Source organism: Cibotium barometz, chromosome 57 (genome assembly GCF_041138505.1).
Source record: "Cibotium barometz isolate CiBa-2024 chromosome 57, ASM4113850v1, whole genome shotgun sequence".
Lineage (NCBI taxonomy): Eukaryota > Viridiplantae > Streptophyta > Polypodiopsida > Cyatheales > Cibotiaceae > Cibotium > Cibotium barometz.
This window is the reverse complement of record NC_141102.1, coordinates 1,038,163-1,107,088: the sequence shown is the minus strand read 5'-3', so window position 1 is coordinate 1,107,088 and position 68,926 is coordinate 1,038,163. Positions and strand designations below refer to the sequence as shown.

The following is a 68,926-nucleotide window of genomic DNA, read 5'->3' as shown; positions in this document are numbered from 1 at the left end:
AGATGACAAAATGAAGTACTTGCCAGCTATACTTCATGTTCCAAATATTACAAAGAACCTAGTTTCTTCTGGACAGATGGTTGAGCAGGGTCTACAACAAGTAAGGTTTAATCGTCAAGGATGTTTTGTGGAAGACTTCATTAAAAATTAATGTCACTTGGTTGCAAAGGGTAACAGAAATGGCATGATATTTACTTTGGATGTGAACATGCCTGAGGTGAAGGTAGCCATGTTTGCACATGGAATAGATATCATTACAGATATTGAAATATGGCATATGCATATTGGTCATGTGAATATACAGCTGGCTGAAATCTATGCAGGCCCAAAATATTGTCCAAGTTTGCTAAAGTTTAAGGTTGATGGTATGTATAAGTATGTGGAGCATGCCAACTTGGTAAGTAGGCTAAACATGATTTCCCATATGAAAAGCATGTCAGTGCAAGACCACTGGATGTTATACATTGATATGTATGGGAACCGACTAAGACTACAACAATTACAGGTTGTAGGTATTATGTTACATTCATTGATGATCACGCTAGGAAAGTGGGGGTTTATTTCATAAAGGAGAAAAGTGAGGTTTTTGCTCACTTTTAGAGATTTAAAGCCTTGGTTGAGAAGGAAAAAGTTATGCAAATAAAATGCCTAAGATCAAATGGTGGGGGAGAGTATTTCTCCAATGAGTTTAGTGATTTCTTGAGAAAGTAGGGAATCAAGAGATAGTTTACATATAGATACACTCTGTAACAAAATGGTATTATAGAAAGGAAAAATGGGACATTGTAGAAGTGACGTGCCTTGATATCTGAAAAGAATTTGCCATAATATTTTTGGGCTGAAGTAGTAGCAACTGCTCTTTACATTATGAATAGGACTCCCACTATATCTGTTCAGGGTATGACATGCTTGAATAGAAGTTTACAAGCATAAAACCAGATATGCCTCACTTGAAAGTGTTTGGATGTATTGCATATGTGCATTTTCCTGAGACAAAGTGAGAACAAAGTTAGATCCAAAGGTAGAGAAATGCATCTTCATTGGTTATGAGCTGAAAGGTTATAAATGTTATAACCCTACCACTCGTGAATACGAGTAAGTAGAGATATTATCTTTGATGAGATGAGTAGCTAGTATACAAAAGTGAGCGCAACCAAAGATGTAGATGAAAGAAGTAATGATACTACCCCACATGTAGAGCAGTAATCACATGTGCATAGTGGATCCAGTGTTAGGTAGATTAAGGACATATGTAGGTACACATGAATCATGTAAAGCTCTGATGTTGCCCAATTGGAAGCTTCCAACAACAAGCATCATATCATCATTTAAACATTCAAATAATTGGAGCGCAACCAAAGATGTAGATGAAAGAAGTAATGATACTACCCCACATGTAGAGCAGTAATCACATGTTCATAGTGGATCCATTGTTAGGTAGATTAAGGACATATGTAGGTACACATGAATCATGTAAAGCTCTGATGTTGCCCAATTGGAAGCTTCCAACAACAAGCATCATATCATCATTTAAACATTCAAATAATTGGAGTGATAGGCAAAGGCATAGAGAAAGTATGAGGATGTGCAAAGGCATGTTGGTGATAATATTTGGGTGGCTTTGGTGGTAGAGGTAGCTTATCAAGGCAGCATGAAAGGTATATGTGATGTGGAAGTTCATCATGTGAGGCCTCCTTATGTTGTGTGGAAGTGTCTTAGATCCTTCAAAAACAGGTGGTTGGTAGAAGCTACTTACACCTTTTCATAGTGCTAGGACCACCATTGAATGATTTGCATGGGTAGATGGCGTTCTAGACCTTCTTGGCACGACAAGATATTATTCTTAGATCTCATAGCTTGATGCTTAAAGATTAGGATTCTTCATGGTCGGCTAATATTTCAGCTAGGGGGGGCAAGGTTGTGATTGTATTAAATATTAGAGTTAAATTAGAGGCTATATTTTTTTTGAAGCTCTTTGGAGGTTGATGTTATCCAGGCGATGGGTCCTACACATGGGCCATGCTTATACCTACACTGATATACCTGGAGGGTTATCATTAACAAGGTTATTTATAGGTACATGTGTCCATGCATGCCATGAGGTGCAAGATGTGAAAACAAATGTAATGCCCTTTATTAGTGAAATATACCGGTGACATACATGTGAAATGGGTGGAAGGTGTGCCCTATGTGTGATATCCTCCGATCTTGAAGATTTCTCCGACTCAACTGCTTTCTTTGACTCTCTTTACTGCTTTCCTTGACATTTACTTTTCTTGGGGAGACAAGGTTGTGAGATACTAATGCATGCATAAGAAGCGAGTTTTACCCATAGCTTCAATGGAGCTAGCTAGCCTCTCTTTCTTAGTTGATTTAGTGTTATTAATTGAGAAATTTGGTAGACATTATTTGGATCAATGGTTGGTGTGGTCTCGCAAAAGGCAATCACATGAGATTCTTGTTGCTAATTTAAGGAGGGTCCAAGTGATGAGTCCTTATACCTTGTACTTGCCATTGTCTCCCATCTAGAAATACACTTGGATGGTTGTTAATAATGGGGCTTAGTGCAGGTTCTTGAGATTTTTGGTGCCTATTCCTACTAGATGTGTCTACTAAATATAGAGCTCATGTGTATACTACAGGTGCCTTGCATGGGCATTGGGTTAAAGCTGAGTCCATGTAAACACACTACTTTCTTCACTGACTCTTACTTTCTTCACTGACTCTTACTTTCTTCACTGACTCTTATTTTTCTCCTTTCTTTGACTCTTACACATGCTTTGGGATAGGAGATTGAGTGTTAATGTGTAGCGAGGTTGGTCAATAAGGAGGTTAGGTTGTTTTTCATGATACTAATGAAAGAATTCAGGACAACCTCAAATGCACTTAGATAGATTCAATAGTGAGGTTAGGGTGTATATAGACTCTTGGTGGATTGGGTTTGGTTAACCACGAGCTATGGATGGCTTTTCGTCTCTCATTGGGGGACATGGACAAATGGATCCAGGAAATTCATGAGCCTCTTTTTGAAGTGTTGGTTGCTAATAGGCCCTCTTGCTTGAAGCATGGCGATGTGAGTGGAAAGACATGAAGCATTAAAGAGCTTGTGCTGCATGGGGGTGAAAGTTTAGATTATTGTTAACCTTTGGTGGGATTTGCATGATGCGGCTTGACCCTCTTGGGGGTGAAAGTTTAGATTTTTATTTACCTTTGGTGAGCTTTTCATGATGCAGCTGGACCCTCTTGCTTGAATTATGGCGATGCTAGTGGAAAGAAGTGAAGCATTAAAGAGCTTGTGCTGCTTGGGGGTGAAAGTTTAGATTGTTGTTAGCCTTTGGTGGGCATCTTCACCTTTCTTGATTAGCATGCTATAGGCAAGTTTTGTGTCTTGGAGGGAGATGCAAAATGCAAAGCGTGGGTGACTAAACTTCTTTGTGTAAAGATCTCCATTTTGGTGGATGGATCGGAAGGCTCCATAGACCACGGTTTGGATGCCCACTTGATTGGGGCAAGATGAAGGATTCTTTGATGGACATTTTCACACTAAGTCCTTGCATGCCTAGCATGGATGAAAGCTAGTAGCCCTTGTAAGTGTGCAAATGCGAAAATTATGATTTATAGTTAGAAAGAGGATTGGAATTAGCAAAAAGAACTAGACTTAATAACGAAGACAAAGAAAGACAATTGGATTGAAGGCAAGCATTATGTGATATAACTGGGGTGATTGTCATCTATTGGAAAAATTCTTATAAGTATTGTTCTTGAGAGAGCACTTAAGCCTTACAAGCTAGAGAGAAGGAGAGGAGAATGAAGGCTCATACCAATTTGCACCTCAAGCCACTCTCTTGGTAGAGTGACTCTCTCTTGTAGAGAGCTAAGATCCTCAACATTTCCTCCTTTATTGTCACCACATAGGAGCTTTGAAAATGGGTGGGGAGAAGAGAGACATAGAGAGCTATGGAAAGCTCAACCTCTACTTCTATGCCAGCATGAGTAAAACCACAAGAGTGTAGAAAAGAGAAGGAGAGAGGAAGAAGATAGCCTACATCAACACCATCACTCACCCACATAATCCCTAAGAATGCATGCAACAAAGAACAAGAGAAAAGCATACAAGAAAATTTAATCATAAGAGTAATAAGACTCAAACTCAATTGTGAGAATGGGATTATATGTTTTCTCATTAGTCAAAATATCATATATACAATACTCATTTGTACAATGTCGCCCAACTAATGTTTGAGGGCCTAATAAGCTACTCTAGGCTAATTTCTTAGCCTAAATATACATCACTAGTATTGTCAAAATTATGGGGAGTATGCACAACAAAATCAATGTTGATGGCAAGATAGAGCAACATATATGACAGAGAGCAACATATATGACAGAAGCAAGTACACAAGATGTATAGAAAGCTTCTATATTATCTTCTTTTTTTCAGCCACTCCATAGTTGGCTTGACCTTCACCTTCATGTGTTGGTTGTGTTACAAAAAGTGAGGCCTCCTGCCCTTTCTATAGGGTCCACCAAGGGCTAGGGTTAGGCTAACCCTAGATCCCTTTTCCACCCATATGCCCACTTTATTTGGGGTGTGTTCACGCCTACATGACCTCTTTCTCTCACCTTTTACCACTTGTGCATCATATATTCCAACACTCTCTCTTAATGCCACCCTGGGATAGTGCCAAACATGGAGCAAGGTGAGCATTGGACATACAAGAACAAAATGACCCCCTCTCAACCATAGGATAGATAACAAGGTAGGTAGCCTTTATAAATTAGGCTTTTACAAAAGTGATGAGTTATAAAGAAATGTGGTTCACTCCCAATTCTAATAAACATGCTTCACTCCTCAACTAGAAGAGTTGCTCATCATGTGAGGAACTTACAAAATTCCCCTTAATCTTAGTAACATCTTTGGTACCATCTCTTCCATAATGGCTTCATACACCACCCTTGTTGCTCCGCTTTGATGAAACCATCTTCTTGAAAAAGACAATCTTCAAGTGGGATTTGGATGTACCATTCTTCATTACATTGGCTTCATTGGTTGCATCTTTGTGCTTCTCCAATCCTTTCTCGTGGTAGACACGCTTCATGCGTATGTGTCTCCTTCCAATCATGCTAGCTTCTTTAGTCCAACTGCCACATAGACCAACACATGGCTGTCACCCATGTTTTAATAGCTTATGCATGTGCTTCTCAATATGCTTCTTGCGTCCACCTTCCACTTCATCACGATGCAAAAATACATACACCAATGTGAACATTGATCTAGGAGAGGTCTTACTACTTGTTTATCCAAGGGCAGTGTCTAACTCCATTACAATACGATAAACGACTTCCATGCACATGAGTTCATTAAAAAAATTTAGGATCAGATTTCATGCTTGATGCTTTGATTTGCTTGGTTTCAGAAATTGTGCATACCTTGCACTTCCCAAGCGAGAACGACACAAATAATTTCTTCCTCCAGTTTCCCTGAGCTTGAAAGAAATGAGGTCAAAAACCTTTGAGCTTGAAAGAAATGAGGTCAAAAACCTTTGAGTGCTCTGTTGAAAACTAGTTGGAAAACCTTAGAGAGAGAGGTTTAAGGAAAACCTTGTAGAAAGGTTTAAAGAGCACCTTTGAAAGGTTTGAAAGAACCTTAGTAGAGAGGGTTTTTTTCTCTCTCTTTTAAAAAACCTTGATGAAAAAAAGGCAAAGGTTGTTTAAACCTTTAGAATGCTTTTTTTTTGTTGAAAAAGAAAAAACGCCATCTGCGTTTTTGTTTGCTGTTGTGCACTGCTCGCCCGATGATGCACCGACGGTTGTTGGGGCTGAAGCGCTGCGTGTGTTGTCGGCCCATGTTGTAGCCAAGCCAAGTGTAGCAAGGCTATCAACACTCTTGCATAGCCACCATCATGCAAGGTTGCAGTGGATGATGAGCGAGGGCAATGGAAAATGCTGACCGATGGCAACAGAAAACCTGAGATGGCGTGCTGCAATTTTTTTTGGATGTGCCTTTTGATGATGTTTCCGTTTTGATAGATGGGTAAGAGGACATACCAAACATAACTTCCACTCCTTCAACCGATCACAAAGAAGCTCCCATGCACCTTCGAAGAAGATTCATGACGGAAAAATTCGACAAAATTTCTCGACGGAAAAAACTAGAGATTTACACAAATCGTAAGCTTAAAGATTTCCTATAATCATTTTACACGAAGCACATTGTGTGGTATAAATTATAGCTTGAAGAAGTTGCCTCGCATGAAGTAATGTTAGTTAATGTGGTTTAACATAACTCCCTTTCTAATCATGGTTCTATCCTTAGAATTGACGATGAAGCTCCTTGGGAGGCTAGTGGTAGAAGCCACTAAAGTTCCAGTAGAAGTTAAAGAAAGACTTTGCGTGATGGGGGTGTTTTGATTGAAGGCTTTGTAGGAAGTCCACACGGCATTCTCGAATATATCCTCGAACGTGAGCATGCGCCACCCAATGTACTCGCTTGTATTAGTCGAGTATTTGTTGAAGTGTGGAACCCTTATTAATGTCAAAAGCCATGTCCATGACCTTCATTGAATGTGTGCCAATTTGAAAATTCCACCAAAAGTACAATGATGAGCTTGAGAAAGTGGGTGGTGGGCCACCATATCTAGGTCCAACATAGCATCATAATCCTGGATGAACTTGCACATAGTGCAAAGCATCCATTCTTCATGGAGGACAAGGGGTGGTTGAGGCAGAGGGATCTATGGTAAGTTAAACTGTAGCTTGGGATTCCTGCTCAAAAAGGTCCTAAGCCCATCTGTGTTCTATTGGAAAGTAAAGCAGACTGATCTTGAGATTCACAGCACACAAAAGTACTCCTTCCAACATTTGGGCTTAAGAAGATACAAATGCTATCACACAAGTTGCTCATCCATAAGATCATGTGTGATTGGGGTTGCACTGGCCTATGGTCACTTATATCCTACCCTATCCTGCTTGTGATGAGAGTGGGACCACTGATGAAACTTCTATTCTAGATAAAACTTAATGAGGCTAATGTCAAGGCAATCAATGATCCTATTAATATCAAGTGTAGGGTCTAGGCATTCGCTCTAGTCCAATATTTAAAGTGCGTGCTCAATATCTATCCCGTCTCAAGGGGATCATGCCGGTTTGTTGATCTTTCTTAGGTAAGGTTTTTAATGGAGCTTGGTCAATCACCCCTGCGGGGGTTAAGTATAGAGTAGGCCTCTTTTAAGCAGCTTGATTGGGGTGTGGGTACCTTTGGATGTTCGATGGATACAAGCACTTCTTTGATGGGAGAATGGTTCTCTAGTGTTGAAGTTTGACAAGGAATGGACTCCTCATCTATCATTAGGATAGTTACCTATCTGGCGATTAGTTGCAAGGTAGTAGTTCATGAGTCCTAGTCTATTTGGCATCGATTATGCCCCATCCATCCTCATCCAAGGAGTACTTCTTCACACATGATGGTACCTATAGGCATGACATAGAACTTCCATTCCAAGGGGTTATTCCCAATGTAAAACATAGTAGTAAAGATGATCCTATGCATGAGGTTTTGAATATGTCTACTCCTTCAACTTATGCATTTGCGGGTGTCAACAAACAGTTGTGCAACACACATTACTCTTAGTCTAAAAGATAAGGACATCTCGGATCCTTAAGTGGGGGAGAATGTAAGTCCCTCTTACTATTAAAATATAACTGAGAAGGTTATTGAATCTTATGGTGCTTATCCTAGAGAGAGAAAATGTGTAGATTTCCTAGGGCTTTAGAAGAATAAAAACTTCTTAAATTTGAGGTCAATTTATGAGAAATCGGTAAAGCCTCGATGTGTATAAAAATTTATTACAACCCTCTCCACGTGTGAATTCTAGAAGGGAACTTTTCATGTACACATATACACCCTCCTAAATTTAAGACAAAAAATATCATTAGAGGTTCACATGTGCACATATATGCACCCCCTTAAATTTATGAGAAAAAATATCATTAGAGTTTCACAAAAATAATTTATCAAGGAAATTCAAGAAATCAAGAAAATAAATATCCTTATGAGAAATTAAATTGAGGTCTACCCGTGGGTGTGAGAAGGAATAATAATTATATTAGTGTGCAAAACTGTAGCCTTGGCACTTTTCTAAGGTTAAATGTTTAATTAAATTGGCTAAGGTGCGATAAAGTTGAAATATCATGGTTTGGAGGTACTGGTTTTTAAAACGTGGTTTTGGATTAATGGTTTCTAAAAACTAGAGTCATGCTCACTCTATTAGTTGATGCTAAAGTGAAGGTAAGCCCACTATTAACTCATGTTGTATGTGTATACATGCATGACATCAAGTGATCTAAATGTGAAATGGGACTCCCCAGCCATCAAAAATCAAGTATAAAAAGGTCCCATGCCTCCATGAAGCTCATGATTTTTTTTCATGAGAAAAGAGAGTACATCCTACATAGAATTTAGTACAAAAGCTATCATTTAAAAGGCCAGGTGCATAGGATAGACTTATCATAATCATCATTTGGAGTACATTGTACTACCTTGGGACCCTTCAATAAAACTAGTGGAGTTGAAGCTTACTTGAAGGCCTTCTCTTCAATACACACTAGTACACCCTCTTACACATTTTTACAAATTCTTTCTACAATTTTTGGATATACTTGAATAGTCGCTCTTGCTTATGATCAATCAAACATGGTTACAAGTAATTATGCCATTCTCATGGCAAGAGGGTCTCGTTAAGTAGGCACCAAAAAAAACAAATATGTCAAAATATTATAGATTGGCGACCTATTACACATGATGACGGTGGTCTACAAATTGATTCTTAAAATGGTCACCCATAGAATCAAAAAACATCTTGAACGTTGGTTTTTATCTTACATAATATGGTTTTATCCCTAGAAGACAAATCACATGCGAGATCATTTGCCGGGGCCTCCCATAGAGCTCCCGACAAGGGTGTAGTCACCAACACAAATAGGGAAGAGTAGATGAAGCTCTTACCCTCGTACCGCTTCTTGTGCTTCTCTTGCTTGCAGCTCAGCCCTTAGCATGAACCAAGCTCTGATACCATGAAAAGATGCAGGGGAGAAGAGAGCTTGAGCTCTTGCAAGCACACATACACTCACAAAACCCTAAAAGAGGACACACAAGGTGAGAGGCTAAAACTGTAAGTTGATGTGGTTAAAGTTTTTGATACTTTTCACTAGGATTATATTGCAGTGCGACGGTAATCACAAAACTTGGATTTGGAGAAAAAATGTGTAATGTCATTTACTAGCTATAAAGATAGCATGATAAGATGTATTTTGGGAAAAGGATTGTCCTCTCCCTAGCAGTTGAGAAAATTAGTCAGGCAGGGATGCCCCTTGAGTGCCTTATTAATTGCGATAGAAACTCATCCATTTTTGCTTTGTATGGATAAACTCACTACTACTGACAATGGACATCTACATGGGTTGCAATTGCCACTATGGGTTGCAATTGCAATGGACATCTACATGGGTTGCAATTGCCACTATGCTCGTTTTTTGGTTACTTAGGCTTATGTTGATAATCTAAAAAAAAAAACCAAAATGATCTATATATACTCATGCAAGCTTTGGAGTTATTTGGTGAGGCTACAAGGTTGTTTGTAAACTTCAAGAAATCAAAATTGTTTCCTTTAAACAAAGAATATTGGCACAATATTTTTAGGCTTGGGCAAATTATCCTAGCCACTGAAATTGTCAGTAGACATTTGGGATATCCATTGGTTGGAATGTCATCGGGATGCTATAAATGGGTAATGCAAAAATTAAAGACATATATATAATAATATATTATACATCTAATAATTTAATCTATATCCATACTCTTATTAAACACAAACTATTCTACCAAATACGAGGAGGGAGAGGGCAAGGGAGAAAGGGAAGCGATTCACGCTGCCCCTATCTCAATTTTGAATTTTCTCATCTCAGTTTTTGAAGAAGAGCTATCTCTTCCTACCTAATAATTTCCTTAAGAGAAAAATAGGGGCCTCCCTCTTAAAAAAAGTGAGCTTCATGATGAAAACTTCAATGTGTAGGTGTCTTTCTCTGTCTCATTGTAAAGAAAATACAATAGACATTATGTATAAGTTGCATTTATTTGAGAGGGAGCACACCTCACCACCTATCCCCACCCATTAAAATTTAATTAATTAAATTATATATGTAGGTGTCTTTCTCTATCTCATTGTAAAGAAAATACAAAATACATTACGTATAAGTTACATTTATTTGAGAGGCAGCACACCTCACCACCTATCCCCACCCATTAAATTTTAATTAATTAAATTATATATATATATATATATTATTTGTATATAAAATTATTTATATTTATAAATACATATATATATATGTATGTATAGGTACATGTGTCTAAATATAATAAAACATAATATTATATATAGTATATATTTGTGTGTGTGTGTGTGTGTGTGTGTGTGTGTGTGTGTGTGAGAGAGAGAGAGAGAGAGAGAGAGAGAGAGAGATGTGTGAAAGAGTGTATATGGGGGGAGAGAGTGTGCATTTTCATTAGTGGTTGCATTAGTGCATGTGCCGGTGTGTACATACGTGTGTGTGTGTGTGTGTGCGTGCGTGTTGTGTGTGTGTGTGTGTGTGTGTGTGTGTGTGTGTGTGTGTGTGTGTGTGTGTGTGTGACCCCTATCCCTGTAGTTTACATAACAAAATAGCAACATAAACTAAACCAAGGGTAGAGCGACTCACTCGGGGCCCCATATCACAATGTCCCAATGCTTGGCTATACCAAAAAATTACTAATGTCTGACTAAAATAATCCTTATACAAGGAAACATATATAATTCCACCAAGTGTTTCCCTTCATCATTCTTATAAGCAAGCCATCGTGCAGCTTCCCAAGGATCAATATGACGTTCTGACTCCTTAATTATGAGGGCAACTTCTCTATTCTTTTAAAATCAATTCTTAACCTAGCATTTCTACCCCAAGTTTGTTGTTTTAAGATAAAATTTGGTCTCAATTTAGAAAGTACTCGTAGCTTGGGTCCATAGCTTTACCCACTTTCTAATGTTTAATCCTTTTTTACACTTAGATCGATTTCATAAGCTCAACCTAGTCTCATCCAATCCCACTGGTCTAGCTTTTCACCCTCCACTGGGCCTATGGAGCCGATGTGAACTTATATACCCATAATTAAAATTTCATTTTTCATTACTCACACACTAACAAACAATAGGGTCCACACACATAGGTGCGCTCCATGGTAAATAATCTATTTTAGAATACAAACCATAATGGAACTACTAAAAAATCAATACATAATATATCTGCATGCATCAATATATAATCACAGCACTCTACAAAATCCATCAATATCTCCACACACCATGAATGTGATCCTCAAACTAGGAAGGTATGCACTACTAAGTCCGAACACTCCCAAACCATTATGTTAACCAAAGGAGCCCATAAGTTGCACATTTGAATTCAACAGTTGTGCCAAAATCTAGGGAGCTACTTTTCATAGCCATACCACTCTTAGGACAAGAACGCTCCAGCCAACTAGACACAAGAGCCACATGAAACTGACTTTCATGTCCAGTCCCCAAACCTACCCTTCCTAGTACAATCAGAGCCGCATCTTGTCCATCACACTGATTGTTGCAAGTGCACCCATGTTCGACCGAGATGGGCATAGTGGATAATTATCAAATGTAGGGAGGACCAGGTGGGCCCCCTCAACATTTAGTACCCTCGACTCTCCATGGTAGGTTAAGGGAACTTCTACAGCATGATTCGGCAAGGCCTCTCTTAGGTTGATTTTCTGGTGTATGGGGGGATACTTTAATATGCTAGAGACCACAGAGGATAGACTACGTAGTAGCCAAGATATACCACAGAAGGGACCACAGAGCAGTGCTCACATATCCCGATTTGTAGTGTAATTTTTCGACTGAAATTCAAAAATCTCGGTTGGAATCTCATGTCGCCTTTAATTTTAAGAAATGAAATATATATATTTTTAGTTATAAATCCTGGCATTCGTATGATTTTTAGTAATTTTTAAGTCTTAATCCCGGGTCTATGGACGAGGAGGTGGTTGGATGGTATTTTAGCTAGCACTGCTTTTTCCGACCATTCGCCTGTCATCCTCTCTCCTAAGGAGCCTTGGCAATAAGATAGTCAACAATGCCTCCACGAGTGTTTGTTGATACAAGACCCATAGATTTGCAAGAGGATTGAGGAGCTATGGGAGAGCTTGGCCTGTCTCATGAGCACACAACAGCAACTCTGGATATACTGGGCTCAAGGCGTTGAAGGGAGGCTAGGCTCCAACGGAGATGTGGAGCATGATCAGAGCTTTGCAAATACAATTGAGATATTTTGTCGGGCCTCAGGAACACAAATTAACTGGCACAAGTCTTGTGGATTTTGGGCTAGCTCATCCCCTACCCAAGCTTGGCACCCAATTGAGTCCTTCTAGTGGATTACGAGGGTACCCTAGTGTGTTAGCTTGGCTACGAGGTCAAGATCGACATCACCTCAAAGCAGCAGCTTGCCCCCTCCTTTTAAGCATTCGAAAGAAGCTTCTATACTAGAGCATGACTGGGCTCTCACTCGATGGTTGAGTAGTGGTAGCGAACCATGTCTTTCTTGCTACCATGTGGTACATCACCTCTTTGATGGGCCTTTTCCAGGGCATGTATTGGTCAAGTACAACGGTTAACTTCCTTTGGGCAAGCATCAATGGCAAGCCAGCGTGGCCAAGGTGGCTTGGAGAGTCATCATTCAACCTCGCCCACAAATGCAATCTAGCCATTATTAATCCTTATATGGAGAGCATAGTCCTTCTAGGCAAGTTGATCATCAGAGACCCCCTCTGAGGAAGGACCTTTTCATGGCCTGTATCTACACCCACAGTTCAGTTCTTCGTAGCCCATGGCCCCTAAGCCTAAGATGGATCTTCACAGAGATGAGGACCCACGACTTCAACCCAACCTTTGAGGACCGATTTGTGGCCAACTTTTACCAAGCTTGGGACCACATTCGTTTTGCGCTTTGCCAATCTCCCCCAGTCATGGATGATGAGAGCCTTCATTGGAACCCCTTATTTGACCTTCCTAGCAGCCACATGCTAGGCTCCCGTCCTCACGTCTCATGGGGTGCATTGAGAAAGGGACCGGCCCAATCTCTTGGTGAGTGGCTCACCTTCAAGAAGCTCCCGCCAAAGGCCCAGGAGTGGAGCCTAGCTGGGATCTAAGGCAAAGACAGACTCGCCCTCGACATCGACTATTCTATCCCTTCAAGGTGGCTTGCATTGGTCCCACGACTCACCTCCTCCTAAGTGGATAGGGGTTTTTTTAAAATATATGATATCCTAATAGCAGTACATGGGATAGAGGGAGACACCCTCATGACTTTTTCTGTAGGGCCACAAGGCAGATTGAGCCATCTCCCCCCCCCTTTGACAAAGGACCTCAAGGCAACTACACTTTACAAAGGACTTAGTGATCGATGGGTCTCATGACCACAGATGGCACATCGACCCTCTCCCAACCAAAGTGGCCAGAGAGAGATTGTGGAGATTATGGTTATGGGAGGGCGAACCACCACTGATGTGACTACAATGGGATCCACACAAGTGACACGATCTCTTCACCCCTAAGGACACCTCCGACATCCCCTTCTTTGAGTACACAATCCCATCTGGGATGCAAAATTCAAATGCTGAAGGTTGATAGTACACCAACAAGCAACAATGCCCTAGAGGACTCAAGACACCCCTGCTTGTTTTCTCCATGATTCTTAGAAACAGGCTGTGAGAAATCTTTCGACCACGGAAGATTGACCTTTTCCTTTGGCAAATAGCGCACATGAGCTTAGCAATGGACCACTGGCTGGTAGTTGGAGGTCATGTCCTCTATTCTAGGTGTGGACACCCACAGGAATCACTGCAACATTGCCTTTAGGATTGTCCCAAGGCGCAACACATTTGGTTGTGGATCCTCCGTATCTTCACCATAGATCACACATTTGCCCGCACCATTGCTTGGGAGGTAGTAGCCTAGGCTTTTGAGTTAGCACCGGCCCTAGCATATGAGGAGACGGGACAGTGCCTCGCCCTTCTCCTTTCACCACAATATCATGACAACCCCAATAGGGAAGAGTATCACAAGCACTTGTAAGAAACATGTCAGTAACATAGCAACATGCCACCTTTGGCATGCTTGCTATAGTGAGGCCACAAAGGACACTACCACACCATCCACCGAGTCCATCCAGAGCATATGGACAAACATCAAACACACCCTCCATGGCCAGTGGGAGAAGCTACGAGGCAACTCTAAGCGTATGCAAAAGTGCCGAGAGGCTTTTCTACAAACCTAGAGCAACGGTCCTTTCCTCAAGGTCAGACAACATGGTTACTTGGCATTATTGGCCAAGTACACCTATATGAGATAGCCTTCCTCTGGGAGCGCCCAACCAATGAACAAGGAAGAGCCCCTCTGTTTCCCAAGTGTTTTTCTCATCTCCCTTGATTCAGACTATGTCATGTATTCAACCATTTCCATTGAAGTTTGGAAACTAATGTAACGATCTTCCTTTGCGGAGAGGGTGTGGGGGCAACCTTATCAAGCATTGAATGGACAAAATGAATCACTCCTTACATACTTATTATTGATTTTCCTTGTTCATGTCACTTGATTTTCTTTGTTCATATGGCTTGAGCTCATGTCTTTGTACTTCATTAATTGCAAACATGATACCTCCTTCAAAATAGAGATCAAATACACAATCTACATCTGGAGTTGTGCATAATCTATTTCTCAACCATGCTTATCAAGCTTTGGTTCAACTTTATACATCAAATTAATAAGTTATAAACTTCAATCCAAGCTTTTAAACATCTTTAACAAGTGCTTCAAGTTTCCGTAATTGTGAGCAAGCATAATTTTGAAATCAAGAATTTAATTTTTGCTTCTAGAAAAAAAAATCTATGATTCTTATATTTTACAAGTATAAATGATTAATGTCAGTATACATTATTAATAACTCAAGCTGGTTGACTTTTAGTATTTTGTCCATGCACATTCAATGTTTCAATTCCTCATTGGAATACATCTAATCGAATGTGAAAATGACCTTATCTTTCAATTAGTGTCATATGCACAAATGAGATGCACATGCACATCCATACATGCATGCATGCATACATACAAACATGCACACATACATACAAATACGCATGCACGCATGAGCATATGCATAACCATACATGCACACATACATACAAATATGCATGCATGCATGTGTGTGAGTGTGTGTGTGTGTGGGGGGGGAGAGAGCGAGAGAGGAGTCTTTTACTGTCATAGCCAAGCAAATTGACCATGTATGATCCACCCACATGCCAAAAAATGGAACTTGAAGTAGCTCTCCGTTAGGTACTAGATGTGCAATGAGAGAGAGAGAGAGAGAGAGAGAGAACCAATGGTTAATTAGTTATCATGGAAAGTTGGTGCAAGCAAAACTCACAAGACTTAGTACATTGTTTGACACAAAGGGCAAAAAATTCATACAATAATTATCCAAACTTTACTTAGACAATGCTTCTACCAAGTATACCTAGGCAAGATATCCGTGTGATGGAGGTAGCAACTAAGCATATTGACTTCTGACTGCAGACAAAACAGCACCATAGTCTATATGACATTATCCATTCATTGATATAGTAGTCCACGCCTACAAAACGAGCAAATTCGTTAGATTTTTATTGAAGAGGATTTGAACTAAGCATCACAAGATAAACTCAAGAATTTTGAACAGACAAAAGACCGGGGTAAAAAATAGAACCTTGAGGCCTTCATCATCACACCCCGTTACAGTAGCCAATTTATAGCATAATCCCATTACTTTTCCAGCATTTGAAAACACGAGCAGACACAAGAAAATTAAGATGCACCACAAGTACCCTCAATTCCAGAGGACCAAATACATCATGTACATGATTTGAAAGATGGCCTTGTGGGAGCTGAAATGTCGATCCAAATGATGAATTAAATTGCAGGAAGAGCTAAGACTGCCTTTATATTTTTCCCATTTTTAAGCCATCTTCACTGCATCTGTAAGACTACACAAGTAACCATGTCACTGATGCTTGGGACAAACTTTATGCCATGTTATTGCTTTTTGGATGGAAACACAGATAGTTGGGGACCATAGAGTGCCATGTTCACTCTCCCTTTATATTTTGGGTCAGCTTTAAGTGGAGCCCCAAGAAATGTTCTATTCTAAAGGTAATGGAGTTTTGATCATAGAATGATAACCTGAAATATTGGACCAAGGTTCACAAAATGTGCCCCACCCCTCACTTTAGGGCAGCCTGTAGCAGTCAGGCAGCAAGCATAGGTAGCAGGCACACTCAGGCAGCATATGAGCCAAGCCCATGTGCCACGTGGCTTGCTACATGGCAATTGGCCGGTGAGTGGAAGAGGCAGTAATGTAAATATTTGGTCCTCCTAGCTCTTTTCACATGATGAAATCGATGCCCGGACACCAAACAAGCGGAAGAAGACATGGGGACAGAGTCCATAAGGTTTGATTAAGAAAAAGCAGGTCAAAAAGCAAGAAAAAGCAAAAAGTCAAACAAGGTTGACCGTGAGCCAAGAGCACCATTCGAAAGAGGAGACTAAGCCGGAACAAAAAGCTAAAAGACGAGATTTCTCAAAAAGTAGCTCTTAGGCCAAAAAGCAAGGCCTTAAAGCCAGAAAAGCAAAGCACCAATAGTTGAGTAATATTTTATTAATAACAGTAAAAAGAGCAAAAGCAAAGGCAAAAAGAGAAAAGCAAAGCATAAAAAGGCAAAGCAAAAGCATGAAGGCTTTTTGGCAAAAAGCCGGGTCTCTTACAAGTATAAAAAGAATTGGACTTCTCTCGTAGTACCATGAACAAGATCATTGAAGATTGAAGGAGATCGTGGAGTTTGTGGGGGCATCATTATAATCATGGAGAGCTTCTTCTTCGCCATCAACACCTTCTCCAACTTGCTTTTCAGATGTTCCTTATCCTTCTTCCTCTCTACCTCTAGTCCTCTTCAACAACCCCGCTTTCAATTGCGTTTTTTCACTCTTTGATTATCTGCTAAACGAATGCGTTTTTGAGGATTGTGCCCGCTACGCCTACTGGAATCATCGTGGTCTACAACTTTGCAGAAGAAAGTTTTCGCAAATTCCTCACCGTTTTTGAGTTATTCTTCGCAGACTGCCTGCATGCCGAATTTCTGCTTGCGTTTTTTGCAGAAGCCCTTACTCATCATCCTTGCACTCATTCAATGATGCAAGAGGCTTCAAACCAGCCCCTTACCATCCTCTACAAGTCACCGGGCCGATGTGCCCAAATATTTGCATGCAAAGATGATTTCAAACCATCCACAAATTGCTCAATCTGCTTTGACCACCGAGAAAGGTCCTCGGGGGCATGAGCGAAAGCTTTCAGAAAGGGCTAAGATAGTCGGTTATTAGTTCACCATGTTTCTGCATAAAACGCTCTTCAACTCATGTTGATAATCCACGAGCACAAATGACTCTTGGAAGGAGATTGTTGGTGACGCGAATGGCATCTCTTGCCAACCACTCGCTAGCTTAGAATGATGACTACCAGTGGACCAACAACAAAGCCCATCCAATTCATCCTTACCTGCATCCAGCGGAGTAAAAAAATCCACCCCGAGACATGTAAGATCCTTCCAAGATCATCCCTAATATAGAGACCAAAACAAGATTAGTAGTGGGATCACCTCCTCTATCTGTGAGAAAAGGGCCAGGCCGCTAAAGCCTCAAGAAAGCTTCCCACCGCTTCCGCATGCGATCAAAGCCACCCTGGAACTTCCCCCACTGACCGCGGAGGGTATGAATGATGTCAAACCAAATGCTTCTGATGGACTCCACAAGCAGAGTGTGAGTACCCTCGATGGCTTTGTTGCATCTAGTTCACCATATGTGCCAGACTGCAATGCTACTGCAAATCTCTCATCTCTGACGTAAGCCCAGTCTCCAGTGGTCTGTAGATGGTGCTATGACTGGTACTGTTGAAATGTGGAGGTGAGAAACCTAAAGGGCAAGCCCCCCACTGAAACGAGACCCAAGCAGGGGTCACCCCTTCCTGGACTCACTTCTCCAATTAGCACTTTAATATACACTCTTAAAAGACAATAGCACAAGACAAAATAGCAAAAGAAAGTAATTAACAACTCTGAGCATAGATAGATGACACCACACTGAGGCCGGAACGGCCGGCCCCCCCCCAAGGAATGATATTATTACTTGGGAGAATTTGTTACAAGTACACGGGCCCAAGGCCAGATTTCCAATAAGCAATGCACAATGAAAAACAAAGTATCAAACCCAAATATGTTTGTTGATGCCGAGTCAGCAGTCACCAAGGGCTGCCCCGTCCATAGCACCTTCCAGAGTCACACTCCGCGTGCAATCCACCCGTCCCTGGCACTACGGATCACGCCGTGCCAGTCCTAGCGATGGGGCACCCTCACGGAGTTGACTCGGTGAATGGAAGAGGAGTCCAGACATAGGAGAGCAAGAGAATTCCTCATTCTTCGTGATGAAAATCTTCTGGAGCCACCGTACAGCCAGTAGGAAGAGTGAAACAACCTGGGCCACTTGTAGGAAATGCGTATGTCCTAAATCCCACTGGTTTGACCTGCTGTACCTGCTGTACCTGCTGTACGACCAGAATCAGCAACTAATGATGGTACTGTACCTGCTGTACCTGCTGCTGTACCTGTTGTACCTGCTGTACGACCAGAAGCAGCAACTAATGATGGTACTGTACCTGCTGTACCTGCTGTACGACCAGAAGCAGCAACTAATGATGGTACTGTACCTGCTGCTGTACCTGCTGTACGACCAGAATCAGCAACTAATGATGGTACTGTACCTGCTGTACCTGCTGCTGTACCTGCTGTACGACCAGAATCAGCAACTAATGATGGTACTATACCTGCTGTACCTGCTGTACCTGCTGTACCTGCTGTACAACCAGAATCAGCAAATAATGATGTGCTCCAGCCTGTTTTCTCTAAATCCCAGCCAACAGTTGTGTTTTCTTCCTCCAAAATGCAAGGGAGAGGGCTGGAAGTGAGGCGCCTTCCTCCCATGCAAAGAATTGGGTGTGGTAGGTGGGGTAGGTGGCCAACCCCCACCCCACATGCTATAAAAGGGTGCCCAGGCCAAAAGAAGGTGCCCACACTTATAAAGTGTCCACCTACTTTTAATGAAGTATGAAACCTGTAAGTTATAAGACTTATAACTTAAAACTCTTATTAAAATAAGGATTTCCCACCTGTTCACACGCCACAAAACCTGTCAGAAGACAAGGCATTCCACGGCTCACGGGAGGGCGTCCCCGACCCCTGAGCTAGACACACATGTCAAGCATGCAAACGAAACCAGTTCACGCGAAAACATTTAAAGGCAGGCAAACATGAGTGCACAATGCAACATTGTTAAAGGATAATCTCCGTTCATGTACTTGCACAATACTTGACATTTCCGGGCACAAACAGGCCCACCGGAAAGTCAATTCCAGGTACACACACAGTGTACAATCCACCCGTCCCTGGCACTACGAATCACGCCGTGCCAGTCCTAGCGGTGGTAATCCAGAAACATACACCGTGTGCAATCCACCCGTCCCTGGCACTACGAATCACGCCGTGCCAGTCCTAGCGATGGAGGAATGATATTATTACTTGGGAGAATTTGTTACAAGTACACGGGCCCAAGGCCAGATTTCCAATAAGCAATGCACAATGAAAAACAAAGTATCAAACCCAAATATGTTTGTTGATGCCGAGTCAGCAGTCACCAAGGGCTGCCCCGTCCATAGCACCTTCCAGAGTCACACTCCGCGTGCAATCCACCCGTCCCTGGCACTACGGATCACGCCGTGCCAGTCCTAGCGATGGAGCACCACTACGGAGTATGCTCATCCAGAGCCCAAAGCTCACACAAGAAGATAAGAGGACCATTAGATAGCTCAATGGTGACATCTCCCCGTCTTCTAAACAGTTGTCCGCAACTGAAAAGCTTCCAAATAGTCATGGAGAAGCTGCGGATAATCTTTGAAGTAGTCCTCATCAACCCACTTAGCATCAATGGGGAGATAGTTCTTGAACTTCACCAAATAGCGTCTTACAAGCTTGCCTGCAGATAGCTTACGCTCTTTATGAAACACAATCTGCTCTGGTTGCAAAATCTCTTCCAACTCATCCACTTCTGGTGGATCCTCAATGATAGGAAGACTTGGTTCCGGACCCACATACTTTCGTAAGAGGCTAACATGGAAAGCATTATGTATCTTCCAATGGGATGGCAATGCTAAACGAAAAGCAACTTCATTGATCTGCTCAATGACCTTGAAAGGCCCATAATACCTGGATGAGAGCTTGGGAAACATCCCCTCCTTACCAGATCTCTTACGGAGTCTAGCTTTTTCGAATTTCAGCAATACCCAATCATTTACCTTGACATCCAATTGCTTTCTATGCTTGTCTGCAGCCTTCTTATGCTTCTCTTGAGAACGGGCTATGGCTGTCCGTACCTGTGCAAAGGCAACATCCAAGTCCCTGACAAAGTCATCAGCAGCAAAAATCTCATCCTTAGTACGTAGGATGGGAGGCAATACCACTTTGCCATAAACTATCTCAAAGGGAGCCTTCCCAGTAGAAGCATGCACCGTGTTATTGTATGCAAACTCCACAAGTGGCAAATACTTTTCCCACAAAGTCTTTTGATCAGCCACATAGCATTTGAGAAGGTCCAATACGGCTGAATTTGCTGCTTCACTTTGACCATCGGATTGAGGATGAAAAGCGGATGAAAAATTCAGCTTTGTGCCCATATTGTCAAAAAGTGCTCTCCAGAAGAGACTGGTAGTTCGAGGATCACGGTCACCCACAATAGATTTAGGCATGCCATGATGCTTGAATACCTGTGATAAGAAAACTTTTGCCATATGATCTGCCTTGATCGTCTTCTTGACCGGCAAGAAATGAGCTTGCTTACTAAACCGGTCAACGATAGTCCATATAGCATCATTACCTTGCTGAGTGCGAGGCAAATCCATGATGAAATCCATAGCTATACTCTCCCATGGCTGCGAGGGAATAGGCAATGGTAGAAGCAATCCAGGAGACTTCTGACGATCAAACTTGACCTTTTGGCAAGTGAGGCAAGCACGTACATAAGCCTCAATGTCCTTCCTCATCCCTGGCCAAAAGAAGTAGCGTTCAACCATACGAGTAGTAGGTAGAATACCTCTATGTCCTGCATACGGTGGAGCATGGCATTCTTCCAACACTTTTTGCCTCAAATCTGTGAGCACACAAAGGCAATTATCTTTAAGGAGATACCCATCTTTGATCATATATGATGCATGAGTATGACCAGCCACCAAATCAGCCCATAAATCTGAAAAATCAGCATCTATATGGTACTTATTTTGCATAGACGACAAGTCTCCATGAGAGGCAATTGAGATAGAAGCTACATACGGCCTTCGAGACAATGCATCGGCCACCACATTCTTCTTTCCCGGTGTATGCACAATCTGAAAATGAAACATAGAGAGGAAATTTGCCATCCGCATATGCTTCTCTGAGAGCTTAGTTTGTGTGAGAAAATACCGTAAGCTTTGGTTGTCGGTCTTCACCATAAACTCTGCACCCAGAAGATAGTGCTTCCAAATGGTCAATGCATGAATCACTGCCAATAGCTCCTTCTCATAGATCCCCAAAGAAAGCTCCGTATCACGCAAACGGCGGCTCTCAAATGCCACGGGGTGTCCTTCCTGGTTTAGGACAGCACCTAAACAATCTCCACATGCATCACATTCCACAAAGAATGGCTTGTGCAAGTCAGGAATGATCAACACGGGCCCAGATATGATTGCATCCTTTAGTGAATAGAAAGCTTTGCTTTCCAATGAAGTCCACTGAAAGGGGACTTTCTTCTTTGTCAACTGATGAAGAGGGGCAGCAATCAAAGCAAAATGCCATATGAACCGTCTATAGTATGAGCATAAGCCAAGAAAACTACGAACCTCATGCACTGACTTGAGTTCAGGCCAATTCTTGATAGCCTCAATCTTGGCGGGATCCATTCGTATGCCATGTTGAGAAACAATATGCCCAAGATAATGAATTTCGGAGAGGAAGAACTCACTCTTCTTAGCATTGATGTGAAGTCTATGCTTTCGGAGTTCTTCAAAGACTATGGCCAAATGCTTTCTGTGCTCTTCTTCACTCTTGGAATAAACCAAGATGTCATCGAAGAAAACTCCAGTGAACGATCGATGATCTCTAAAAATCCTGTCCATCATACGGTTAAAAGTGGCAGGAGCATTTGTAAGACCGAAAGGCATAACAAGATACTCGTACAAACCAAATGCTGTCCTGAAAGCGGTTTTATGCACATCCTCTGGTACTACCCGTACTTGATGATATCCACTCTTCAAATCAATTCGGCTGAAATATGCCGAGCCATCCAATCTATCCAAAATATCATCAATACGAGGAATAGGAAACCTATTCTTGATGGTTAGTTTATTTAGAGCCCGATAATCCACACACATACGATAAGAGAGATCCTTCTTCTGCACTAGAAGTACGGGAGAGCAATACGGTGAAGAGCTAGGGCGGATCAAACCTTTTTGCATGAGCTCATTGACTTGCTTCATGATCTCCTCCTGCTGTGATGCACTCACACGGTATGCCGGCCTATTTGGTGGAGAACTGCCAGGCACAAGGTCTATACGATGATCCTCCGGCCGTGGTGGTGGTAGCTCCCCTGGAAGTGAATCTATAAAGCAATCTGCATATTGTTTCAAAAATTCCAGCCTATCACATGTGAGAGAATCAAGAGAATGATCAACATGGTCTACTCTATCACGAACAAAAATCATGTACGAGCAAAGACCCTTTCTCATGGCTTTATTTATTTGAATGTGGGATACAATAGGGATAGAATTCCCTTCCACACCGGCATCAATAACATGCTCTTTGCCCCTATGCATAAATGTGATCCGGTTGGTCTTGTAAGCCTTGCGAGGATCAAGACGGGAGTGCCAAGGCTTTCCAAGCAATACATCACACCCATTTAATGGTGCAATGAGGAAGTTCTCATGGTCCAAATATCCCTGAATATGCATGCGAAGCTTGCCAATAAGGGGTGTGACCTTGACTTTCTTGCCAACAAATGCACTTCCGGCCTCAATCTCCGGTCCCATGTCATCCACACTAATGCCCAATGCTGTAGCCATTTCCAATGATATGAAGTTGTCCGTGGCACAATCATCAAACATAAATAATGCGGGTTGATCTTTGAGCTGTCCCCATGCCTTGCATACCATCCTATCCAAAGCATCATGGGCTGTCCCCCCTTGTACATCGGGCACCATATGCACATTAACCTTGGTTTCCTTTGCATGCTCTTTGCCTGCTTTCTTTGGGCATTGCCGGACCATGTGATCTTTACTACCACAAGAAAAGCACTTACCGTCACGTATATATTGCACCCTTTGTTCCGGAGTAAGTCCATAGTTAGGCCTTTTGTTGGGACGCTTCTTCTCTGAGGTACTTTCAGCTTTTGGAGCTCCCTTAACTTCATTGGAGTCCCTTTTAGGTGGCTGTCCACCCTTATGCAGATTTGGGACAGCCTTGTCCTTCCCCTTTTGAGCATGTCCATCTCTATAATTTTGCTTCAGCTTTTGCTCCAATTGTTCGGTGGCCAAAGCAGCTGAAATGAGCTGTTGTAGAGTGTGGTTTGGGTACAACTCCAAGCCCGATTGATAAACCGGTTGGAGTCCCGATTCAAACTTTCTCTTGCGTTCCTCATCATTTACCTGCATAATAGGGGAAACTTCCAAGAGTGTTTTCCAAAACTTGGATACATAAGCATGAACTGACTCACCTTCATTCTGCTTAACCCAATCCCACTTCTTGCGGATGTTCTTCTTGGCATTAGGGGGTAAGAATTGGACATAGAATCTAGTTTTGAATTCAGCCCAAGTGTCCACGGGAGTGCCTGAGAGCTTTTCGGCAAGCCACCAATGAGCGGCCGTGCCCTTCAAGAACATGCTGGCATGCCTCACCTTGGACTTTTCTGAAAAATCCTCATCACTAAAAGCAATGTCAAATTGGGAAACAAATGACATAACCTTGGAAGCATCAAACTCACCATGATATGTCTCGAACTTGACGGATTTGTCCCCGGCTTTGAATTCCTTTTGCTTATGAACATGATGCTCATAATCCCCATGCGTCCTCTTGATTCCACGTTCATGTGGATCAGCCCTGACATCCATAGATGCTCCTGCATACTTAGGTGGCATACGTGGACGTGAACCATGTGCTGTACCTGTATGCATGTGTGTAGCCCCACCACTTTCTCTTGCAGCATAAGCATGATCCGGAGAGGGTGTGGAGATGGGAGCATGAAGAAATGGCTCTTCACGGGAGAGTTCAGCAGGTAAAGTAGTAGTACGGGGATGTCGGTGCGCTCTAAGCCCATGAGAAACCTGCAAAGATGAAGAATGAGGCTTGTAACGATCATCTCTAGAAGTAATGTTACCTTCATAGGCATGGCTATGCCTCCCATGTAAGGTAGAATCACGTCGGGATGTAATGGAAGGCTCCTCTTTGTGGACAGCAGATTTCAGCTTTGGAGAGGCTATCCCAGGCATGTCCACCAATGGAGATCTCTTTATAACAAGCTCCCCATCCTGGCCCTGCAATACATCACCCTTGTCCACTAAGAATGAAAGAGCTAGCTCACGAGGTTTCAGCCCTGATCCACGAGCCAAAGCTTCAAAGTCTTGAAAGACGGTTGCCTCCTTTTTCTTTGCATCTAGCACTTGTTGAATGTGTGGGTCCTCACGTAGGCTGGCCAGTTCCATCTCCCTGGCATGGAGAAGCTCTCGCATACGCTGAATTTCAGCATTCATGGCACTTGGCTCTTGCTCTTGCTCCTGCATTTTCTCCTTGCCACGGGACGGCTGTCCCAACCATACATGATCACGGGCATAAGGCATCCGTCCACTTGCTTGTGTTCCACTGGAGTGCCCCTTTGAATTTGGCACTTCCTTGCTACTTGCTTGGCTAGCCATAATAAGAGTAAAGTCACTAATGGAGAGTGGTCAGGAAGCCTTTGGATCGTCTCCCAATGTAGAAAAAGGAAGATCCGTGCTCTGATACCACTGAAACGAGACCCAAGCAGGGGTCACCCCTTCCTGGACTCACTTCTCCAATTAGCACTTTAATATACACTCTTAAAAGACAATAGCACAAGACAAAATAGCAAAAGAAAGTAATTAACAACTCTGAGCATAGATAGATGACACCACACTGAGGCCGGAACGGCCGGCCCCCCCCCCAAGGAATGATATTATTACTTGGGAGAATTTGTTACAAGTACACGGGCCCAAGGCCAGATTTCCAATAAGCAATGCACAATGAAAAACAAAGTATCAAACCCAAATATGTTTGTTGATGCCGAGTCAGCAGTCACCAAGGGCTGCCCCGTCCATAGCACCTTCCAGAGTCACACTCCGCGTGCAATCCACCCGTCCCTGGCACTACGGATCACGCCGTGCCAGTCCTAGCGATGGGGCACCCTCACGGAGTTGACTCGGTGAATGGAAGAGGAGTCCAGACATAGGAGAGCAAGAGAATTCCTCATTCTTCGTGATGAAAATCTTCTGGAGCCACCGTACAGCCAGTAGGAAGAGTGAAACAACCTGGGCCACTTGTAGGAAATGCGTATGTCCTAAATCCCACCTGCTGTACCTGCTGTACGACCAGAATCAGCAACTAATGATGGTATTGTACCTGCTGTACCTGCTGCTGTACCTGCTGTACGACCAGAATCAGCAACTAATGATGGTACTGTACCTGCTGTACCTGCTGCTGTACCTGCTGTACGACCAGAATCAGCAACTAATGATGGTACTGTACCTGCTGTACCTGCTGCTGTACCTGCTGTACCTGCTGTACGACCAGAATCAGCAACTAATGATGGTACTGTACCTGCTGTACCTGCTATACCTGCTGATGTACCTGCTGTACCTGCTGTACAACCAGAATCAGCAAATAATGATGTGCTCCAGCCTGTTTTCTCTAAATCCCAGCCAACAGTTGTGTTTTCTTCCTCCAAAATGCAAGGGAGAGGGCTGGAAGTGAGGCGCCTTCCTCCCATGCAAAGAATTGGGTGTGGTAGGTGGGGTAGGTGGCCAACCCCCACCCCACATGCTATAAAAGGGTGCCCAGGCCAAAAGAAGGTGCCCACACTTATAAAGTGTCCACCTACTTTTAATGAAGTATGAAACCTGTAAGTTATAAGACTTATAACTTAAAACTCTTATTAAAATAAGGATTTCCCACCTGTTCACACGCCACAAAACCTGTCAGAAGACAAGGCATTCCACGGCTCACGGGAGGGCGTCCCCGACCCCTGAGCTAGACACACATGTCAAGCATGCAAACGAAACCAGTTCACGCGAAAACATTTCAAAGGCAGGCAAACATGAGTGCACAATGCAACATTGTTAAAGGATAATCTCCGTTCATGTACTTGCACAATACTTGACATTTCCGGGCACAAACAGGCCCACCGGAAAGTCAATTCCAGGTACACACACAGTGTACAATCCACCCGTCCCTGGCACTACGAATCACGCCGTGCCAGTCCTAGCGGTGGTAATCCAGAAACATACACCGTGTGCAATCCACCCGTCCCTGGCACTACGAATCACGCCGTGCCAGTCCTAGCGATGGAGCACCACTACGGAGTATGCTCATCCAGAGCCCAAAGCTCACACAAGAAGATAAGAGGACCATTAGATAGCTCAATGGTGACACCCACCATCCTCCTCATAATCCCTGACAACCTCAGCCTCTGTGGTGGCCCAAGCGACGGTGCCCCAAGTAATGATCCGGGTCGAGGCCCTATCCATCGTGAAGATGTGGAGAATCTGCTGCCAAACCTACTAAGCCTTCGGCCAATCCCAAAGACTATGTCGCTAAGACACCTGAGGGTGGCCACGCCTCGTGTAAGCTGCTAGTCGACCTCCAATGGCCAACCACATGCACACCACCAAGCTCCTGTGTGCCATCAGCCAGAGAAAGAGGGTGATCTTTCGAGGCCAAAAACTGTCCCAAAGCCTCTTCCAAAACTCTGAGATGAAGCCAAGGTTGCATCCAAACGTCGTTTGGATTTGATCCAAACGTTTGGAACGTTCACTAACATTTGGAAACATTAGTGAATGTGGCATTATGATTATGTAGGTTAAACAATTCGACACACATCAACATCATTTTTTTTCCCGTTGTTCCTTATGTGCGTGCGGTATCCTCTATTCGGCGGCAGGTGCGCAACCTTCTCGTGTTGATCGTGCTACGCTTCGAGGGGGCTTCTCTGGTCGTGCTGCGCTCGAGCCTATTGCACACGCTCAACTCTCTCTCTCTCTCTCTCTCTCTCTCTCTCTCTCTCTCTCTCTCTCCCCCCCTCCCTCCCACAAGGCTCTCTCTGCCGCACCACCCCGGACCCCTACACAGGCTGAAATTTGATTCATTTTGTGCTTGAAATATATATTATAACTCTTGAGTCGTCTTGACATTTCTCCATTTTCTTGATTGCTTTTTGTGCATATGCCATAGATGCCGCGTGCACCAAGTTCCGTATGGGCAAGGCACACCATCATTCAAGGCACACCCAACACCCCAGGTGTCGGTAGCTCCAACATGCGCGTGTGGAAGTGCAAATATTGTGGAGAAATATTTACTAGCACATCCACTCGTGTTATTTATCATGTTGGCCAAGGTACGGGAGGCGGCATTGGACCATGTGCAAATGCACCATAGGAGGCGGTTGATGAGATTCGGCGGGAAAACCCATGGATCTTCCTCGGATCATAGGTCTTCAATGGTGTTGAAGTGTTTTATGTGCGAGTGTTTGTTTCACCGCCCGTCAAGGCCGGTTTCAAGGTTCCGTTTGCCGGGACATCGTCGACTTTCTCAAGGAGGCGAGTCCGTGGTTGCTTTGGTCGGGACAATCGCCAACTTTCCTAAGGGGGCGAGCTCGTGGTTGTCTCATGAGAGTCACATCAAAAGCTTCAACATGAGGAAAGTGAAAAGGAAGTGCAGGACACAGTGCAGGGTTGTGTGTCTTTGCCTATATGAGGTGAAGAGCAAGAGCTGAAGATGAAGCTCAGGAGAAAAGACACCAAGGACAAGAAGTAGTCGGCCAGGAACAAGAAGCAGTTGAAGTGTTGTGGTGCAGGAGATGCGTTGAAGGCTATGGCTTTCGACAGTTTGTCACCGGTGGTATCTTCATAGAGGCTTCATGGGTTCGGAAGACAGTTTCTTTCTATGTTTAGCAGTGGTGATCTACTATGCTTCATCGAGGACTTGTGCTTACCACTTGGGTGGAGTGCAAGCAGGTTTTGGGTGCCTGAGGATGTATCAGATGACGCTCAGATGGAAGTGGAGGAACTTGACGAGGTTCTTATTCCTGAGCAAATACTGGCACATAAGGAAAGAAAGGTACAGGGTAAGGTTTCCCGTCGCTATCCTGTGAAGTTCAAGAGCTGTTCCTCACTGATGGATACGAAGTGGATGGAGGAGGTTCACTAATGGATGCGAAGTGGATGGAGGAGCGTGACTTAGCAGATTCACCTCAGGATTTGCAGCTTTATCTTGATGCCTTTGAGTTAGAGTCGACTCTCGTTAGAGTCGAGCTGCAGTTTTGAGCCGTGTGTGCTTTTTCGCTAAGGAGGGGCTGTTCAGCAGGGTACACAAGAGAGCACGTTGTACTCTTTCTCTCTCCCAGGTGTCTGTGAAGGGCAGGGCAGGAGACAGAGGCATGCTGGCAGTTACAGGGCTGCAGGAGGCGGACAGTGCTGGTGCAGGCTGCTAGGTCCCTTTGTGCGCAGGCAGCTTCAGGGCTGCTGGGGGTGGAAAGAGCTGGCGGCTGGATTGCATGCAGGTCCTGGGGATCGTGGAAAAGCAGTGGGCTGGACGGGCAGCGACGCTGGCTGATTATCTCTCTCCAGGCACACAGTTGGGCAGCAACGCTGGCTGGTTCTCTCTCTGGGCACACAGTCGGGCTGCAGCACACAGCACACACAGGCTTTTCCCTCTTTGCAACAGGCTGGCAGGTTGGTAGGGCAGCACGCACAATCTCTCTCTTTCTCTCTCTCTCTCTCTCTCTTTCTTTTGGAAGGAGGCGGGCAGAAGGAGGCGCATAGTCGGGACTGTTTTGAGGACAGTTTATGGGCTGTTTTTGTTTGGCTGCAAATTCAGCTATGTGCTTGGGTTTTTGGTTGCAAGTACAGGTCATTTGGTTATGTTTCTTGGCATGGGAGTGATGCAAGCTCGCATGGCTGCGTGCTCATGGAGCAGATTGTTTTCTTCCTGCTAGAAAGGAACAGAGGGACCTACACTTATGGGCATCTCTATGTTGCCAGATGTTTCATGAGGGAACAGGTAACTAGATGTATGCCGTTGTTGGCACTGTTGTTGAATAGTGCTATGAATGGTTCTGTATGGAAACAGGACAGAAGTTTCAAGGGGAAACAGGCCTAAGGGTTTCTTGTGGAAACAGGTCGTAGGTTTCTCGAGGAAACATGTTTTTGGGTTTCTCCAGGAGATAGGTCACATGCAGGCAGAAGGTACAGGAATGGACACATGTTTGGTACAGCCTTGCTACGGATTGGACAGGGGACAGCGAATCCATGACAGAGATGGATAGTACCCTTGGGAAGTAGAGAGGGTTGGTACAGTGTGTCGACTGTATGGTATGCTGTGCTGTGATACTCTTTTGAGAGACAGTTTGGGAGTCTGTGTTGTGATGCAGAAGCACTGGATGTGTCAGGGTGAGATGCTGTTCATAGTGTGAGAGGCTATGGATGGTTGTGGCAGCCTTGATCATGGGAGAAAGCTTCTGTATGTGAGAGAGTCTTTCGATGTGAACAATGGCTGGATTTGTTTGTGGATGCCGTGTGGACAAGAAGCCATGATGCAGGTTCTTTGCAGGCTTCAGGAGATCTACTTTGACGGCTGAGTTCCCAGCCTTATTGTAATCAAAGCTCTTATAATCAATTAAAGAAATACCACAAGGAGCGCCACTGCGTTTTGGGGCCAATCGGTGTCCGTGTACTGTTTGCAGGAGCACTCTAGCTCCCCCTGTTTGTTTTTCTTTTATAGGTCTTCAATGGTGTTGAAGTGTTTTATGTGCGAGTGTTTGTTTCACCGCCCGTCAAGGCCGGTTTCAAGGACCTAGAGTGCTCCTGCAAATAGTACACGGACACCGATTGGCCCCAAAACGCAGTGACGCCCCTTGCGGTATTTCTTTAATTGATTATAAGAGCTTTAATTACAATAAGGCTAGAAACTCAGCCCCCGCACAGTAGAACTCCTGAAGCCTGCAAAGACCCTACATCATGGCTTCATATCCACTCAGCATTCACAAATAAGTCCAGCCATTGTTCACATCAAAAGACTCTTTCACATGGAGTCTTGCATACAGAAGCTTTCTCCCATGATCAAGGCTGCCACAACCATCCATAGCCTCTCACTCTATGAACACCATCACACCCTGACACATCCAGTGCTTCTGCATCACAAGAAAGACTCCCAAACTATTTCCCAAAAGAGAACTCGCATCACAGCACAACATACCATACAATCGACACACCTGTACCAACCCTCTCTACCTTCCAAAGGTACTATCCATCTCTGTCATGGATTCCCTATCCAATCAATAGCAAGGTTGTACCAAACATGTGTCCATTCCTGTACCTTCTACCTGTATGTGACCTCTCCTGGAGAACCATAAACATGTTTCCTCGAGAAACCTACGACCTATTTCCCGTGAAACCCTTAGGCCTGTTTTCCTTTGAAACCTTTGTCCTGTTTCCATATAGAACCATTCACAGCACCATTCAACAACAGTGCCAACAACGGCATACCTCTAGTTACCTATTCCCTCATGAAACATCTGGAAACATAAAGATGCACATAACTGTAGGTCCCTCTGTTCCTTTCCAGCAGGAAGAAAACAATCTGCTCCATGAGCATGCAGCCATGCGAGCTTGCATCACTCCCATGCCAAGGAACACATTCAAGTGACCTGTACTTGCAGCCAACCAAAACATCCCATAAACAATCTCAAAACAGTCCTGGCTGTGCGCCTCCTTCAGCCTAATCCTTCCAAGAGAGAGAGAAAGATAGAGAGAGACCTGCTCAGCCTACGCCTCTTTCCTGCAATGGCCTGCAGTGCTGGCCGCCTTCTATGGGAGAGAGAGAGAGGGAGATTTAAAAAAAAGTCCTGCACCTACAGTCCAGCCCTTGCCTGCTGCTATCCAACTGGACACAACGCTCCCTACTCCCCACCGTTTTACTGCAGCCAGCCACCTGTAAACTCCCCGACCAGCCTTCCAAAGGCGTGTGGAGGCCCCCAGCGTCCAGCCGACTCTGGGCAGAGAAAGAAAGCCCCATGTGCTGTTCAAAAGGAGGAGTGTCTTTTCAGCCGCCAGCCCCTCCATAAGCATGTGTGCCCCCTCAGCATGCAGTCCAGTCCTCCGGTGTGCCAAGTGAAAGAGGGGGAGAGAGAGAGAACATGTGCTGTCGCTTCAGCCCACCAGCCCTCCTTCAGAAAAAAAAAAACACGCGTGCCCTGCCCACCAGGAAAAGCCACTTCCATGCTGCAGCCCAACTTCCTCATAAAAAGGGTCTCCCCAAAAATAGCGTAACCCCTCCAAGGGCCACCAAAGGTTTTAAAACCTTTTAAATTAAAATCTCTTTGTCCCCTTCACACTTGGGGGTGTCCACACATGGGTTTCTTTTTTTTAACTCCAAACTCATGCCATTCACACCGTCCACCATGTCCCCATGCACACCTGCATACTGTCCAGAGAAAAACACAGGGTCGTGACAGTTGCCTTTGGCAAGTTGAGTGCCTCAGCAGTTCAAGGGTAGGAGAAACCACTTACATGGTGGGACATCAATGGATACAAAGCCAAAACTGTCCAAAAAGTGGCCTTTAGATTGCAGTCTCAAGTTTATAACTTTAAAGTTCTTAGTTTGTACAATGCAACCAATGTGTAATCTTGTCTTTTGACATTTGCCAGTGCTATGTGATATGTGCAGAGTTGATCTGCTGGTGCATGCGAACGGAATTGGAGTGCATACTCTCTTGTGCACACTAAGATCCATAATCGCTTGAGTACTCAGCAATTAGAGAAATTGGTATTTTGTCGATCCAACCTCCGTCTTTTGCGCACACTCAAGACAACCACTGGTATGAAGGAGGTAAATTACTTACCAACTCGAAATGTTTATTATTAAACTTCATTATGTGTAACCTCATGAGCATTGACAACCACTGGTGTGAAGGAGGTAAATTACTTACCAACTCGAAATGTTTATTATTAAACTTCATTATATGTAACCTCATGAGCATTGACTCAATCCAACCTCCGTCTTTTGCGCACACTCAAGACAACCACTGGTGTGAAGGAGGTAAATTACTTACCAACTCGAAATGTTTATTATTAAACTTCATTATGTGTGACCTCATGAGCATTGAGCATTGAGTATTGAATCTTCATGTGTTATGTGCCATGTCACATGTGGCAGGTGAATCCCTTTACCTTCGATAGGCTCCTCGTTCATACTAGTGATGTGGAGGCTCAGCTTCAGGAGGACCAGTTGCGAGACAACATAGTTGTATGCGGGACGCGTACCGCAGCACAAGCACAAAAAGTTACGGGACGGTGCGAAACGAGCAGTGCGAAACTGTTCCGAAATGGTTTTGACGCTGGTGGACGTTTCGGTCCAACGAAACGGCCGTACCGCCGTACCATTTCGTACCGTATGTCAACGAAACGGTCTTGAAAAAAACTGCCCGTTTTTTTACCCGTTTCTAATCGTTTTTTTCGCCCGTTTTTCTGCGCGTGTCTCGTTTGTTGTAGCCGTTTTTTCGTGTGCCATGGATGATGGACCACATGACCTTGGCCCTTGGATCCCTTTAGGGCCTAGGCTTTCATCTCCATGCTAGTCTCTAGAGCCTTGAGGCTTGGCCCTTGTATAAGAGCTCTCAAGCTCTCTCTCTCTCTCTCAAGGCTCTATCTCTCTCCCAAGCTCTCAAGCTCTCTCAAGCTCTCTCTCTCTCTCTCAAGGCTCTATCTATCTCCCAAGCTCTCTCTCTCTTGCGATTCGGATTATTCTTGCGAGGCATGCGGGACACCCAGTCAGGGTGCTGACCACAGAGGATATTGAGGAGATCCGCCAGTGTCCGATGCGGCACATATTATGAGATGGAGGCACCTCCATAGTGTACCTTCCAGTTCCAGTTTCATTTTCTAGGTGCCAGTAGTATCATCTTTATTTTTCATTTTCTGGGTTTTTTTATCCAGACATTGTATCAGATCCACCATGATGTAACTTTTGGTCTCATAGGTCATTATGGCCTTTTGAAGACGTTAATATAACATTTCATTTCATTTCATTTCTCTCTCTCAAGCTCTCTCTCTCTCAAGGCCTACTACCTAGTACCTAGAGCTGAGGCTCTAGCCTCTCCCTCTAGGCTCTATCTATCTCTCTTTCAAGCTCTCTTTCCCTCTCTCAAGCTCTCTCTCTCTCTCTCTTTAGACTTTGCCACTTTGGCAATGAGGTCTGGAGGAAAGGAAAAGCATGAGGCTTTTGCCTTATACACCACCACCGGTGAGAAACCTACCGGTAATTCGGGGTCATGGAAATGGACGTGTAACTTTTGTGGGAAGGATTACACAAGTAGCGTCACAAGGCCCCTTTCAAATGTGTCCAAGCTTGGTGGGGAAGTGGCGCCATGCAAGGAGATTCCCCAAGAAATTGCAGATGGTATAGTGAAGAAGTACTCATTCATCCGCAACCAAGGCAAAGGTGGACGTGGGGGAGCTTCCATGTCCGGTACCTTCGCATCCGTGACTCCTTCGCCCATCCCATCCAGCTCCGGATCTGTCTCAGGCGGTTCCAACTTCCAATCAAAGAGGCCAAGGGAGGAGAGCTCTCCGGTTTTGAGGCAAACCGCCATCAATGCAAACATAAACAACCTCACCTATGTGAAGGCGAAGATGAAAGCCGCGAATGAGGAGATTGCACATACGGTGATAGATTGCAATCTCTCCTTCAATGTGCTCAAGGTTCCACAATGGCACAAAATGGTGAAGGCCATTGCGGAGGTGGTGCCATCCCATGGTGAATGGCATGGTATCACCTACCATGAGATGCACACCACCGCGCTTGATGATGAGAGGCAAAGGATCAACAACAAACTCACACCCATGCGGGAAGGATGGGCGAAGTATGGTTGCTCTATCCTCTCCGATGGATGGAGTGATCGGAAGAAGAGAGGTATCATGAACATCCTTGTTTCATGCGCTCTCGGCACATACTTCTTACGCGCCGTGGATACCGGAAAGGCAGGGCAAAAAACATCAGGGAACTTTATCTATCGTCACATCCGGCAAGCCATCATAGAGGTATGTACTATGTACTATGTTCAAGCTTCTAACTTCTAAGAATGTCATTGCATTTGTCAAATTGCCATTGTGTTACTTGTAGGTCGGACATGAAAATGTCATTCAAGTCATCACGGACAATGCATCCAATTCCCGCAAAATGGGACGCTTGGTAGAGGTGGACTTCCCATCCATTGTATGGACTCCTTGTGCCTCCCATTGTCTAGGCCTACTCATGGAGGATGTGGGGAAGCTAGAGTGGGTGAAGAGGGTGGTTGCACAAGGCCTATCCATTGTGAATTTCTTCACAAAGAAGGTAAAGGTGCTCGCTATGTTTCGCGAGCAAAGCGACTTGGAGCTTAAGAAGCCCTCTTCCACGCGGTTTGCCTACATGTGGCTTTTCTTGGAGCGGCTATACGACGTGCAACCGAAGCTCCAAATGACCGTGGTCTCCCCGGATTTTGTCGCATGGCTAAGGGAGGAGTTGGTGACTAGTGCGGACGAGGCCCGAGCCGTTCAACGGCTATACATGAGAGAGTCCATTTGGCGCAAGGTGCGTGCCATTGTCATTGCGATGACTCCCTTGTATAGGGTTTTGCGCATGGCCGACATGGAGGACTCCACATTGGGGCTACTCACCCACTTCATGCGAGAGGCTCTAGCGGAGATTCGTGCGACCACCGTGCTTGATGAGGAGGACCCCGACACTCCTATGGAGGGGATTAGGTAAACGGTTAAACCCATGTCCCATGTTTTTAAATCTCGTTTTCACATCTCTTTCTCGTTCCTTAAAGACTTAACCTTAAAGTGAAATTTTTGCATTCTAGGGATCCCACCAAGCCTCCACTCACTCTGCAACGCGATTCGATCGTGGCGCTTGTGGAGAGGAGGCGGCGATGGATGCATAGACCTATCCATGGTCTTGCGGCCTCGTTGCATCATCCCGCTTACAAAGTACCAAGGCTCTTCACCAATGAGGAGCTACTTTCCGATCGGGATGCCTACTTCCCGTCCACAAGCAAAGAGACTTCCTCCAAGAGCTCATTCGGTATAATGATCAGAGGGGAGCCGCTTTCACGAACCCACTTTGCTCGAGTAGGGAGTCAATGGTCCGGCCACTTTTTTGGTGGAAGTCATTTGGTTATCAAATGGCTCACGCTTCTACTAGCAGTCCAGGTGGTCGGGGCCGTCGTGGTGGGCGAGGTCGAGGGCGAGGCCGTGCTCAGATAGCTCAGCAGCGCGAGTCTCTTGCACATGATGATGATGATGATGGTCCCTTGGGCCCATAGATACGAGTGACGCCATTCCTACAATGCCGGTGGTTAGAGAGCCTGACTATGACTCGGATGGCAACATGTTGACGGATGGAGATGTTTCTTCAGAGTCATCATCTGGTTTAGATGAGTAGCTAGCTGCTATTATAGTTTATAGTTACTAGTTTTTTTTTTGGTGACTAGTCTAGACTTTGCTTTGTTTGTCAGGCCCAACCTCTTAGTTTGAGGGACCTAGCCTCTAGGAATCAGAATTGAGATCATATTCTTTGTAGTATCATGTACAACATATGTCTATAGTCTTATGATTTAGGATTTATGATTTATCCATGATCCATCTCACTTTCATCTATGTTCATTGTTTAATTATTTTATTTGATATTTGATATTTGCATTTGCCATTGTCACTTGTGACTTGTAAGTTGTAAGTTGTGCAAAATTGAAATTAAAGGTTGTATAGTATTAGTAAGTGCTTTAATGTTCATTTATGAATCTTCAAACTTCATATTTCAAAATTTTATAAGTAAACTATAAATTTTGTATACATATATATGGGGGGCAGCGTTCACTACGTTTGGAATCTGTTCTACACGTTTTCCAAACGTACTAAACGTATCGTTCACTACCTTCGGAACCACCTTGGAGGAAGCGTTGTGAGAGGCCGTGTGACTACCAATGTATTGCTACTGCCGGGGTGCCATCAATCTCTAACATCTGAATCCTACGGCCTAGCTGCATTGTATACACAAAGAAGCGGGCATCCAGAGTCTCCTCCCAATCAGCGGGATCATGTCAAGTACACTCGCTCGGGTCCCACTAGAGATGCGTGAGAGGTCGCCTCTCCCATATCCATAGCTGCCAAAATCTCTCCCTGGCCACCTTGGCCAGTGGTGGGTCTATGTACCACTCCCATGCCTGAAATCCAGCCACCCTCACCCGTTGTAAGGTGCAGCCACTGAAATCCTCCAAGGGGGCCTCGGATCTCTCTAATCTACCATGGGATCCAATAGAAAAAGTGAGCAAACCACTGCCCTCATCCGCTCTGTGGGCTGCCACAAGAATATCATGCCTGGTAAACACGCCTAGCCACACTCGGGGAGTCAGGTCTGGAATAGGAGTCAGCAACTCCTAAGAAATAGCAGAGTCAATGTCGATGCTAAGCTTGTCTCTACCCCAGATCCCTGTCAAGCCTCTCTCCTACACCTCCAGGGATAACTGCTTGTGTGCAATCCAATCTCCAAGGGACCTGGCAGGTCTTATGGTCAACGTGCCCCATGATACATGAGGTCCGGCCCCCAACATGTGGCTACTAGGTAAACGGATCAAAGGGTTCCAGACCAATGGCTGCCGAAGCCGCTTCTCTGAGGCTACCGGAGCAATCTGCCTAAGGGCCGGCCTGAGGTGATCCCAAGCTTGAAGTAAACTGGCTGCAAATCTATCCTCAAAAGCTAGGCTAAAATTGCAGGCCCGCATCTCTGTGAAGATCCATCTGGTACTCTGCGGCCAAGGGCCCCCTAGACTCGGGGGGTGGGCTAAAATCTCGGCCAAGAGTCCTTCCAAGGCTCACCATCGAGGAGGAGTCCTCTAACAATCAGCTTGCCCAACAGGACACGGCTCTAAATAGCAAGGTCAATGATGCCTAGTCCCCCTCTATGTCATGGCTGAATGATCACTCTCCATGCCACCTTGGCCCTGGCAAGCATCCCGTCATTGCTGGCCCATAAGAAGTTCCAGATCAATTGCTGTACCTGGCCAGTACATGCTCGAGAGAAGGCCCAGCAAGAAGTGATGTACCACATGGTGGCAAGAACAACCTGGTTCACCACCACCACTCTACCAACTAGGGAAAGCCTCGCAGAACTCTAGTACAAAACCTTCTTTCCGAATACTCAGAAGAAGAGGGGAGAGCTGCTGCTCTGGAGAGATGTCAATGTCCACCTGGCATCCAAGATAGCGAGCTGGAGTGCCCCTCAAGATCCACTGGAAAGCCTAAATTGGGCGCCAAGTCGCGGCAAGAGCAAAGCCTACCCAAAAACCACACGACTTGTGCCAGTTGATCTGTGCTCCTAATGCGTGACAAAAGATCTCGATCGCCTCCGTGAATCTTTGGAGATTTCCCACATCTCCTGAAAGGTAAGCTACTGTGTCATCTGCAAACTCTGAGTCCAGCAGCTCCTCCTGAGTACGGATGGGGAGACGCAATCCCTGAAGCCCGGTCTCCTGGGTTGAGAGAGAATTTCTCATGGCCTCAACGACGAATAGGAAAAGGTAAGGTGCAAGAGGACAGCCCTGTCATACCGAGCGGGAAAGGGAGAATCTATTGCCCCATCAGCTCCCTGAATGAGAACCTAGCTGTGAGAGGCTGAGTAAAGTCCTGAAACCCCACGAATCCACACCACGGGGAGCCCTATCCGGCTCATCGTGCCCTCTAGAAAGCTCCAATCCACCCTATCATAAGCTTTCTCAAAGTCTAGGAGCAGCACTATGAGGTCCTGCTACCGCATCCTAGCCGAAGCAATCGCCTCCCAGAAGGTGAAGATGTTCTCCAGAATGCTCCGATCCTGAATAAAACCTATCTAATGTGTCATGGATGAACTCAAGGAGGAAAGGCTGAAGTCTCCGACTGATGGCCTTGGCCAAGATTTTGTAGGCGGTCCCTAGAAGGATGATGGGTCTCCACTGTCGGATCTCCAATCTGTCACCACCCTCCTTAGGAATCAAGTGTATCAAACCCTCTGAAAGCCTCTCTGGCATGGCTCCTATGATCACTCATTGAAGGCTGCTCGAAGGCCGCCTTCCATGAGATCCCAGTGGCGAAGAAAGAAAGAAACAGGGAGCTCGTCCGTCCCCGGGCATTTGCCCCTAGGAAGTGCAGTCAATGCCTCCGCTAGCACATCTACAATGAAGGGAGTCAAAAAGAAGGACCGAAGAGCGAGGGAAACCACCTCTCTCATGTGCCGCCAAACCCTCTCGCATGCATTCATCACCTGTGGGGATAATGGGGCACCCGTGAGGAGATATCAGAAAAAATCAATGGCGATGGCTCTCACATGGGGAGGGTCAGAAACAATGTCTCTATCCTATCCACGCAACTTGCGAATACCAACTCTCCTCCTGTGGGAACTTGCTATCTCAAAGAAGTCTCTCGTAACTCTACCACCATCTTGGGTCCAAAAGGAAGCTCTGGCATGGTATCTATACTCCACCCTCCTCTCCTCGATGAAGATGATCTCCATACGGGTGGCAGCAAGCTAACTCTCAATCCAAAGGCTATCGGGGGAACTCTCCTGAAGCCGCTGAAGAGAAGCTAGACGACTCCTCAAACTCCTCTCTTACTCACGAAATCCCTCCAATCTGCTCTGAGCTGCCTCCTGCAAAAAACTGTTGATCTCACCAAGGCCCACATCCAAGGTGCACGCAGCAGAGCCTGAAATAAAATCCAATCCCACCCAAATTTGCTCTATCCTCCTACTGCATATCTCAGGGTCCTGAATAAGGCTATCCAAAACCCTAGAGCTCGCGTGCGCGTCCTGCCTCTAGGGATCCTCTAATGTCAGAATAACCAGAGCATGATCCGAAAAAGTAGTGCCCGCCAAGATGTCGATCATGCCCCCACCACCACAAGCCCACTCATCCACATAAAATCTATCAAGTCGAGAGAGGTTGGGGCTAGTGCTCCTCCAATCAGACCGCGAGAAGCACAGGCTCCCGGGTCTGCGCCCAAACTCTAGAAGATGCCAAGGATCCTATCTCGTGAGTGCCAGAATCAACTCCTCCTATGTAAAGTACTCTTTGCCTGAGACCTCCTCCGAGTCTATCCTCTGCTGCCTCAATCATGTTGAAGTCTCCCCCCATGTACCAAAAGTCAGCCTGAGGAAGGACCTAACAAACTATGCTCCAGAATATGACTCTACCTACTGCGGCGTTCGGGGCATAGACGTTGAGGAAGCCCAGGCAATCCGCTGCCAGAATCAACTCCTCCCATGCAGAGTACTATGTGCCTGAGACTGTGGTCGTGCCTCCTTCGAGTCTGTCCTCTACTGCCTCAAATCATGTTGAAGTCTCCCCCCATGCACCAAAAGTTAGCCTGAGGAAGGACCTGACGACCTGTGCTCCAGAATATGGCTCTACCTACTACGGCGTTCGGGGCATAGACGTTGAGAAAGCCCACACAATCCTCTCCAATCGCAACGGTGACCCACTGTGCTCACCCAGAGACTATGATACCTGAGCCTATCACACTGCCGATAAGAGGTCCTCACTGACAGAAATACAAACTCCTCCCTGCGTCCCCGAGGGGCCAAAAGAGGGGGACCAAAAAGTGTGGCTCTTACCTAGTAAAATCTTCCCGCAGGCAGCGGGTATGCCCCTCAGTGAGGTGGTGCTCCTAGAGGAAAAGAATGTCAATGGATCCCCCAACTGTAGCTTTGTGTAGCTCGCCTCTGAGGACGCCTCGTCTCTGAAAGCACTGAGGCCCCCCTAAACCCTGAATGTTCCATCTATTGTTTGCATTTTGCATCTATATGTTCTTGGAAAGGTGTTTACAACTCAAAGAAGACACAGAGCTTCCGCGCATGTGTCATGCACATGGACATGTGGGGTCCCAAGGCTCTATAAAAGGGCTCACCCGAGAATTTATAGATGATCTCAGTCCTGTAGGTGCTGGATCATAGGATAGGATTTTATAGAGTCAAGAACACCTTTTCAAGGGCAGCCTAGGGCTTGCCAAGACTTATACCCTTTTTGTACAATATGAATATACTGAAAACACAGCTATCTCTCTCTCTTCTCTCCATCTTCTGTTTGCGTTTTGCATCTATGTTTTCCTGGAAAGGTGTTTAGGGTTGAAAGAAGACGCGTATGTGACACAAAAGTCTTGCCTTGTACCTGTCAATGGTACCATCAGCTTTCCTTTTGACTTTATACACCCACTTTGTTCCAATGACATTGTTGCCCTTTGCCGAGTCTACAAGTATTATTTTTCATGATAGAAGAAATCTCATCCTGCATGGCTTGCACCCAATGCTCATTATCATGTGCTTCTTCATAAGAAGAAGGCTCTTCTAAATCAAAAAGACCCCCCATGGCAAATGCAGACTCCCCATGCTGTACATTCAATGCATGGCTGGAACTAGCCCTTGTTCTTCCTATCAGTGGTGCTGAAATTTTGCTATCTTGCAAGGTATTCAACAACCATCTAGGCACAGATTTGGCTCCTTGTATGGCTGTTTGCTCTTCCCTAACAACATCTTCAACCTGTTGGCTTTCTGTTGTACCAAGCCTCAAATGGTGTTATGGTTTTCAAAGCTTTTGTTGGGGACCTACTCAACACATGGGTTGCACACATGATGGCTTCCATCTGAAAGGTATGAGGCAACTTCTGGTGTTGTCACCATACATCTCGCCATCTCCATGAGAGACTTGTTTTTTCTCTCAAAGTGTATACCCAAGCAAACCTTGAGTAGTCATCAATGAATGTGACAAAGTAAAGACGCCCCCCCATGGATGGTGTCCACATCTCCATATTCTCCACAAAACGATCTGCCTCAAAGATCTTATCTTTTGTATGCAAGATCGGAGGTACTTTCTACCCGCCTTCCACAATCTCGAAAGGTGCCTTTCCTGTCGAAGTGTGAATGGTGTTGTTGTAAGCAAACTCAACCAAACGAAAATACTTTTCCCATTGTTCCTTATGATCCAAAACATAACACTTTAGAAGATCCAATACAACTAAGTTGGCAATTTCCGATTGCCCATCTGTTTGTGGATGAAAAGACGATGAGAACTTCAACGAAGTCTTCATGTTCTCGAACAATGCTCTCCAAAATAAACTCGTCATTCGAGGATCTCGGTCACTAACAATAGATGTGGGAATCCCATGGTATTTGAAAATATTCATCAAAAATATCCTCACCATTTGCTCTGCATTAATCTTCTTCCTGACTAGAATGAAATGAGCCTGCTTGCTGAAACGATCTATGATAGTCCAGATGCCATCATTCCCACTCTTTGTCCTAGGAAGATCAAAAATAAAATCCATAGCAATACGCTCACACGATCTATCTCGAATAGGCAAAGGATGAAGTAACCCAGGTGTCTTTTGACGGTCATACTTCACCTTCTGACAAATGATACAATCACGAACAAAAGCATCAGCATCCCTGCGCATAGTAGGCCAATAAAAGAATGCCTCCAAAGCCTTCACTGTAGCCTCAATACCATGATGGCCTGCATAAGGTGGAGCATGGCATTCTGTCAAAACCTTCTCCCTCAACTGAGATGTGACACACAATTTGTCATGCATCATCAAAAATCCTTCCTTGAGAGAATAATGATCAACTCGCTCTCCTTCAGTCAAACGATCAATAATCCGCTCAAAATCTGAGTCATGAGCATACTGTTCTCCCATATCATCAAGTTCATGATAAAAGATAATGGAGACGGCCGCCACACGTAATTTCCTAGACAAGGCATCCGCTACCACATTCTTTTTGCCATCCACATGAACAATCTGAAAGTGAAACATGGACAAAAAGTTTGCCCATCTCATATGTTTCTCTGAAAGCTTCGTTTGGGTAAGGAAATAGCGAAGAGTCTGATGATCACTCTTTCGGGGGATTTGGCAGGAGTTGATCCACACCCTGCGAGGACAGTATGACCGCATCCGGGTGACTCGGATGAGGCGATCTTGCGGCGCCAGGCCTTCCACACCACCTGGCGCAGCGGCCCCTTCTATACCCTACACGCGGGGTCCCCCCGTTGGCATTACAGGCCACTTGTTTGGCTTTCCCCCCCTCCTATTGTATGATTTAGCCCCTCAGTTCTTAGTACTGATGCTTGTACTTTTCAGCACCTAGGGAGAGTCTCCCGGGCTGCCTTGCTTTGTCCACTGCTCTGTTTTTCTTGCGAGCAGGAGAGGATCTTTTGTAGCCCTATGGGCGTGTTTATATAACTAATGAAAGGATCTTTTCTTCGAAAAAAAAAAAAATAAGTATCACCATGTTGTTGGAGCAAGAGAAGCAGAAAACAGGTGACTGGTGGAAAAACGTGTCGTACAGCAACTACGGTGGACCATATGCTTCAAGATTTTGTATGCTGAATCCTCACATGATGACCTTGAATCACCTCAGAGGAATTAGGCTAATTTGTAGAGACGACGGCGAATTGACGCGATGAGCAGAAAACAGGCTGTCTGGATGGCGATAGCGAATTCGTGCAGCTGCGATGATATTGGCCAATGATTTCCGTTTTAGGGCATGCGTGGGAGCAAAGCTAAAAGCCTATATCAAAATATTGGAGTATCATCTCCTCAGATGCAAGCATGGAAGCAATCTATAGCATGCTGTCCAAACAGAGAAAAACTGCTATGGTGATTAAGAGATTGATTAAGATTTTTGCTAATAAACTAAACCTAATTGGGTCATGCTCTGATACCAAATGTTGGACATGATAATTCAATTGATCAAAACATACTCAAGGTGGATCAAAGCTTGTACAAAACATCATGAATATGAGAGACAAAAACTGGTATATGCAGAAAATTGCTGTGAGATTAACACAAGAAGACACTAATTATGATTAGGCATGAACCAAACTTACATAATCACTTGATCACGACTTGTACCTTATTTAGAGACTCCTCTACCCTATTTTTAGTTGCATGAGTTGCATGAACAACATCCACCAACCATTTGTAGGCTTTACACACCAACCACTGACCACTAGCCTAATAACCACACATTAATTTGGACGAAGGAGTTGGGATTACATTTATCCAACAACTGGGAGCTATGGTATGCATGGAGGTATGTATGGAGGTATGCCAGGAGGTATGTATGGAACTTTTGGTGGTGGTGGTGGAAGTGCTTTTGGTATGCCTGGTATGGGAGGTGGTATGATGGGCATGGGATCTAATGCTGTGGGCAATTCTTTTCTCAAACCACATCCCTATGATAATCTTGTTCAGGTCGAGAAGCCAAAAGATTATAAAGAGGGTGGTGCTGCGATAAAGTTTGATACTTTCAGTGGAGCAAAGGATCGTTTGAAGGCTCTCACCTTCATTCAATAGTTTGATGTAACATTTTCTGGTGGTAACTTCACAGAGGCATCTAAGGTACGAAAGGCAGCTTCTTTCCTAAAGGGTAATGCTCTTCAATGGTGGTCGACATTTCTTCATTAGGAAATAGCACCTAGCACTTGGGTGGAGTTCAAGCAAATCTTCTCTTCCTTATGGTTGACACCGACTTTTGAGGTGGATGTTATGACAGCTTGGCATCGATTAGATTCCAGAGATTGTAACAATCTGGAAGAATATAACAAGAAATTTTGGGATGCTCTGCCACCGGTCACATCCTTTAGGCCCGTGTCACTAGTTGAGCAGATAGAGACTTATTGTTGTGGGTTACCCAAGGAGCTTCGAGATTATTGCATCAAAACAAAGGTCATTAATATGACTCAGATGATAGAAAATGCTCAGACTGGATATGCCTTGCTTACTGGTCAGATGTCAGGATTCAAGGATTAACGTCTCTTCTCCAAGAAAGCATCAAAGGAGTCAAAGGAGACCAAAAACACTTAACCATGAGAGAAGAGGCAATCCAAGAAGAGAAAATTTCAGCCCTTACCTCAAAGGACAGATGAAGAAAAGAAAGAGCTTATAGCTGGCAACAAATGTTTCTCTTGTGGAGAAGCGGGGCATCGGTACTATAGGTGTCCAAAGAGAGCACCTAAAAACGCAGATGATTCACAGCTATGAGTTTTTGGTCATGCCTTTTGGTCTTACGAATGCTCCAATGACTTTTAACAGGATGATGGATCGGATTTTTCGACCCCACCGTGCTTTTGTGGGCACTTTCTTTGATGATATGATTGTGTTTTCTCACTCAGAGAAGGAGCATCGGGAGCATTTGACCTAAGTCTTTGAGGAACTCAAAAAGCATAGGTTGGATGTCAATCGAAAGAAGAGTGAATTCTTCATGCAGGAGATTCACTTTCTTGGGCACATAGTGTTTAAGGATGGCGTCAGGATGGATCCAGCAAAAATAGAAGCGATAAAGAATTGGCCGGATTTACAGAGTATTCATGATGTGACAAGTTTCTAAGGACTTTGTTCATATTAGGTTTATCCGATTCTTTGCAGAAATTGCTTCACCTTTACTTCACCTAACGAAGAAGGATGTAAAATTCCGATGGACAGTAAAGGAAGTGGAAGTTTTCAACAAGCTTAAGGAAAAGCTAACCACTGGTCCAGTTTTGGTTTTACCGGATCTTCATAAACCTTTTGTGGTACAGTGTGATGCATGCGGGAATAGCATCAGAGCTGTTCTTATGCAGGATGGACATGTTATTGCTTATGAGAGTAGAACTCTGTCACCAGCAGAAAGGAATCTACAAGTATATGAGAAGGAGCTTCTTGCGATTATTCATGCGCTTTCTACTTGAAAGTCTCTGCTGGTGGCTCCAATCTCCCCTCAAAGGCCCTGAAACACCGGGCCCTCCAGGTGAACCAGATGGTGAGGCTGCTGAGGAGCTCCCATCGTAGATCCCTCTCCTGTGTCCAACTGGCGGACGAGAAATCCGGTGAAGGAACAAGGCGAGGCTGGCCCCTAATGAATCTGATGGCCTGGCAGGCCCTGACGAAGTCGACCAAGCAGCGGCACCCCACGTATACAAACCCTTTGGAGAGAGAGGGGCCAGAATACGCAGCATCTGCAGCCAAATCTGCTGCGCCTGAGGGCAATCCCAAAGGCAATGTCTCTGTGTCTCCATAGGGTGGCCGCATCGGACGCAGGCCGCCGGAAGACCGCTGTAGACAAGCCAAGTGCCAACTGCTGATCCCCTGTGGGCGACCAGCCACTGGAAAGTCGAGATCTTGCGGGCCTGTCTACTAGCCCAGAGCCGGGCCCAAAAATCCTCCAGGAACTCCTGTGAAAGTCCCTGTAGCCGCCAATGCCCCGCTGCAACTGGGGAGACCATCCTCCTCGCCGTCAAAATATGCCGCCCCAGCCGAACAGTATACTGGAAAAAGGTGATCTCTGTGGCCTCAAGGACTGCATAAGGATCATGCTACTCGTACTCACCAGGGTCCCACTGTAGCCGGGCCAAGGGGCGCGCTGCATATGCCCATATGCGCCAATCCGGGAGCACATCTGCAAGGTCTGGGTCAATATGCCACTTCCGAGAAGCGGCAGCCACTACCCGTATCCTCTGAAAGGTGCACTCTGCAACCAAAGGCAACTCCACCTCCACTCTCTGAAGTCTGCCCTCATCTTGAATCTCATAGTAGAGGCAACTGCCATCCTCAGTGCAAGCTCTGACAGCAATCAGGATCTCCAACTGTGTAAAGGCTCCCATCCACCGTGGGGCCACTAGCTCGAGAGATGTAAACCACTCCTCTGTGAGTGCCTCCTGAATGTCATCCCTCATAATCAACCCCCCTCTGAAGTGACTCTCCACCTATATCTCCTCTGGGAGACTGCAAAAGGCCTGCCAGTCTCCAAAGCTACGTGCTAGGCCTGCCGCCGCCAAAGGTCCCCAAGCTAGACGAGGCCGAGAACCCAGCATATGACCCTGCTCTGTGCGAACCGCTGGGCTCCAGATGAGCGGCTGTCTGGCCCGCTCCTCAACACAAGAAGGAGGTCGCTGAGAGAGCCCCGGTCTCAGCAGCTCCCAAGCTCTCAGGATGCTCAAAGCAAATCTATCCTCCCATCCTCTACTGAGGCCTGTCCTCCTCATCTCTATGAAGATCCATCGAATCTCTGGTGCCCAAGTGCCCCCTGCTGGGGGAGCCCGAGCCTGCAGTCATTGCAAGAGAAGCTCTTTCCAAGGCTCAGCACCTGGAAGCAGCCCCCGAACAATAAGCTTCCCCAATAAGGCTCTACTCTGATCGACTGGATCTATAATGCCCAAGCCTCCCTGTGCCAGCGGAAGTGTAATAACTACCCAAGCAACCTTTGCCCGAGCTGGCTGACCGTCCCGCCCGGACCAAAGAAAGTTCCTGATCAGCCTCTGTACCTGGCTGATGCAAGAGCTCGAGAAGATCCAGCAAAACGTAATGTACCACATGGTCGCTAAAAGCACCTGATTTGCCACCACCACCCTCCCAGCCAAGGATAGCCGAGCTGTACTCCAATACAAAAGCTTCTTCCGAATGCTCAGAAGAAGCGGGGCAATCTGCTGCTCAAGTGACAAATCTAGTCCAATTTGGCATCCCAAATATCGCACGGCTGTGCCAAGAGGGATCCATCTAAAACCGGGGTCTGGGCTCCATGCCGGAGTAGGAGCGCTACTGATCCAAAAGGCCACTGTCTTGCGCCAATTGATCAATGCTCCCGAAGCTGCACTAAAAACCTGGAGCGACTGCTCTGCCCGAATAAGATTGGCCTCATGGCCATGCAAAAATAAGCCCGTGTCGTCAGCAAACTCAGCATCGAGCAGGTCCTCCCCCCGGACTGGGAGCTGGAGTCCTCTCAAACCAACCTCCTCTGCCGTCAAATACATGCTCATAGCCTCAGCAAAGAAGAGGAATAGAAACGGGGCGAGAGGACATCCCTGTCGGACTGATCTGGTCAGCTCAAAACTCGGCCCCCGTCCTCTTGCAATCAACACCTGGCTACGAGCTGTGGAATACAGAGCCGCCACCCCTCTAATCGAACCTGGCTCAAAGCCCAGGCGAAGCATAGTGCCCTCTAAGAAACCCCAATCGACTCTATCGTATGCCTTCTCAAAATCGAGAAGCATCACGACCAAGTCCTCTCCAGGAAATCTAGCTCGAGCCGTCGCCTCCCAAAAGGTGAAAATGTTGTCAAGGATACTACGCTCCTTGACGAATCCTGTCTGGGTAGCATGAATCAACTCCCCCAGGAAGGGCTGGATCCTCAAACTCAAGGCCTTTGCTAAGACCTTGTAGACAGTATTGAGGATCGTAATAGGTCTCCAATGCCGAATATCATCTGATACTCCCTCCCCCTTGGGGATAAGAAAGATCAAGCCCTCTGAAAAGCTCTGTGGCATCACCCCAGTGTCCAAAACATACTGAAAGCCCCTGCGGAGGCCTGGCCCCAAAAGGTCCCAATAGCGCATAAAAAAGGCAGGCGTCAATCCGTCCTCCCCTGGGCAACTATGGCGCGGCAGGACCCTCAAGGCCTCAGCAAGCTCAACCTCTGAAAGAGGCGCACCTAGAACTGTACGCATACGATCTGTGACCCTCCTCTGCACATGGGCCCACACAGTCTGTCTGCAAGCACCCCGAGCCTCAGTGGGCTGGCTCCGCTGAAAGCAGGTCTCTATAGAGCCCAGTGGCGATGGCTCTGATCTCCCCGGGCTCAGTAGCTACCGATCCGTCCGGCCTCCCAAGCTGACGGACTCCTGCTCGAGCATGGCGGGGTCCAGTGATCTCAAAAAACTCTCCAGTCACTCTATCACCAAGCTGCGTCCACTGAGAGGACTGGCGGCGATAGTAAAACTCATGTCTCTGCTCCTCTGCCTCTCTAACCTCCTGTCGTGCCTGGCTCAGCTGGGACGCCACCCACTCACATGCAGGTTGCTGCTCCTGAAGGCGCTGGAGCGAAGCAAGGCTGCGTCTCAGCCGATGCTCCCGCTCGTGAGTCTCTCTCAGCCGTGTCAAAGCTGCCGCGTGCAGAAAAGAGCTAAGCTCGATGAGTCCCTGGGCACACTGGCCTGCTACATCCTGGTCAGAGCACTGACTATCATGCCAAATCCTCTCAATGTCCTTAGCGAGACTAGGATCTGTAAGTACCCTCTTTGGGATCCTCAACTACAGGCTGGGCTCCCGTGTCCTCTCCTCAAGTGTCAAAATAACTGGCGCATGGTCTGAAAACGAGGTGCCAGCGAGAATGCCAACGGAGCCCCCTCGCTCCACTAACCAGTCGCCCACATAAAAGCGATCAATCCGTGATAGATTAGTCCCTCCCTGCCGGCGATCCGACCGAGAGAAACTAAGACTGTCCTGAGAGCGGGCGAAGGCCCCATGCTGCCATGCATCAGTGATCCTCAATGACATGCAAAATCGCTCCCAAGCTGCAAGCTCCGTGCCGTGCACTGTAACATGACTGCCTCCCACCCTATCGGCCGGGTCCTCAAGCATGTTGAAGTCTCCCCCGACACACCAGTGTGCGGCCTCTGGCAATGCATCCGTAACCTGGGTCCAAAACTCTGCTCTGGCACTAGCATGGTTGGGCGCATAGACGTTAAGCACGCCCAAGACCTCATCATGCATCCTCAGAATGACATACTGTGCTCTACCAGGCACAATGATCCCTCGATCCACAATGGCCTGCCGCCATACATCTGCAATGACCATGCATACTCCTCCCTGTCCACCCAAAGGGCCGAACCCTGCAGACCAAAAGGTGTCCCATCTACCAGGCATCACTGAACCATATCTCCGGATCCTGCTCACCCAAGTGGTGCTCCTGCATCATCAAAATATCAATACTGCCACCAACCAGGCATCTCTGCAGCTCCTGCAGTTTCCTTTTTTCTATTAAAAAACAAAACAAAAATCCCCCCAAAAAAAACAAAAAACAAAAGCAAAAACACTCGCGAAACCGGAGCGGGGGCGGAAGGCGGCGAAGGAGGAAGCGAGGCAGTAGGGAGGGATGGGGGTGGGGGGGGTGAAGGAGGGGGTGCTGGCATCTCCTGGTCCTCAGTCGTCGCAGGGGTCTCCTCCTGTAGGGGAGCAAAGCTGTTCCTCACGGGAACCCAGTGGTGCTAAGTCTGAGGCTGCGGCTGCATCGGTCTCTGGGCATGCTGCTGCGGCTGTCTCCCTCGACGGCGCTATTGTCCAGGCTGCCACTCCGAGGTCTCTGTGGCCTGAGCAGGTGTCCCGGAGGCTGCCTGCCGAGCCGCAACTGTGGGCGGGCCATCAGGAGCCTGCTACTGCTGCTGCGGTGAGGGTCGGGGTCTCCTGCGAGGACAGGCCTTGGCCAGATGGCCGACCTGTCTGCAAATAAAGCACTGGTTCGGGAGCCCCGAGAACTCCACTCTCTGATCAATCCATCCCCCCCCTATCCTCGGTAGCTGAATGACCTTCGGAAGGGAGGAGATGTCCGGAACCAAAACTCTGACGGAAGGTAGCCCAGTTGCTCTGGCCACCACTGAAGCTGCTGTGGGGCCAGTCTCTAGCACCGAACCCACCAATGCTCCCAGCCTAGAAAGGAGCGGCAAGTACTCACGGCGGAGTCCAGGGAAGCAAACTGTAACATGGAAGAGGCGCTCTCCCTGCTCGGCCGCTGTTGGGTCAAAGCCATGCTGCCAAGGTCTGAAGAATGCCCGAGCACCCCTGATGTCTAGGGGACTCATGGCTAAAACCTTGGCCACGCTCTGGGCAGTCTCGAACTCGATCTGGTAGTGACCACGGCCCAGTAGCTGAACGTCCAGGATCTTGCCCACATCTGCAAGAAGGCGGGCCTGGAGAAGATCTCTTCTCCCGGATCTCCCCTCTGCTGGGGCGAGTGCCGACTATACGGCAGATGGTGGAATGCGCCTGGAGGCGTTCCACCTCTGCGGTGAGGCTCGCTTCCTCTTCTGGTGGCGAAAGAGAAAGCCTGATGGGGGTATCCTCAGGGGCGGGCGAGGGGGCTGCGGGAGAGTCCCTCTGAGGTGGGGCGGGAGGAGCCTCCGTCAGAGTCTGAAACTAGGCCGAAGGCGGAGCGAAGCGGAGAGTCCTGCAAGAGCCGAGCTGCACACAAGGGTGGAAGGCAAAGACGAAAAAAAAGGGGAAAAAGCCCAGGGGACGGAAAAATCAAAAAAAAAAGGAGAGGGAAGGAATGGCGGCGAAGACAAAAAAGGGGCCCTAGGGGGGAGGCGGAAGCAACGCGAATCAGGGGGCGGGGGGGAAGAAATGGCAGCAACGGCGAATGGGGGGGGGGCGCTGACGGAAGATGGGAGGGCGCGAAGGAGAGGAGGAGGAGCAAGGGGCGGCGGGCGCTGCAACGCTGGGGCGCGCAGGACAGCCAAGCGGGGGAGGGGGGGCGAACGCGAATGCAGGCGGGGGGGCGGGAGGGGTGAGCAAACGCAAAGGCGGAAGAGGGCGGAGGTGTGCAGTAGCGCGAGCAGGGGGGAGCGCGAGCTTCAGCGAGCGATGTCTGGTGATACTTATTTTGATTTATATTGATGATATTTTTATTATTTGGGCTTAAATCATCTATATGAGCAAGTTTTCAACATCAAGCATCATATTTCATCATCATGAGCTCCAAATTCCCCGACAAATTCAACGAAACTGGGTTTCATACCTGGCAAATCAAGGTGAAGGGCTACCTCATGAAGAAAAATCTGTGGAGTACGGTCAAGCCACTTACTGAAGATGAAGCAGGTATTTCTGCTGCAGTTACAAGAGCTACAACGGCTGCACTTCAAGCAAAAGATGAGCAAGCACTTGGTATTATCATTACTGCTTTAGAAGATGATTTTATTCATTATATTGATGATGTTGAGTCAGCTATGGAAGCTTGGGAATTATTAGAACGTACTTTTGGTGCAAAGGCAAAGGATTCCAAGATCAATTTGAAGATGCAACTCTTTGATCTAACCATGGAGAGTAATGAAAATTTAGCAGCTTTGATTAACAGGTTGAAGAGCTTAATGACACAATTGGTTTATGTTAAGTCTCCTGTTCCTGAAGAAGATGCTATTGCTATATTGCTTAAAAGTTTACCTTCAAACTTTAGGCAAATTGTGACGGTACTTAAAGAAAAGGAGCCAGTCCCTTCTTTGGAAAGTATCATAAATTCTTTGCCGGAAGAAGACAAGAAGATTACAAAGGATGTGATAGATCCTTATGCATATGCTATTACTACGACATCAGCAAAGAAGAAGTGTACTATTTGTGGTCATACAAATCATCTTACTAAGGATTGTTTCTCCAAACATCCTTGTAAGTATTGTGGAAAGACGAATCATCCATCCTCAAAGTGCTACCAAAAAGATCAAAAGCTAGCAAAGACACATGTGGTTGAAGAAGTCAACCAACAGGAAGAAACAAATCTTTGTTCTAGTCTTAGTATAAAAGATGTAGATGATGAGTATGCTTTTTAGATTATGTCATGTATGTGGTTGAGTCAAGACTTATGTTGTTCCAACTTGACGAGTTGTAGAGGAGAGTACACCACCCTATGTTGTTGTTAAGGGGGGACTCTTACTCATTGTGTCAAGGAGGTATGTTAGTCTTGTTCATGTTCTTGTAAGAAGTTGGTCTTAAGGGGGGATTGTTGGATAAATGTAATCCCAACTCCTTAGTCCAAATTAATGTGTGGTTGTTAGGCTAGTGGTCAGTGGTTGGTGTGTAAAGCCTACAAATGATTGGTGGATGTTGTTCATGCAACTCATGCAACTAAAAATAGGGTAGAGGAGTCTCTAAATAAGGTACAAGTTGTGATCAAGTGATTATGTAAGTTTGGTTCATGCCTAATCATAATTAGTGTCTTCTTGTGTTAATCTCAAAGCAATTTTCTGCATATACCAATTTTTGTCTCTCATATTCATGATGTTTTGTACAAGCTTTGATCCACCTTGAGTATGTTTTGATCAATTGAATTATCATGTCCAACACTAGTCATGCCCATGTTGGGTACACCCGTCATGGAATGAAAGACAGAGCCTCCGCCAAAGTAACGGGGATGAGAAGTATTGAAAGGGTTTCCATGGATAGGTGGGGGAAAAGAAGAAGAAGAATCGGGATATGGCTGAAAATTTGGGTGGATGGGAGCCGAATGTTTAGGCTCGAATAGCTTCTTTTTTTTTTAATTTCCATGCTGCGTTTGGGCTGCCCGACGCTTTTCTCATGCGTTTTTTTTTTCCCTCGCGTTTTGCTGGCCAGCGCCCCACACTTCGCTGCTGCCCACGCTATATGTGCATGTCCGCCTGCGTGGTAGCCAGTCGTCAGCGCTTTAGCCAACCGCCATCGCTTGTTGCCCGCCTTGCCCTTGTTGCACAGCTTCGCTGCTGCACACGCTTTCTGCCTGCGCTTGGCTGCACTGCAGCGCCCGGCGCCTGCTTGTAAGCAACCACCTGTACATGTGCCATCGCCTGCAACCAACCATACGACAGTGCCTGCATCAACCACACGACAGCACCACGTGTCAGTTGCATGTGCCACGTGTGCCACGTCAGCTGCACCTGTACATGTGCCACGTGGCAGTGCCACGTGGCAACTGCTGACTGGGCTCTCCCACAAGGTGCCTCAGCTGCTGCTTCCTACAACAAGGTAAGAGAAAGACCAAAAACATTCACATGTACATACAAATGGGCATGCACAAACGTGTACTCACACACACACTAAACATGCATATGTATCCTCACACGTGTACAAACTTACAGATACATATACAGATCAAAACATGATTAGTGAATATTGCTTAAAACATGATTACAATGCTTAAGAAAAAGAGGTAAAACACTCGGTCTTGTAACAGTCCTTGACTAAACACCTCTTATCTGCAAATTCAACTACGAGTAACCAAACCTTAATCGGTTATGGCTGAGATAGAGAGCAAATTTTTCTTTATTCCTTGAACATACAATATATTTGTCATGCATGCATTTGCATTGGCTGTGCAACAAGCATGACCTTGCCTATCCCTTTCACCAGATAAGTAGAATGATCTGCACATGATACAGTGCGGCCATTAGAAGCATAAACCAAGTGATAAAATACATCTTTGCAAGAAGTGATATGGCTCGAAGCACCACTATCAAAATACCAAATTACATCCTTACTGTGGGATGAAAACAAAGTCATATCTTGTTCTATAGCACTTGGTCCGTCACTATTGCATGTGACCAAAAAATGTCCATTCCTCATGGACCACATTAGCATAATGCTCCGCTTTGTCATTAGAACTATCAACTACTGCATAACTTGCATCTTTCTTCCTCTTTTGCCATCCGCTTTCTACATTCATTTATATGTAGTGGCCAGGCTTATGACAATCGTGACATTTGCCCTTCTTTTTGGGCTTGTTGGCATCCCCTTTTTCAGATGTATCACCTCCAGAAGAGGGCTATCCATGACCAGCCTTATTGGACTGGTGTCCTCCATGTTAAAGCCCTTTGTTTTTCCTTTGTCCTTGGCTAAAAATGCCTCGTTGCCACCACAGTTGCTTGATAGGTTTGCTCTTATTTGTTCTTCCTGCAAGAGTAAACCCACCAACTCTTCAAAAGTGGCAGGTTCAGCACCTCCTCTCATAGAGAGATTGAGAGAGGTGTGAAAGCCCAAATACGAGGGAGGCGAAGAATGCAAAGTATTGGTGACCAGCTGTTTGTCTAGGATAACCTCATCAATGTTCAGCAACCATTCCAGCATATCTTTCACTTTGGTGAGTTGATCTAACATAGAGTCACCCTCATCCATAGAAAGAGTATCCAATTGCCTCTTCAAGTAAGCAACCCTTGCCTTGTTGCGTACGTGGTACATTGCTTCCAAAGTGTCCCATGCAAGTTGTGCTGTCTTGCGCAGGACCAAATGTGCGAAATGATAGACCTTTTGACAGAAAGGGCTATCAAAGACATGGCCTATACATCCCTCGAATCCCGTGTTTTCTGCTCTGTTGTAGGAGCAAGATGTTCTACCTCGGCTCCTAGGGCTCTTTGGGCAGCTCCACTCTAAGGTGTTGTTGGCTGCAAGGTAGGTGGGCGTGTGTCATCACCACACACACAATGCCCCAAAGCCCTTTGGCTACCAGCAGATTCTGAATCATGAAACTCCACAAGGAGTAGTTTGATCCATCTAGCTTATCCTCCTGGGTTAGCACACCAAATACATCTTTCGCATTTTGAGCCATGAGGTCAGATTCCACACTTTAATACATGCAGGTAAATCAGAAAGCACGTATGTGCACTGGCAGGCAACCCAATGTTCATGTGCAAACTTTCTGCCTGCAAAACGCCAACCTCAATTCTTGCTGTTGATTTGAATAATTGTTCCAGTAACTTTGCTAAGCCTATTACTAGGACACAACTGGCGGAGACAGCAGAAGAAATCCCTCTATGCCATTATAAACTGTCACTGGTACGCAATCAGCAAACAAGCTGCAATTAGAGTTGAGCGAAAAGCTAAGCATTTCCAAAAGAAATTTTCCATGCCAAGGGTTCAGATGCACATATGGTTTGTGCATTCTCAATGATATAAAGCAGACCATGACAGATGCTATCAAAATGCAATCAGAAAAACGGGTACCTCCTGAATGCCTCGTACAAGAAACCAAACAAGTGAGGTACCCTCATAAGTGCTGTAAACAAGTGGTCAGCAAAAGCTAACAGATAGATAATGGCTTGCTATACTGACCATGATATTTGATCATCATGCCATGTGTGAGATCAACAAAATGGCAGACCAGCAGTTCATTCAATTGGATGTTCCCTGTTTACCTAAGAAACATTGTATGGTATTATTTCATAGGATTATTTCATAGGCTCATGGGCAGCAAGCATTCTCTTTACATGTGCCATTATGATGCTAGACAATCTCTATATGCATGACTCCATGACAACCCTATCAGTAGCCTGCGCTAATACTCACACATTTATACATATTCACTTTGCTAAGTTTCATAACTTGTGGCAGATGAAGGCTAGCACCAGAGAACAGTTGTCCCTTAGAAGTCTTAAATAGTCAGTAAGAAGCCTTTCATCTAAGGCTTTCTTTTTTTTTTGGTGAAAACTTCATCTAAGGTTTTCACAAGGATGGCTGTAGTGCAAACATTGTCATACACTTGGTAGGACGACAAGAAGATGCATTTTTTATAGATTTGTTGGGAAATCTCACAGCTTTTTACCTGTGGGCCATGATTAAGCAAATCTTTGCTGATCGGAATGTATCCCGGACCTCCCATAAGGATAAGGAGGAGGTGGAAGCAGTTGTTGCAGGTGTGAAGCAGTGGGACACTGTGGTTGGACTTGAACAATTGCCATCTCAACCTGCATCAGGGATTCCAGCTCGTTCTGCATTTGAATGTAAATATAACACAATCAAATCAACACTAAATTACGAAGCCTCCTTCAAATGATTTAATGGAGAGGTCATGTAAGGATGATGCAGAGACAGCTTTGATCAACCAAGAAATCAAAGGGTGAGCGACCTTTATATAGTTCATAATGTCGAACGTCGTGGGGCTCAATCCAAGTTGGTGTTGTCTGTGGATCCATTCAGAGAGGTTCTCCTGATCCAAGTCAGGAAGTACTATATGGATGAATGAGGCATACTTTCAAATGAATATGATAGAAAAAGCATAAGAAAGATCGGAATTGCGGAAGCCTTACCAGCCCAAGGCGTTGGCCCGAGTGGAAAGAGAGCTTGTGGTGCTGCTGAGCTTGCGTGTACAAGTGGGAGATGGAATTGGCAGCATGGCAGAAAGAGGTGTACAGACCTCTTTCCACATCGTCCAGCACCGACACATCAGACCTCCTCCTCTTGTTGTTGTTGGACATCATCCTGCTCCTCCTCCTCCTCCTCCTCTTCCACAAATGCATACAAAGCTAGTTAGCGTTGTGGCCCAACTTTCATTATAAAAAGTTCACACAGCATACAAATTATAACCTCTCTTTTTTGAACAAGAGTCTACTCCAAATGTTCTCCTCATAGGCTTCTCCCTTGGAGGCAAAAAAACCATCTTTCATACATGGAGGCGGAGCAATGCACACACTTTATGTGCCATCATCACAAGTGTCATTGATTCAATGAATATCGTAATTTTTTCGAGCCGACGCCCAACTTCGGTAGGGCAATTCCTCTCCGGAAACCCCCCTGGTATATAAAGTTCTTAGTGGGTGTGGTGCGCTTGAGGGCAAGTCCCACAGTACCTGGGCTCCTCCGGGAGTACTTGGTCACTATCATGCCCAACTCATGGGTCTCTGGGGTAATGCCTTAAGGGAGTAGCGAAACCGTCTCTGAGACTAGAGACGATGAAGCTAATGACAGTGGCATTTCTCTGTTCGAGTCTCAAAACGAGCTTGCTCGCTTCTGCCCCCGTCTCAAAAAACAAAAAATACCCTTAATTCAACATACTAACACAGCTTCTAAAGCATGGGAAGTTCTTAAGGAACCAGTATGAAACGAGGAATCAGACAACGATATAAAACCTTGAGAATCAGCTTGCAAAACAGAAAAGCATTCCAAAGGAGAAGCAGTAGAGCATTTCATATCATGAATAAAGAATTTACGAGATCAAATGGTGATGGTGGGGGCACTAAGACCAGTGAACTAGCATGGAGGTGCATCAAAGTCTTGCCCCCGAAGTATGGCAGTTTGGTGAGACCTCAATGAGCACGCAAGTATGCAACCCGCCTCAAGTTATCTAAAGGCCCTTCTAGAGCTTAGAGCACGATGGTGAAAATGATATAAGTATTGTTGTAATGGCAAAGTTATACTAAAAGTGATGCTTTTTTAACTTTAGCTTGGTATACAAACTAAATGGTGTTCCTATTTAGAGGAGGCATCATGATCTATTTGGTAGCTAGTTTCTGAGATTGCTTCTTAAAGGAGGGGTGGAGGGGGATATCAAATCCCCCATTAGAGCTAGAGAAAGGAGGTAGTGCTTGAGGACTATTCCTTACCAACTAGGTTAAATCGTGTCCCTCCCCCTGGTAGCCCTCTCCCCCCTATTGCCTTTTCTAGGAAACTTGGTCATAACCTAGCTTTACTTTTTATTAGGAATAGTTTTTAAAGCCACGAGTATGCACGACAGCCTAAAGACTTGGATGAGCCTAATTTTGTATAAATTGAACATCCTACTCTTAAGTGGTGTGAGAGTTATGATTTGTATGGTGATGCATTGTTGAAAGTTTCTAGACATTGCTAAAGACTTTTAACGTAAGACTCCTTGTTCTTGGTGGTAAATTTTGGTATCATCTCCAAAGAGTAGTTCATTTGTGATGTGATCCACTCGATAATGGGATACCCTTATTGGATACCTTTAATTTCCCTTTCTAAACTAAACTACCCTAAGGAGTTAACAATAACCATGACCAAAAGAAGAGGAAAAAGGGAAAAACCCTATCTAATAAAGTACTTTTTCCCATACACATATAGAAAGCAAATAGCTTTTGTTATGTTAAAAACAGTTCATATGACTTGAATACTTTCCTGATATAATTCTTTTTTCATGCAACAAGAGTTTCTCAGCAACAACATGCATCATCATATCATTCTAGCAACCTACGTCATCATACTACTCCAGCATACGACAACTTCTGCAACATGCTTCATGAAAAAGTACTTCTATCCACTTTAAGGTACAACAATGAAATGATATTTAATTTTTTTGTATATGATTGTTTCAATAAGTGAGGACATGGCATACATGTGGAGACTTACACTTGAATTTTGGTAAATTAATACATAACACACATCATGTTTTTAACATGTTGACATTTCAAAATGATTGTTTATAAACTTTGCTCACATAACGCTTTACTCCGATCTTCACTCAACACACTACCTGTCCTTCAAAGAGATGTATGTCTACTTCGACCTTCACGCAACACACTACCCATTCTACTTTGATCTTCACTCAACACACTACCCGTTCTACTATGATCTTCACTCAACACACTAGTTGAGTTTGTCCTTGCAATTCCACTCCCACAATCCCTAAGGGCTTTGAAGTTCAAAGATTGTAGCATTCCAACAATCTTAAAGGGAGAAAAGATATATGTCATAGGTGGCCTAGATCTAAAGACTCCTTCCTCTAACATAGGAATAGTTAAAAGGATTTATATTACATTTCAAGTTTGTAGATTGAGAATCAAAGGTGACATTTAGGGTTAAAGGATTGAATAATGACTATAAATGAACTAAGAAGAAAAAGTGGAACTGAAATGTTGTCCTTATTAGAAAGGAATTCTACAAGTAAAATCCCTTGTGAAAAGGATCATGTTAATAAATAGCAACCTTTAATCTTACCTAGTAGTTTATTCCTATGCCTTAGGCATCATCTCTCCTTGATGGCTCTAAACAAATATACTTTACCATTGGGATCCCTATTAAGGTCTTATTTAGATGCTCTATTGTCACGTAGGCTGTAATGCCTGTGACCAACGGCAGACCGGATGGCCATGTCCGGGGTTCAGTGGGAGAGGACGCCCATGCGGAGTCATGGGCGGCCAGGCTAGTGTGGACGGCAGGCCACACACTATATAGCCTGGGGGATGAGGGGCAATCCTCATTCTTCCTCTATGGCTGGGTGGTGAGCCAGAGGCCGTCCCCTTTTGTGGTAGTGCCCGTAGCGGCGTTACGGGAATGTAACACTGGTATCTGAAACCGCGGTGTGTTTACTTGGGCTAAGAACTGACCCAATGGCGTCAGTTGTGCCCAAATTAGACGGAGTGCTTATCACGAGAAATCAAGGTAAGCCTAATTGAGCCGTAGTGCTCATAACCCTTCACAATCTTTTAACAGATGCTAGAAGATTGTGATAATCTTTGGCAAATGAGAACCATGTACAAGCGTAGTCTTAATGTGGTTATGCCTTGTGTCAAAACAAGTTGCTTACTGTTTGTAGCAACAAAAGGCTTTGGCCCGTAGAGGCAAGCTGGCCCTTGTTAAAAGTAACAAAATAGTGTCACTACTTGGGACTCGAGATTAGTGACTAGTTTGATTTAGTCACGTACATTGCCTGGTAAAAGTAATCCCTAAGGTGTGTATTACTTGGGATTAAGGGGCTAGTAGTGCTGCTAGCAGTACTCAAGTGAATGGTTTATCTACGAGTATTAATCTGAATGATTAGTACACGCCTAGATATAATAGCAGATTTAAGATTGATTTGTAGAAATCAAAGGTAAATCTGAAGGGGTATAGTCTTGAGATGTAATGCTCAATGCCCTTATACAATTTAATCGAAGAGAATTGTTCTTAAACTTACTAGCATGGTTTTCTCTTCTTTTTATTGCCATGCGTCGACATCCCACTGCTCGAGAGTTTGTGGTGATCTTTCGAGGGGGGAAAGAGCCTTTTTATATGTCACATCAGTTGGTTGGGTGATAATTTGATGGTATGGGACATCAAATTCTCACGGAATCAATTGTAGTCTGGGTGGAATGGGACGCCAAGGCTTGTGCATGTAACTTGACTCTTTGGCAGGTTGTATGTACACTTGTCCGTAGTGATAAAGTGTGCAAGATAAAATTTGAACTTTGACAATTACAAATATAGCCATGACTTGGGATAAAACCCAGTTACAGAGTTCGGAGAAGCTCTAAGTAGCAAGACCATGATGGTGTACTAGTGCTAACAGAGTGATTTAGTTCCGGAGTGATCTAAATCTAGAGGTTAGCAGTAAGACTAGTTGGTTGGACAATTTCATGCATGGGGGACGCCCTATAGCATTTTGCAAGTATAGTCTTGCCTATGTTCAACATAAGTGTGCGATTGTGAGCACATTTTAGTTGCTACCATATAAATTTGGGAAATATATTACTTTCCTACATAAGCAATTGTAATATTGCATGACAGGCTATTTTGCTTACAAAGTTCATGTGCGTGTAAACCCTATAAATCGTATGACCCCTGGAAAATGAGTGGAGCATTTCTAGGATTTTAATAAGGTTTTACATGGCAATAATGAGTAGTAACTCACTCCAGATGAGCCTGGTTGTTGTTAGTATCGGATCCGACATATGAAGTGTACATAAACTTGGGCTGAGTTAGGATAGAAGGCTAAGCCGGAGAGCTTAGTGGTAAATCCTACTGTATCTGGTGAGTTTTGACTTAACCGGAGTGTTAAGAAGTAAACTCAAAGTCTGGGGCTGAGCCGGAGTGTTCGGAGGCAGACATATCTTTTGTTAAATCGGAGAATTTAGCAAAAGATGAGCTTGGGGTGAACCATGGTACCCAGGAAAAAAGCTCTTCACACTAAAATAGTGCACAATAATTTTAGGGTGATAAAAATCCATCTCGCGGGAATGTTTTACAACTTTCCATAGATGATAGATGAGACCATGTACTTTACGGAGTTAAAGTACATAGGTGGTGACTTCGGCGCCACATTTTTTGTAGGAAGTCACCAGTGGTGTGGTTAGGTCGGCCGAGACTCCACAAGACCTATGCACTAGTTTTTAAGTTGACCTCTATGATAAGGACGTCCAAAATTTCGTGTTGTAATACCAGAAATTGTACTGCAATGTGCAATGGAGGGGTCAATTTGTGTAGTCACTTCTTAGCAGCAAGTGACTTAAGCATCTTGTTATAGATGGCTGTATATGGTACTCCCACTCGGGGGAGGTACACCATTGGGTACGGAGTTACTCACAGACTAGTATGGAGCTACTAGTGTGATGATAGTGGGTACGTAGTTACTCACTACTAATACATAACTGCTAATAACATTAAGATCCTTGAGTGAAAGATACTCTAGATCAACATTTTAAATTACCGAACCACAATCCATGAGTATCGAGGTACTCATAAATATGTTGACGTTGCTCAAATCGAGGGACCGATTTGTTCGATGGTATGGAATAAGCAAGGAGAGCGGAGTAACTTAAAAGTTACACATCACTAGTCTTAGTGAGTTGTCAAGGTCATCCGTAGTTTGATGATCCCCTCTACCTATCAGATAACATTCAATTTTGCAAGCCCTGGCATTTAATCCGTAGTGATTATGAGTTTGGTGCGAGATATGGTTATGAAGAACTTACAAAAGTACTCATTTATTTGCTTGTCATTGGTTATAGCTTGGTAGAGATTGCCACCTGTGATGGGTAGGTAGCTTTGCCGCTATAATGAGGAGGCAGCAAATAATGTTCTCATAGTTATACTTCATACCAACACCAAACAGGGATAGGATGAAATTCCTAAATTCATCATCACGAAGTACTGTGATGTTTGCATTTATATTGAATGTATGATGTAATGAGACATTGAGCTTGTGTAATTACCATCAATTATCTAGCAACCTATGGCTTCGCAGCAAGCTCAGTCATTATCTGTGGATTGATAATGTGGTTATTAGTAGTTTGAAATTTTTCTTGATAGATGGTACGACCCACCCAAATGATTCATAAGTGTGTAACCGCTTATGAAGGGTAATAATATGCAACAATGAAGCACTTTGTTACAAGTGTGAAACCACTGATCTGTTGCAAAGCAGTTTATCAATAGTACCACAATATGTGCGTAGACACTATACCACATCTTCGTTGCAAGATGTTTAAAAGTTTCTTGGAAGGACTCAAGAATATAACATATGATATTAAACACGGTCTAGATTTGTTCTTGGACCTATGACACTAGCGCGTAGTCCGCTTGAGAGTAGAGTTTTTGAGGACAAAAACCTTTCTTGAGGAAAGGAGGGATATCCTCAAATATCACATAAACTGGAATAGTTGTGTGAGTACAGACAATACTTGAAGGGATGTGTCTGGTAATAGCAACAAAGAGTTGTAAGTGATTGGAGGTAACTCCAGACACCCGTAGTGGTGCAAGAATCTTTATCAAACATCTCCACATACTATATGATCTGCTCGCATATATAGTATGGCATAAGAGATAGGAAGTTTGATTGTTATATTTGAATGGAAATTTTCAAAAAGTTACATTTACTCTGAGTTAGAGTGGAGTTTAACCATCCGTAGATTGATGGTAGTTAGAAACTCAACAAGATTCTAGAGCATGCTTGTGCAAAGATGTTACTCTAAGAGAGAAAGTATCTCTCAGTTTTGGAACTAATCCTTGTGATGCATGATTAGATTGACTCTAGTTTATTTCTCCTATGGCCGTAGAGCTTTCCAAGGAGAAGTTTTAACAAGTTGGTGATGCAACATGGTAGCGTAGTCTACAAATATCTAGTAGCATAGTCTGAGAAAAGCTACTACAGTGCTCTCTAGTACATTAGCTTCTGTGCTAATGACATGATGCAAATTCAAGGCATGAAATTTGCCTTAAGGTTTTGGTTGAAATACCAAATCATGGCTTGTGTGAGCATGATCCTGTCTTTACAGAGGTCTGGCGTGCTGTACGCGTACGCACAGTCGCGCCCACCTTCCTCGCCGGCACGTAATGCTAGTCCGGAGAGACTGGCCGTAGGTGCGGCGGATAGCGAGGCGAGAGTTAGTCCGGAAAGGCTAGCCGAGTCTTCGGGGTATAGTTTTAATAGTCCAAATGCGGGTCACCCTGGGATTCAGAAGACCTATGCACTAGTAAAAAGACAGTTTTATTGGCCTAGTTTGTTTAAGAACGTCCAGACTTATGTGCTGAAATGCAGTAAGTGCCAGGTCAATAAACATGAACGTCTTAAGGTTGGAGGACTACTCCATCCGCTGGAGATTCCTCAAGGAAAATGGGAAAGCATTTCCATGGATTTCATTACCGGTTTACCCAGGACGAGTCGAGGGAATGACTCGGTATGGGTGGTAGTGGACAGGTTAACTAAAATGGCAAAGTTTATTGCCATGAAGAAAACTGCAAAAACGCCAGAGTTGGCAAAACTCTTTATTGAACATCTCTACAAGCTATATGGCCTGCCCGCAGATATAGTGTCGGATAGAGATAGAAAGTTCAACAGTCATTTTTGGAGGGAAATCTTCAAAAAGTTGGATACTACTCTGAGTATGAGTATGGTAGATCATCCGGAGTCTGATGGTCAAACTGAAAAAGTTAACCAAATACTCGAGGATATGTTGCGTTCTTATGTAAGTAAGAAGCAATCAAATTGGGAAGAATATTTGCCCATATTGGAGTTTGCTTATAACAACTCCAAGCATTCAGCGACGACTGGATTTACACCATTCATGTTAATGTATGGATTCCAGCCGAGATCTCCGATGGCTGTAGGCCTAGAAAAGGAGAAGATTCAATCTGTCAAGGATTTCCTTGAAGATATGAATGATATGCTCAAAGCTGCACGTGAGAGCATTCGTAGCGCACAGGATCGCGCTACACATTTGCCGATAAAGGACGCAGACAAGTGACCTTTGCAGAAGGTGACTTTGTATTTTTAAAGGTTCCTGCGTAGTCAGCAACCATGCAAACGGGAAAGTGTGATAAACTTTCTCCTAGATATTGCGGTCCTTTCAAGGTCCTTAAGAAGATTGGGGACGTAGCCTAAACTTGAGTTACCGGAGAGTTCTCAAGTTCATCCTGTCTTCCATGTCAGTAAACTGAAGAAATCAGTTCACGGGTTAGAGAACGCAGTTTCTCCAGAGATTTTGGTGGACTTGATAGAGCCACCAAAGATACCACATGAATCTGAAAAGATTCTATAGTATCGTGACAGACAAACCCGCCATAAAGTGTACCAGGAGGTACTTGTTAAATGGACAGATAGGGATGAGGAGTAGCAACCTGGGAACGCCGTAGTGCAATTTCCAAAAGGTTTCCCCAGTTTGTTTTCGAGGACGAAAACTCTTCTTAAGGGGGGGGTAATGTCACGTAGGCTGTAATGCCTGTGACCAACGGCAGACCGGATGGCCATGTCCGAGGTTCAGTGGGAGAGGACGCCCATGCGGAGTCATGGGCGGCCAGGCTAGTGTGGACGGCAAGCCACACACTATATAGCCTGGGGGATGAGGGGCAATCCTCATTCTTCCTCTATGGCTGGGTGGTGAGCCAGAGGCCGTCCCCTTTTGTGGTAGTGCCCGTAGCGGCGTTACGGGAATGTAACATCTATAGCTTAGCAAGGGGGTTCTCTTCAAGTGCCAAAAGCACACATAACGCGTCTTTACTAAGTGGTAGCATAAACTAAGTAGTTTAATGATCCATAGAAGCCAAAATCTACATATTGATTCAAATACTAATTAAAGTAGAGCTATTTCTTTTATATGATCAGTGGATTTGTTTCTTTGATACCACTAAGAAAACTTGTGTATCAAAAGAACCTTATGTCTTATGATTGAATAATATCTATCTTGAATTTGGTATGAGTCATTCACTACAATGAAGACACTTGTTTGAAGAATTGTGTATTAAAAAAAAGAAAAGGGGATTGACTCCTCAAATAGTCTTTGAAGATAATTGTTTTTATGTACAAATACATTGGCCTTAAAATTGATTCTTCAACTTTTCATGAAGAAGTCATTTCTAGCTCATGTAAAGTTTGGATTTATATTTATGTATTCACCCACTTTCATCATGTTTTTGGCCACATGTGCCAAAGAACAAAGCCTAGATTTTGACATCAAATTTTATGTGTAAAAGCATAACATTTACATTTAGCCTTTGGAGTATACAAAAATTAGAATCAAAACATACATTGGGTTTCACATCTATTTGTGATAAAGAAAAAGATGTATCATTTAGATTTGAAACCCTTTTTTGAACCAACATTGTGTTACTTTTTAGCATTATAGAGCATTCTAGATTCGAGCAATAATTCATTTCTACTATATTTTGCTTATCATCGTTCTACCACAAAACAACCATTGCACCACTTACCAAGAGAAGAAAATAATAGTATCCTTTTAACAGCTTGTGGCCCTCTCCCCACTACAATGAAATGTTTGTAATCTATGTATCCTTTTGAGAACCTATTGAACACTAGAAAATTGTTTAAGTGGACTACAAGCCATGATAAATTGAAGGGTTTCTTTGTTAGCATTAGTTCTTAGTAATCATGGTTATTTAAGAAGTAAAGGGGGAGTGAGTAACCCCATATACCACTATAGCAAAAAGTAAGCAAAGCATGATGTACGAAAGAACTTGCTAGCCTTGATTAAGGGAAAAGCATTCCCATAGGTATATATTTAAATTGGCATAGGCATATATGATCCACCATAGTAATTTAAATCAATAAAACTAGCTCTCTCTCTCTCTCTCTCTCTCTCTCTCTCTCTCTCTCTCTCTCTCTCTCTCTCTCTCTCTCTCTCTCTCTCTCTCTCTCTCGTCGGATAGATCATATTTGCTCTCTTGGGATTGTTCCTACGACGTTAAAAAAGCTTCTTCTGTCGGATATATCATATTTGGTCTCTTGGGATTGTTCCTACGACGTTAAAAGAGCTTCTTCTTCTTCTTCTTCTTCTTCTTCTTCTTCTTCTTCTTCTTCTTCTTCTCTCTCTCTCTCTCTCTCTCTCTCTCTCTCTCTCTCTCTCTCTCTCTCTCTCTCATGATGTGAGATTATGTTAGCACCTACTCATGTTGAGCGATGTTGGCACTACCCTCGCCCTAGGCATATATGATCCACCATAGTAATTTAAATCAATAAAACTAGCTCTCTCTCTCTCTCTCTCTCTCTCTCTCTCTCTCTCTCTCTCTCTCTCTCTCTCTCTCTCTCTCTCTCTACATGATGTGAGATTGTGTTAGGGCCTACTCATGTTGGGCGATGTTGGTGCTACCCTCTCCCTAGGCCTTGCTCCTTGTGACTATGCACAAATGCTCAAGAGTCGCTCCCACATGTTTTCTCTTGCTTACGTTGATTCTTAACCCCATTGCTCTATGCAATTGATGTTCATAGTTGTTATCCATAACACATGCTCCCCCAAAATTGGTCCTGCTAGGTCGGCCACCTCTCTTTGGTGCCTCCACTTCCCCTTCCACCATCACTTCACTACTTGCTCTAACTTTATCTTTACCTCCCCCTTTTTCCTTCTCTTATCACCATAGCTACTACTCAGAACTCCCCTTCTTTCTCTTGCCATTATTTTTCCTTCTCTTTTCACCATAGCTACTACTCAGAACTCCCCTTCTTTCTCTTGCCATTATTTTTCCCCATCATAACTTTCAACACAACCATATCCCATGCCTACCCCACCCTCATAACCTTCCAATCATAATCCTCTCCTAAATGGAATGGACATGTAGGGTAGATGGAAGCACTCACCCACATGGACACTTAAATGTTTATCATCCACAAATCGAGAGGCAAAATGACTTCTTACATTTGGGATTTTTTCATGAGCATGAAGTGGATCTTGTTCCTTCTCAACAAGAAAGAAATGGAATGTATGAGCTCCATGGGGCAAAGAGATGGGAGATGAAGGTCAACTATGATGAAAAATTTATGTATATGAAGACATCTATCCAAACAAAGGACCCCATAGCCATTGGAACATAAGAGGAATCCCACAAGGTTGCATGGGCTATAGAGTTGGAGTATCTAAAGAAGGAGAATGCAAAGCTTCATTAAGAGCCTCAAGGAAACAAAGTGGGAAATTGTGAATGAGCTTCAAAGAAGGAGATTAATGCATCTCCAAGTGAAAAAAAGAACATAGATGAGACCTCCAAATGGATGAAGGTAACAAAGGAGAAAATAATCAACCCAAAACACAATTGCCCCAATAACTACTAAGAGCGCTACATATAGGGGTCACTAGTCCCCCATGAGGACTCATAGTGTGATGCCTAGAAATTGGGATTCTTCGTGGTGGCAAATACGTTGACCAGGCGAGGGTTTTTTTTGGTGTTGAATTAGAGTCGAAGCAAGAAGTTACATGCATTGAAGCTCTTTGGAGATACCTGCAAGGTTGAGGGTTCTCCAAGCGATAGGTTATACCATGGGCCAGGCTTACACCCTCAATGGTCCACGCATCTAGAGATGTCCATTGATGAGTTCAGTTGTAGGTATATGTGTTTGCACATGCTATGAGATGCGATATTTGGAAAAAATATGATTCCCATAATGAAATGTTAGTTGTAGGTGTATGTGTTTGTGTGTGCCGTGAGATGCGATATATGAACAAAAAAATGTGATGCCCATAGTGAAATATGTAGGTGACATGCATGGGTAATAGGAAAAAGCACGTGTGTGTACTCCAACAACTTGAAGATGTTTCCAACTAAACTGCTTTCCTTGACTTTGCTACTTTCTTTGACAATTTCTCGACATCACTTTTCTTGGGGAGTCAAGATTATTAGATTGTTGAGGCATAGCAACAGACTTTGCCCATAGTTGGACGATAGATCTAGGTGGCCCTATGGTGTGAGAGATTTGGCATTAGCGAGCAATACTGGGAATAGAGGTAATGTGGATCAATGGGTGGTGAAACTAAATAAGAGGATACGAAAGGTTCTTGTTGATCTAAGGAAGGTCCAGGGGCGATGGGTCATACCATGGGCTATACTTGTGCCCACACCATGGCCCCCCCATCTAGAAATGTACATGGACGGTTGTCGATGATGAAGCGTAATGATGCAAGTGCTTGAGATATCACTGCCTATTAATGTGTCTACTAGATGCAGAGCTCGTATGTATATTGCAGCAGGTGTCGTGCATGTGTATTGGGCAAAAGGTGGGCCCACATAGAAGCTCTTTTCGGTGAAAACTCCGACACACTACTTTCTTTGACACTTATTTGTTTTCCTTCTTTGACTCTTACATGTGGTTTGAGATAGGAAATTGAGTGTTGATGTGTAGCAAGGCTGGCCGATACGGTGAGTGTGAATGAGATTGATGTGTAGCAAGACTGGCCTATAAGGTGGGTGTGAATTGAGTGTTGATGTGTAGCAAGGTTGATTGATAAGGTGGGTGTGAATGAGGTTGGGTTGTTCAGCTTCTAGATCTGGCATAGTTGTTCTTGAACCAAAGCCTCACCATCAACAACTTCTAGGTACATCCTTGGATGGGGGGGCCATGGTGGGTGAAAGCCTCTGGTCAATATGGTAAAACCCATCGCTTGGAATTTTCCTTCAAATTGCAAACCTTTCCAAACAACGCTACCATCTTCACAAATCAATGATCTTCAATCCTTAGTGAAGATATCTATATTAGCCTCGCAAGTCGAAGTAATTCTTTCAATCCTCAACAACAAGTAGCTATTTCAATACTACAGAGCAGTACAATAAGAGTCTATATGACTCAATTCTTGTACTTCATGTAAATCTGCTTCATGAGAGTACTTAAATATACATAAAAAACATAAAAAGCACATAGGCAAAAGAAGACAGAAATGGGTCCTTCTTAACAACATTTGATAAGAATCCTGCCAAACAAAAGGACATCATCAAAAGCCAATTACTTCAAATGATGAATGTCACTTCAATTAATCAAATGAGGAACTAAGAATCACCATCTCATTCTGATGCTACGTTCCTTTGGATCCTTCCCCCTCTTCTCTCCCATTATTAACATCTCTTAGTGTCCCCACTAACAAAAATCAAATGTAACCTTGCCGATGATTGCCAACAACCAAGT

The 68,926-nt window shown here is 44.7% G+C and overlaps 3 protein-coding genes across 5 annotated transcripts; 1 reads left to right on the top strand and 2 right to left on the bottom strand.

The window, feature by feature from the left end:
• Positions 1 to 15,486: 15,486 nt before the first annotated feature.
• LOC147606301 (uncharacterized) lies at positions 15,487 to 56,393 on the bottom strand. 2 transcript variants are annotated; one of them, XR_015264958.1, is made up of 5 exons: positions 56,130 to 56,393; positions 55,949 to 56,029; positions 55,646 to 55,811; positions 55,156 to 55,238; positions 15,487 to 15,750 (listed from the first exon to the last, which is right to left on the bottom strand). XR_015264958.1 is itself a non-coding variant. In XM_086791898.1 (4 exons), exons 1-3 carry the CDS (start codon positions 56,337 to 56,339, stop codon positions 55,659 to 55,661), a joined length of 444 nt encoding a protein of 147 aa, XP_086648024.1. In that variant the 5' UTR covers positions 56,340 to 56,387; the 3' UTR covers positions 15,487 to 15,750; positions 55,646 to 55,658. The 2 variants fall into 2 exon arrangements, 1 of the variants encoding a protein (XP_086648024.1); XM_086791898.1 differs by lacking the exon at positions 55,156 to 55,238 and having other exon boundaries at positions 56,130 to 56,387.
• Positions 21,107 to 25,677, bottom strand: LOC147606303 (uncharacterized). 2 transcript variants are annotated; one of them, XM_086792094.1, is made up of 2 exons: positions 21,342 to 25,676; positions 21,107 to 21,240 (listed from the first exon to the last, which is right to left on the bottom strand). In XM_086792094.1, the coding sequence occupies exons 1-2, from the start codon at positions 25,186 to 25,188 to the stop codon at positions 21,230 to 21,232; spliced, it is 3,858 nt and encodes a 1,285-aa protein (XP_086648220.1). In that variant the 5' UTR covers positions 25,189 to 25,676; the 3' UTR covers positions 21,107 to 21,229. The 2 variants fall into 2 exon arrangements, with proteins under 2 accessions (XP_086648220.1, XP_086648221.1); XM_086792095.1 differs by lacking the exon at positions 21,107 to 21,240 and having other exon boundaries at positions 21,457 to 21,633; positions 21,710 to 25,677.
• On the top strand, positions 33,748 to 35,808 carry LOC147606302 (uncharacterized). Its single transcript, XM_086791824.1, has 3 exons — positions 33,748 to 34,599; positions 34,682 to 35,304; positions 35,406 to 35,808. The coding sequence occupies exons 1-3, from the start codon at positions 33,748 to 33,750 to the stop codon at positions 35,806 to 35,808; spliced, it is 1,878 nt and encodes a 625-aa protein (XP_086647950.1).
• Positions 56,394 to 68,926: the final 12,533 nt, after the last annotated feature.

What these genes read in the sequence shown, in the direction of transcription:
- LOC147606303 (XM_086792094.1), bottom strand. Translation starts at nt 25,188, where the DNA reads ATGGCTAGCCAAGCAAGTAGCAAGGAAGTGCCAAATTCAAAGGGGCAC.
- LOC147606302 (XM_086791824.1), top strand. Translation starts at nt 33,748, where the DNA reads ATGAGGTCTGGAGGAAAGGAAAAGCATGAGGCTTTTGCCTTATACACC. An exon ending in TCCGGCAAGCCATCATAGAG is followed by an intron (nt 34,600 to 34,681) that starts GTATGTACTATG and finishes TGTTACTTGTAG; the next exon opens with GTCGGACATGAAAATGTCAT. An exon ending in ACTCCTATGGAGGGGATTAG is followed by an intron (nt 35,305 to 35,405) that starts GTAAACGGTTAA and finishes TTTGCATTCTAG; the next exon opens with GGATCCCACCAAGCCTCCAC.
- LOC147606301 (XM_086791898.1), bottom strand. Translation starts at nt 56,339, where the DNA reads ATGCATTTGTGGAAGAGGAGGAGGAGGAGGAGGAGCAGGATGATGTCC. An exon ending in CGGGCCAACGCCTTGGGCTG is followed by an intron (nt 56,030 to 56,129) that starts GTAAGGCTTCCG and finishes GACTTGGATCAG; the next exon opens with GAGAACCTCTCTGAATGGAT. An exon ending in ACATTATGAACTATATAAAG is followed by an intron (nt 55,812 to 55,948) that starts GTCGCTCACCCT and finishes ATTCAAATGCAG; the next exon opens with AACGAGCTGGAATCCCTGAT.